We start from the raw sequence: 67,767 nt of genomic DNA, 5'->3' as shown, positions 1-67,767 counted from the left end.
ATTCCAACCTTGGGATATCTGTAGGCTGAAGAAAACACCGCTTTCAAGTAGGCTACGTGCACGCAGTGGTGGAAAAAGTACCCAATTGTCATACTTGAGTAAAAGTAAAGATACCTTAATAGAAAGTGACTCAAGTGAAAGTCACCCAAGTAAAATACTACTTGAGTAAAAGTCTAAAAGTATTTGGTTTTAAATATTCTTAAGTATCAAAAGTAAATGTAAGTGCTAAAATATACTTAAGTATCAAAAGTAAAAGTATAAATAATTTAAAATTCCTTATATTAAGTAAACCAGACAGCATCATTTTATTGTTTTTGTTTTATTTACGGATAGCCAGGGGCACACTCCAACACTCAGACATAATTTACAAACAAAGCATTTGTGTTTAGTGAGTCCGCCAGATCAGAGGCAGTAGGGATGACCAGGGATGTTCTCTTGTTAAGTGTGTGAATTTCACAGGGTGGGCAACTCCAGTCCTCAAGGGCCTGATTGGTGTCACACTATTTCTCCATCCCTAGTGTAACCGATGTGAAATGGCTAGCCAGTTAGCGGTGGTGCGCGCTAATAGCGTTTCGATCGGTGACGTCACTCGCTCTGAGACCTTGAAGTAGTGGTTCCCTTTGCTCTGCAAGGGCCGCGGCTTTTGAGCAGGGATGGGTATAACGATGCTTCGGGTGTCAGCTGTCTATGTGTGCAGAGGGGTTCGAGCCCAGGTAGGGGCGAGGGGACAGACTAAATAATACTGTGACACTAGCAAACACAGCGGGTTAATCAATTTGCATTCTAAACTGAAGGTTTAGGTGATTATTGGACTCAGGTGTGTTAGCTGGGACTGGGTCAAAACTGTGACACCAATCAGGCCCTCGAGGATTGGAATTTCCCACCCCTTTAACCCCTAAATGTAACAAGTACTTTTGGGTTTCAGGAATAATGTATGGAGTAAAAAGTACATTATTGTCTTTAGGGATGTAATGAAGTAAAAGTTGTCAAAGATATAAATAAAGTAAAGTACAGATACCTAAAAAAAACTACTTAAGTAGTACTTTCAAGTATTTTTACTTAAGTACTCTTTACACCACTGCGTACATGTCTACACTCCACTTCTACATGTTTTTTCTATAACTTTCTATTAGTTGTACTGTACCACACTCTTGCAGTGCATAGCATTTATAGATATGTATAAAGAACCACTGGAACCACTGGAATTAACAATTCCTCCATTGTGAAGTCAACAGCACCGAGGAACATAATAATAAATAATTATAAATAATAAATAATAATGATGGGTGAATGACTATGAATGAACATTTACACGTTTTTATTTTATTTTTTTGTCTCCCTTTACTCGGTTAAATATTTTATTTATGAGTCCAAGCTTTTGTCAGTAATGTGTCATCAGTAAAGGACACGAACCTGATAGTAGCTAGACAATGTAGCAACTCTAGCCCAGACTTTAGAGTTGCTTTGCAGCTTCCGGTTTTATTTAAAAAATAAAAAAAAGTCTAGAGCTTGTTTTAGAACTGCATTCAATAATGGCGTGATACCAGTACATTACGTGGTATAGGCTTGGGCCTTTAGCAAACGACTTGTGTGAGAATGATAAAGACACAGAAGAGCCTTGTCTAGAATAACCGCCTGAGCTGCAAAATAAAAATTTACTATTGTTTAGGCTAGGCCTATTTCGCCAGCTAAATCTGCCATGCTGTTGTGTGTTATTTAATAGCCATATAATTGCATAATTTGTTTTTACAGTCACGTGGGGCTATTGTGGTGATCATGTAACCTAATGAATCACACTTTCTCCAGTATTTGGGAGCACAGACTGTAGGCCTTATGTGGTGCAAGGGCAACAACCTCTCCCTCAACGTGATCAAGACAAAGGAGATGATTGTGTACTACAGGAAAAGGAGGACCGAGCACACCCCCATAATCTCATCTACGCTGGCTGTAGTGGAGCAGGTTGAGAGCTTCAAGTTCCTTGGTGTCCACATCACCAACAAACTAACATGGTCCAAGCACACCAAGACGGTTGTGAAGAGGGCACGACAAAACCTATTCCCCATCAGAAGACTGAAAAGTTTTGGCATGGGTCCTCAGTGGTTGCATCACTGCCTGTTATGGCAACTGCTCGGCCTCCGACCGCAAGGCACTACAGAGGGGCCAAGCTTCCTGCCATCCTCAGTACCTCTATACTAGGCAGTGTCTGAGGAAGTCCCTAAAAATGGTCAAAGACTCCAGCCACCCTAGTCATAAACTGTTCTCTCTGATATATTTAGCGGCCTGTGAGCTAGGGTTTCTTTTTAAAGGGAGCTTCATAATAAAAAACAGTTATAAAACACAAATAAAGTTACACAATTATTCCACAAGACACCAGTACCCAAATTATAGCCTAAATTGCAATGCCTATGTTGAAGGCCTATTTTTTTATGTGGATAGGCCTAATTAAACATTTAATTATTAAAGTGATAGGCTAAAGAACTTTGGAGAATTTCTATCATTTTGAATACACACATGGATTTCAATAAACGTATGGATGAGACTGTTCAATTCTCTTTGATTTAGTTCCTATTGCAACTCAAGACAAAAGACTGAATGGACGACAAAGTGACTGAACTGAACTGAACGAAGGATGAATTAGATGTTCAGAAATGTTGGAATGACGAGGTTCACGCATGCTCTGCACTTTACTTGGCTACTAGGCAAAGAGGCCTACATTAAGGGTATAATGACTATGTCTGCGTGACTCCAGAAGGGCATCTTCTGAGGCTGAGGGGTGTTTTACCGGAGGCGCATGGTGCTGTGGTGCTGCATGGAGATCACAAGCTCTCGTGCTTCTACACCTGCATTGCTTGCTGTTTGGGGTATTAGGCTGGGTTTCTGTACAGCACTTTGAGATATCAGCTGATGTACGAAGGGCTATATAAATACATTTGATTTGATTCAACTGGGCAGCAGTATTGCGATGGAGGGAATAGCCTATAGGGAGACTACCTAAGACCACAGCAACAGAGTTATTCTAAAGTTTGGGGGAAATCTTATGCCAGACTGTTTAACCTCTCCCTTGTTAATTTCAAAGTCTGTATGTTCATGAGCCGATTCATATAAATCATGTCACATTATTTTAAATTCATATTAACACCTCCTACAAAATATTATTTGGCAAGACTTTGAGTGATTAAATAAATATCAAAATATTCAAAAATATATATATATTAAGTGGCCAAGACTCCAGTGGTCATACATAATTTATAGATTCACCAAACATAGAATAATAATCAATGTTTCATTATTCCTGGTAGCCTAGTGATTAGCGCGTTGGGCCAGTAACTGAAAAGTTGCTGAATCAAATCCCAGAGGTGACAAGGTCAAAATCTGTCATTCTGTTCCTGAGCAAGGCAGTTAACCTACTGTTACGTGGATGTCGATTATGGCAGCCCCACGCCCCTCTCTGATTCAGTTGAATGCATTCAGTTGTACAGCTGACTAGGTATCTCACTTTCCCTACTACTGATTGCAGACAGAGCCCAGAAATGGGATGGTGCAATATTGAATTAGTCATATTTTGGTGCATGCGTGGGGATGTTCTTTAGCATTCGGCCATCAGATTAGCCACCAAATGCTCCTTATAAGATACATCACTGCACTCTATACTCCTCTGTAAACTGGTCTTCTCTGTGCTGCTACCATGTTGTGTTGTCATGTGTTGATGCCATGCTATGTTGTTGTCTTAGGTCTCTCTTTATGTAGTGTTATCTCTCTTGTTGTGATGTGTATTTTTAATTTTTAATGCCAGCCCCCTCAGGAGACCTTTTGGTAGGCCGTCATTTTATTCCTAGCAGACTGAAACTTCACTGTTGTAAGCATAATACAGCTAGTGCTATCTGGACTTGCGCTGGCAAACAAATGCATTACATTAGCTACCTACATGTGAAGCAAACTAAACTGAGTCATAGAGAATGGAGACTTTTAACTTGAAAACGTGCAGGATGTCTCTTTCCGGTTTCCCCGAATTCCCGTTTTTCTTTTTTTACTGTGTTAAACTTGTTCGGGTAGCGCTCCTCACAGGCCGTTTGGTATAAAACATTTTGTGACGTGAGATGATACTGCCAAAACTCGGAAAGTTATTATTATACGTGAGAATTGCAACACAAGTATGTGTATGTATGTTCACAGATTAAATTTCACGTTTACGTTCATATTTCACGCATGGTTTTTCTTACGATCCTAACAATTTATGTATGGATTTTCAAAAGACTCGTGTAGTAAATTACCAGTCAAAAGTTTGACCACACCTACTCATTCAAGGGGTTTTCTTTATTATTTACAGCATTGTAGAATAATAGTGAGGACATCAAAACGATGAAATAAAACATATGGAAGTAACCAAAAAAACGTGTTAAACAAATCAAAATATTTTATATTTGAGATTCTTCAAAGTAGACACCAATATGGCCAACATACCACGGCTCAGGGCTGTTTGTAGGCACGAGGCAACGCAGTGTGCCTGGATACAGCCATTTAGCTGTGGTATATTGGACACATACTACAAACCCCGAGGTGCTTTATCGCTATTAGAAACTGGTTACCAAGGTAATTAGAGCAGAAAAAAATATGTTTTGTCATACCTGTGGTATACGGTGTGATATACCACGACTGTCAGACAATCAGCAGTCAGGGTTTGTACCACCCAGTTTATAATCTCTATTGTATATCATCTCCATTGTATATAATCTGTTCCTCATGTACTCTCTGTATTGATATGTTCTTAATAAAATAAAATAAAAAAAGGGGATGAGGGGGTGGAGGATATCCTCTGGGCTGACAAAATGGGCGTGGCAGATCTTACAACACCCGGATTAGTATTTTACAGTATCAATTTAACCACATATGTTATATCAGTCTGTCAATCGATGACATAGCACAAAACCATTGGTTGACGCATGCTATGCTAGGTTGCGACATAGAGTGTAAAACCTTCATAAAAGGGTTCAATTATAAATCTACTGGTGTCTTGCCACAGTTTTCTTACATGAACACAATGCCAAAAAAGATGCAACACTGTTTCTGGGTTGTCATTACAAAAGGAGCAATTTGAGTTGATGTTTTCCTTAAACTTCTTCATATAGTGGTTGGCGGGATCATTTTTATGAATAATTTTAAAGGAAACTTCCTTAGTTTTGTTAACAAGTAGGTATGTGTGTGGCAACATCCAAACTTTTTCCCAACAGATATTATCAATAAATCCATTCCAATAAGGCATGCCAATAAGGTTCAACATCCTGCTGAAACAAGGATCGTATTGCTCTGTTGGTGAATGGACCAAAAGAGAAACAAATTTTTCCTACTGATGAGTCAACAGGGTCAACAGAAGGTAGGCTCTGAGGGTCAGGTCTTGACATGTTCCTGAATAACATAGCAACACCTGAGGGAATGTCATCTAAAACAATTGCAAAATCTTTAGGTGTTACAGGGACCTTGTAAAGTGATAAGAATTCCTTATAACTGAGTAAAAGACCCTCTGCATTTACCAGTTGGCTCACCAATATGATATTATTTCGGAACCAATATTCTAAAAACAAAGAAGTCTTTTTATACAATATATCCCGATTATTCCATATATAATATCTGTGTGGAGAAAAATTGTGTTTATAAATTAAGGACCATGACAAGAAGCTGCCGATGAAAAACAGAAAGTTTCACTGGAACTTAGTCAATATTATCATTGCAAAACAACATGAAGTTAAGGCCACCAAAAGTAGAGAAGACATGATGTGGAAGTGGGTCTTCTTAGGAATTGTTTTATCCAATTGATCTTAAAAGTATTATTTAAGGTATTAAAGTCCATAAAATTCAGCCCACCATTTTCATAAGTGTTCATCACAACATTTTTCCTAATGTAATTGGTACAGTTTCTCCACAGAAAGTTGAAAAGCTTCTGGTCTATCTCCTTGCTTATTTTACTGTCAAGATATAAATATAGAGCAGCGTATGTTAGTCTAGAGATACCTTCAGCCTTGGTTATTAGGACTCTACCTTTTAAAGATAAGTCCCTCTGTAGCCATTGATTTAGCTTCTTCTGGGTTTTTTAAATAAGAGGGTACAAATTGAGCAAGCCTCTAGACTTCTGATCCTTTGTAATGGTTATGCCTAAATATGTAAGTTCTTCTTTTACTGGAATACCATAATATGAAGGTGTCACACAATCTTTGACAGCCATGAGTTCACACTTATTAATGTTAAGATATAGACCAGACGCTTTGGAAAAGGATTGTATCACATTGATCGATATGGGAATCCCTTCATCCCCTTTTCCTTCCACCCCTCTTCTCCAGGATGTCACAGTCAACTCCACACAGGATGCAGCTGTGGAACAGCAGTAGTACAGTCTGTAAAACCCAGAGGCGCAACATCACAAGACTTCCGGGAACGCTTGCGAAGCAGACTTGGCAGACCAGGCTGGGGTTTGAGAAGTCAATGAGAGAAGTGTAAAAAACAAATATTTCTTAGCAAATAGAAAAATATGTTCACCTATAAGGCACACCCTAGTTTCTAGCCAATGTCTTAAGTAGCTTAACATGTTATCATTCCAACCACGTGAAAGTGACAAACTGACACGCTGATTTTTTTGTTGTTGTCAAAAACAACTTTACGTCGGAGTGCCTTTTATTTGACCGCGTGCGCATGCGTAGTTCGGCACGATGTAAAATTGCGTGACGAAGACCTCTGCAAAAACATCCAAATTACAGATTTCTTGATTTATCTTAGATTCATTAAGACTATTTTGAAGTGTATACTGGCTATGTTGTTGCTACAGCGGCTCAAGAGGGGCAAACATGATATCCACACTGAACAAAAATATAAATGCACATGCACCAATTTCAAAGATGTTACTGTGTTACATTTCATATAAGGAAGTCAGCTAATTGAAATAAATTAGGCCCGAATCTAAGGGTTTCACGTGACTGGGAATACAGATATGCATCTTTTGGTCACCTTTAAAAAAATACCTTAAAAAAATAGTATAGGGCATGGATCAGAAAAACAGTCAGGATCTGGTGTGACCATCATTTGCCTCATGCAGCACTACACATCTCCTTCCCATAGAGTTGATCAGGCTGTTGATTGTGGCCTGTGGAATGTTGTCCCACTCCTCTTCAATGGCTGTGCGAATTTGCTGGATATTGGCACGACCTGGAACACGCTGTTGTACACGTCGCTCCAGAGCATCCCAAACATGCTCAACGGGTGACATGTCTGGTGAGTATGCAGGCCATGGAAGAACTGGGACATTTTCAGCTTCCAGGAATTGTGTACAGATCCTTGTGACATGGGGTCGTGTATTATCATGCTGAAACATGAGGGGATGGCAGCAGATGAATGGCACAACAATCGGCCTCAGGATCTCGTCACGGTATCTCTCTGCATTCAAATTGCTATTGATAAAATGAAATTGTGTTTGATGTCCGTTGCTTATGCCTGCCCATACCATAACCCCACCATAGGGCACTCTGGTCACAACGTTGACATCAGCAAAACACTCGCCCAGCTGGTGACACTGTCAGTGATTTATTTAGAATTCAAGGCATACTTAACCAGCATGGCTACCACAACATCCTGTAGCGATACACCATCCCATTTGGTTTGCACTTAGTGGGACTATCATTTGTTTTTCAACAGGACAATGACCCAACACACCTCCAGGCTGTATAAGAGCTATTTGACCAAGGAGCGTGATGGAATACTGCATCAGATGAACTGGCCTGCACAATCACCCAACCTCAACCCAATTGGGATGAGTTGGACCACAGTGAAGGAAAAGCAGCTGACAAGTGCTCAGCATATGTGGGAACTCCTTCAAGACAGTTGGAAAAGCATTCCAGGTGAAGCTGGGTGAGAGAATGCCAAGAGTGTGCAAAGGGTAGCTAATTTGAAGAATTTCAAAATGTTTGAATTTGTTTAACCCTTTTTTTGGTTACTATATGATTCCATATGTGTTATGTCATAGTTGACAACTTCACTATTATTCTACAATGTAGAAAATAGTAAAAAAAAAAAATTAAGAAAAACCCTGGAATGAGTAGGTATGTTCAAACCTTTGACTGGTACTGTATATAACATATGGTGTTCACAGACAACATTTAAAATCCGGACTGATATGGCTAGCTCTGACATTTCTTAATCTTTTGTTTCTCCATTAGTTTTTTGGGTGGTGGGGTCATTTGTGTGTTATATTGTACAGTTAGACATATACTACGTTGCTGGAGCCAGAAACACAAGCTTTTCACTGAATCTGCAGTGATTTGAAGTACTTACCACGTTACTACACTTCCTAGAGTGGGACTGATGACAGAATTACAACCCAGTTAGCAGCGTTATCAAAATGGTAGTGTTCTACTTAAGTACCTGGTCTTTGATAAATGGCACTCAAGTCAGAATAAATCAAACTTATTAATATGGAAAACATTTATTATGATTTATGTATACAAAAAAAAATTGTAAAATGTAATAAAATCAATAGCAATATGACAAACACACATTTGGCATGCTCCCTCCCTATACAAGTCCTCTTAGAGTGATAAAGTTTAGGGTTTCGGTTTATCTGCGCATTTGACCAAAATATCAATTCACAAATGTTTAGTATGGCTCAAAATGACTAAACCATGCTCTCCCATGTTAACTGGATTTCCTCATCATCAGTCCTTACCACCGCTACTATACAGTAAAAAGTACTAACAATATTCTTAGCTTCTCCACTGGCTTAATAAATCCCAGCATCTAATGTGGTAAGGAGTGAACACTGAAAACCCACCAAGAAAAATGCTGTAGTCTCTCACATTTCACTTGCTACTACATCTGTAACATAGAACCTGATAATTTGGCAGTACTGTGAATACATACTGACATCATTGACTCACATTAATAGTAGTACTGTGTACTAACAGTAATGTGTGTCTAAACCAAACAGTGCATGAAACTAAAAGCTGTCAAGAAGCCTAAGTAAAATCACCAGTAGTGGTGGTGGAATTCCTATAGAAAACACTTAGTAAGATGACCATCACAGTTCAATCATGATTAAAAAGAGAGTCTGGATACCCTGTCTGCAGTGGATACGTCATTCCCAGGGATCCACTCTTGAGTTCAATGGAAACGCATCAATACAAAACCTTGTTGCAACATTACTTGCATGCTTTTCAGTTACCGTGACAATTTAAAAAATTGTAAAAAATAAAATAAAAATCTCTGTCTGAAAAGCATAGCCATGCATTTACACTAGACACTATTTTAGTTAAATATTTTTTTGGGGAGAATTAACACTTTATAGTCAAACACAAACACACAAAAAAAAAATAATTCTGCCATTTTAGACCCAAACTTGATCCATCTAAAGAGAACCCGAAAAAACAAATTACAAGTATCCTATCAAAATAATAGTATTCAAATAATGCAAAGCACTGCATTCAAATAGACATACAAAAATTATGTTTCCCAGGCCAGTATTAAAACTATAAAAAGTCAAAGCAACATTGCATCTTTTTTTTTGTGTGTTAAATATGTAATAGTCACGATTATTGATCAAGTGAAAATCTCAAATCCAAATTGCTTCTTCCCTCCAATTTCAAAGCCATGTTAAGAGATAACACTGCTTGGGTAGTAGAACTACTTCAACCACTGAGATGCTATAGCACAGCCAGCCACGAAGAACGGAAAATCAACGAGGTTTATAAGTGTTCACATCCTGAGGTCTTATATATATATATATATAAAATATATATATAAAAGGGGTGAGTCACTCAAAATGACTAAATTACATATTAGTTTCCTTACCCTGTAAGCAGTCTATGGACAAGGAACGGTATGTAATTTTGTAATTTGGGTTACTATCCTTTAAACTTGTCCACAACAAGTAGTTGTTTGGGATGAGAGTCGAGACAACAGATCCCCCTCCACGCATCCAAGCATATTGCCATTAGAATCTGTTTTGAAAGTCCAAACTGCACCCCTCATCTTCATGAAAAGGCAGATTCTCACCAATTGCATCTCATATTGCTGACTCGAAGTAGCACGACTACCTTTCATTCTAGGCACGGCCATACATTCAGTAGGTGCATAAGGTAGAAAGGTTACACCCGGTTTAGTTTTAAAACAGAAACCCTACCATTAAATCTTAAGTCACATTTAAAATATGCACACTGTAGTTCTTACAGTCTACTTGTCTTGAGAAACATAATTTTCAAAAAAAGATACAAAATTCATGATTTATCATGTGTCAACAGCATCAGAATAAGACAACAGGTTGGAAACGTTCAGTCACTGTTTATACCAGTACACACTGGATGGAACGTCAACTAATCACCAAGCCCTCAATGAGTTGAATCAGGTGAGTTTGTCTGGGAGCAAAACTTTTTGCTGTTGGGGGGGGGGGTACTCGAAAGACGAGTTGGGAAACGCGTTTTTTAAAGAGTGGCGTTTTAAATACAAGCTTTGCATGATTGCATGCCATGTTCAATCGTAACTCATCTTTGGCCTCATTACTACGCCATTTGATGTAATTCTCTCCAAACCATAAAAGTACTATTGTGAGAAAAAGCAAAGTCTTAAATCTATATTTCATTACGTAAAAAAAAAATATATACATTTAGTTGAAAATTTGAAACATTTCCAATTATAAAATTGTAGGCATTAATGCATTTTTAAAATATACCAATCCATTTAGTAGAATACGTAATCCTAGCATTTCCATCCTGTTGCTGTGATTTGCCAGACTAAAGCCAGTACATGAGCTAAGCGACAGCTGTCAGTTACAATCTACTACACATTTAAGGAACCAAAGATCACATCCACTCTGCTCGAGCCTGTAATGGAACCCACACTGAATAGTGCTCAGTTTGATAATAAAATGCCATTTAGCAGACTGTTATCCAAAGCGACAGTCATGAATGCATACTTTTTTCTTTATTTCTTATGTATGGGTGGTCCCAGGAAGCTTTGCAAGTGCCATGTTCTACCAACTGAGCTACAAAGGTTCATGTTGTGAAATGAAACATTGAAAAGGAGCGATATTCAATGTGCAACAGATTCCAGGCTGACCATTCTCCTTCAAACTCCTTTTCGCTCTCCTGCCTCGATGGTCACAAGTTCATCGAATTAGCAATCGATTCAAATGCCACCACGGACAACTATGCCCCCCTAAAACTTTCTACAATGCTTTTAAACTTTTTTTTTTTTTTTTTTGACAGACAATTGTTTAGGTTTAGGTCCAGCTTTTTCTCAACAGATGTGTTTGGGGTTAAAACGCATCCCATGCACACAGTGAAGTCCTTTCTGACTTGACAGGACAACAGCAAGCCTAAAGCCAGTGTCCTCCGGTCCCGGGGACTACTCTCATTAATTCATGTAGATTAAGTGGAATGTGGGATCATGTGGTGAACGAACAATCATTATTCTTTCAAATCCAGAAGACTTCCAGCTGTCTGACTGTCTTACTCAACATAATTGGGGGGGGGGGGGGGGGTGAACTAACTTAGTGAATTCAGTCCTAAACTCGAGGCACAAATTGTTTTGTCATGATTACTTGGATGTTAAAAACGGGGTCTTGAAAATATGGGCAGGCTCTTAAATTGTCTTATAAGATTAAAAAAATATTAAGAACACAAGACAGAATTATACAAAAAGATTTGAGTGGCTCTAGAAAAAGAAGCAGATTTTGTTGGAGAACAAACTATGGGAACTTCTTCACATGATTGAACATTCCCTGGAAGAGGCCTTTTCTCCCTGGAAGGAAACAAGGGTAAGATATAAGACAAAACAATGCACCACTAAATTAACACTAGCAGTTACATTAAAACAGCCATCTTAATTTAGTATAGGCACATACAGCACGTTTTTATGTAGAAGGACTGAGAAGCTCAGTTCTGGCGACTTTAAGCGGACATCCTACTCCAAAATGAGTACAAATAAAATTACGCTGACATCTAAAATATAATTTCCACCTTCAGAAATGAGTCCAATAACATATTGGTAAAAAGTATTGTCGCCCGTAGCTTAACTGATGCAGCATAGTGGCTATAAATACATAGATACCCCATGCTTCAACCTATCAACACTTACCCTATTGGACTAATCCTTAACCAGATTCTGAATTTACTCTTTTAACTCGTTGGCATCAGATTTATACATTTTATGTCCCCAAAAAAACCTGCACAAACAGTGAATATAATGTAGGCCTACCTGTTAGGGTAACTTACCACACGGAGTAAAACACTGGGCACGAGTAAGAATAATTTAATTATTTCTATAGTCAAACACCAGATGGCAATAGCTTAAACTACCGCTGACTGGGATAAGTTCAACCTGACTGGGATAAGTTCAACCTGACTGGGATAAGTTCAACCTGACTGGGATAAGTTCATTATGGGATTCAATTCAAGGGAAATCATTTACTCTCAGTTCCTCCTCCTCGAAGTCGTCATCATCATCATCTCCGTTCTCCACCTCCATCAACGTCTTGGTGACGGTTCTCTTAGCCACTTCCTGGACAGGAAGACAACAGCTCAATAAAAAAAATCTCTGCATAGGTCTTGTACTTATTCTGCAATTTTCGCCCTCACCAAATATTTTGCACATGGCAATATTTGTAAAAGGCTATTCAAATTGATATTACAATTCAGGACATGTAGCTAATGTCTGAGAAAAGACAAACAAATATTGAACTTACAGTGCCTTCAGAAAGTATTCATACCCCTTGATTTTGTGTTACAGCCTGAATTCAAACACGATTTTCTCTCTCGCACCCAATACCCCATAATTACATAGTGAAAACATGTTTAGAAATGTTATTTATAAAAATCTAATTTTAAAAAGAAATCACAACTGAGTTAATACATGTTAGAATCACGCAAAGTGTCTTTCTGGGTAATTCTTCAAGCTGGTTGTTGATCATTGCTAGACAGCCATTTTCAAGTCTTGTCATCGATTTTCAAGACGATTTAAGTTAAAACTGTAACTAGGCCACTCGGGAACATTCAACATGGTCTTGGTATGCAACTCCAGTGTATATTTGTCCTTGTGTTAAAGGTTTTTCTCCTGATCAAATGTGAATTTATGGATATGCTTGTCCTTTGCCAAGGACAAGCATACCCATAACATGATGCAGCCACCACCATGCTTGAAAATATGAAGTGGTACTCAGTGACGTGTTGGATTTGCCCCAAACACTTTATTCCAGACAAATTTCTTTGCCACATTTGTTGCAGATTTACTTAAGTTCCTTATTGCAAACAGGATGCATGTTTTGGAATATTTTTTATTCTTAAAGGCTTCCTGCTTTTCACTGTCATTTCGGTTAGTATTGTGGAGTAACCACAAGGTTTCCTTCCTCCCCAGCAACTGAGTTAGGAAGGACGCCTGTTTTTTTTTAGTGACTGGTGAATTCTTTATGAAGGCACTGTAGGGGTGCGCCCCCCCCCCCTCCATGCTCCCCTCACCTCTCCGTCAGAGTTCACAAGGGTGGTGGTGATGTCATCCCCGGTGCCCCAGGAGGCCTGGCTCTTCCACAGCAGGTCAGAGGGAGGGCTGTGAGACACACCTGCGTCTGCGGCCCACACCTACAACAGGACATCACACAGAAAGATGAAATCAGGACTATGTTCAACAACAGGGGAAATGGCTAATCAAATTGTTACAAGAGTGGATTTACAAACTCTTACCACTTGGGTGAATCTAGTTGATAAATAAATAAAGACCAGTCACAGACTGACTGAGGAGGAGTGCTGCTTACCGTGACAGTCTTGCCAGCCTTGAGGACAAACTTCGGGGAGAACTTGTAGGTGATCTCGTCTCCTTCTCCAATCTGCCTCTGCAGCCTCCAGCTACCTAGAGACTGGTCCTATAGACAGTGTGTTTTAAACACCAATTATTTCACCGATCCTAATAAACATGCAATTCATTATTGATTACTTCACAGCGGTGAAGGATCAGAGAAGTTGTAATATTGAATTGTAATATGTAATTGCAGTGTTGTAGCATTCGAGTCTGACTCGAGTCACAATTTTCATGACTTTAGACTCAAACTTGGACACGACCATTGGTGACTGGGACTTTCCTTCCTGGCACTTGTATTTGCACTTGGACTGAACAGGCTACTATGATAAGCAGAATATTAGCAGCACTGGGTGGGCAGAGCAGCAAGGGTTCTGTTCTCCAGCAGGGGGGTGGGCAGAGCAGCGAGGGTTCTGTTCTCCAGCAGGGGAAAGGACACAGCACCGGCACACGCAGCCTACATCAGCTGGTGAGCTGCGTAGGAGCAAGCGATCAGTGTGGGAAGACATGATCCCAGACGGAGCCTAGGCTACACGCCGTACAAGCTTACAAGCTGGTGCTTGCTTCCCCGTAACCACCAGTCAACCATTTAGCGTCACCTGGTTAAGTAACTAACTCCTTTACGAAATTTAAAACAATAGTATTGACTTTAAAAGTAGGTCGTCTTTGAATTTGTCATCTCTCTCTACCTTCTCACTTTCCCTAGTCTCCCTTTAGTTTTCACTCTAGAATAAAACATTTACAGAAATATCAGTGGTCGGCTACAACAAGTAGCTTAGAGCCAGGAATTATTTTTGCAAATTATTAATCTGGTCAATCTGACAGGAGCGATAGCCAACTCCATCAAGAGACCATTCATCCATTCAAAAACAGCATTACTAATTTTACATAACTATTGAACATAAAAATAAAATATTTGTGTAAACCTGTCTATGAAGGACTTCTGTTTCATAGGCTATTGCATATTGAAGGCAATTATGACCAAAAGAACAACCGAATAATTTGTTTTGCTTTCAAACATTGACATTTTTACTTGCACGACAACCAAAATTAATGTGGTATTTTTTTGTTAAAATCAGACCCAGAGACACAGACTTCAGCCATAACGACTTGTGACAACTATTGATGACTCGGAACTCGGCTATAAGGAATCGTGACTCGACTACCAACACTAATTGTAATTCTGAATAGTAGTAATATGGAATTTTAGGAGTAGCTAACGGTACCTTGTCTGAGTCGTTCTTGAGGGTGACACACTTCCCCTCCAGGTCAGTCTCCTCGATGGTGATGCTGCCGGTGGCCTCTGCCTCCTGGTTGATGTGAACCTGAGGCACGACCACTGACTCTTCCTGCAGCTCCACGCGCTTCCTCTTGGCCCAGGAGGAGCGGGAAGAGCCTGTGCCCATGGCGCGGGACACTGTCACACGGCCGGACGGGCTGGGGGACAGCTTCAGTCTGTGGGGGGGGGGGGGGGGACAGAGAAAGAAACGTGAGTCATCCATTACTTGCATCCCAATTACCCAATACTTTAATCAAAGAAAACAAATATCTACTGTACTGTGGAGGAAGACATTGTTTTACTAGTCAACCTTTAGTCTTCTGCTCTTCACTCCAGTAGTCTGTCTGGCGCTAGCTGATTGGCTCAGGGTCTCAACCAACCACCTACCTTCAAATACTGCTTATGACATTACGTCATAGACATCTATCCTGCTGCACCTGGATAAGCCTTCCTAAACCCTTCACTTGGTGCCTGCTGAACCACTCACAGGTAAAAGTTAAGAGGCGTGACATTTGGGGGAGAAACAAGTCTCAGCTTGAGAGGCCTGTTTCAAATTAGCTAGTCGTTTACCCTTCTGTACTAGCCTGGGGGATATTCTCTAACCTGGAGGGTCAGTGACAAACCAGAACGGAGAATTATTTGACCATGCTGGTCTTTTATGAACATTTGAACATCTTGGCCATGTTCTGTTATAATCTCCACCCGGCACAGCCAGAAGAGGACTGGCCACCCCTCATAGCCTGGTTCCTCTCTAGGTTTCTTCCTAGGGAGTTTTTCCTAGCCACCGTGCTTCTACACCTGCATGGCTTGCTTTTTGGAGTTTTAGGCTGGGGGTTTCTGTACAGCACTTTGAGATATCAGCTGATGTAAGAAGGGATATATATAAATACATTTTAATTTTTGCCATATTTATTAGTCTACCTGTTTAGTGTAACAGGGTGAATGCAGTTGGACTTGTTCCAGCAGTTTGCCCAACAACAGCATTACAGACGGACAGAGAGACACTGCTTCATCCCTATAACAAGTGAGGAATGTACCAGCTGGAATTCACTGAGTGATGTGGAACTTCTCAGGCAGGGGTTGAAGAAATGCACTGCTCATCTGTCTGTTTTCCAAATCTAACAAATAGTTTGCAAGATGCAATGATGGCTAAGTGTTTCTCTTTTAAATTAGCTTTCCCTGTTCTCTATGGATGAGTGAAGTCAGTCAGTCAGTCCGTCCATCCCATCCTCACCTGTCTTCCTCTCCCTCCAGCAGTTTCCTGTATGCGTTGATCTCCATGTCCAGGGCCAGTTTGACATCCAGCAGCTCCTGGTACTCGTTCAGCTGCAGCTGCATACGCTCCCTCATCTCAGCCATCTCCCTCTCCTTCAGGTCCATCTGCATGCGGTGCTTGTCCCGCTCTCCAGCCACCAGGTTCTCCAGCTCACGCACACGCTCCTCATTGGCAGAGGCCTACACACGGAGGGACGAGATTACAAAATCGGGAAAGTTCAAGGAAGTACATACAACGTAATTGCAGTAGATGGCTATCTGGAAGTAAATAAACAGATTGTGTTTAAAAAAGTTCAGACGACCAGATAGATGAACATTACTTAACATGCCGTTCAGGTTAATAGGTATGTGTACCTGTTTCTGCAGGGCAGAGAGCTGGTAGGCCAGGCTCTCGATCCTCATATGAGCCTCCTGCAGTTCCTCCCGAGCTGTGCTCACCGCCTTGTCATTCATCTCAGACGACACCTTTGCATTATCCAGCTAGACAGACGGGGTGGGGGCAGAGAACAAAACATGTCATTTACACTCCCGCAGGCCGGAACTACAGACAAAAAGGACCACAAACAGCAGTATAAAAATTAACTTGTCACAGATACATGATAAATATAGTATGAAATTTGACTACTTGTTTCACAACAACCCCCAACCCCACTAACTTTTATGGCCAATTCTAAATCATTATGGTCGTATTTCCCAATGTGTCCCTTAGACGCCCCACAGGACTGCATTTGAAAGGTATTCAGACCCCTACCTTTGTTTCCACATTTTGTTACATTACAGCCTTATTCTAAAATTGACTGGCCTCCCAGCCAAACTGAGCAATCTGGGGAGAAGGGCCTTGGTCAGGGAGGTGACCAATACCAGAGGGTCACTCTAGCAGAACTCTAGAGTCCCTCTGTGGAGATGAGAGAACCTTCCAGAAGGTCAACCATCTCTGCAGCACTCCACCAATCAGGCCTTTATGGTAGAGCGGCCTGACGGAAGCCATTCCTCAGTAAAAAGGTACATGACAGTCCTCTTGGAGTTTGCCGAAAGGCACCTAAAGGACATTCAGACCATGGGAAACAAGATTCTCTGGTCTGATGAAACCAAGATGTAACTTTTTTGCCTGAAAGCCAAGCGTCATGTTTGAAGGAAACCACGGGCCAAGCGTCACGTTTGAAGGAAAACTTGCACCATCCCTACGATGAAGCATGGTGGTGGCAGCATCATGCTGTGGGGATGTTTTTCAGCGGCAGGGACTGTGAGACTAGTCAGGATCGAGGCAAAGATGAACAGAGCAAAGTACAGAGAGATCCTTGATGAAAACCGCTCAGGACCTCAGACTGGGGCAAACGTTCACCTTCCAACACCCAAAGACCCTAAGCACACAGCCAAGACAAGGCAGGAGTGGCTTCGGGACAAGTCTCTAAATGTCCTTGTGCAGTCCAGCCAGAGCCCGGACTTGAACATCTCTGGATAGACCTGAAAATAGCTGTGCAGCGACACTCCCCATCCAACCTGACAGAGCTTAAGAGGATCTGCAGAGAAGAATGGGAGAACTCCCCAAATACAGGTGTGCCAAACTTGTAGTTTCATACCTAAGAAGACCAGAGACTGTAATCGCTGCCAAAGGTGCTTCAAAGAACTGAGTAAAGGGTCTGAATACTTACGTTAAATGTGATAAATTTATAAAACGTATGTATAAATTAGCCACCCCAAAAATGTTTAACTGTTTTTGCTTTGACACTATAGGGTATTTTTGTGTAGATTGATTGGGGGGGACGACGACATCTCATCCATTTTGGAATAAGGCTGTAACGTAACAAAATGTGTTAAAAGTCAAGCGCTCTGAATAAAACGCACTACATTTGTTGTAGCAAAAGCACACAACGAGTCAACTAAAATCAATGATTAGGAGACTACTTCGTTCCACCAGGCTACTAAGTTCCACCAGGCTACTAAGTTCCACCAGGCTACTAAGTTCCACCAGGCTACTAAGTTCCACCAGGCTACTAAGTTGTAGGAAAGGATGGCCTAGGGGTGTAAAGCTAGTTTCTTAAAGGTCAAAGAAAGGTCATAATGGCCATAAACCCCTAGCCTTACAGATATAAAAAAGGTTTAGGGTGGGAAGCACAGGGTCAGACATCATACATACCTTGGCCTGGAAGGTGTTGCCCAGCTCCTCCTTGTAGATGGAGACTTGTTCCTCATGCTGCCTGCGCAGGTCCTGCAGAGCCTGAGCCAGCTGGAACGTGTAGTCCTGGGTCACTCCACTGTCCACCTCCACGGTACGCTTCTCGCGATGTCGACGAGTCTCACGTACCTCCTAAAACACACGAGGGTCACCAAGTCAGTCGGACAGGCGTTCCCATGACAACAAGGCTAGTATGCTTGCACATGCCCAGGTGTAAAGCTTTCATATCAATTGGTTTGTGAAGAAAAGGAGGCCTGTGAATCAGTTGTAGCTTTTGTTCTCATTTCACTGTGTGTGTGTGTGTGTGTGTGTTTGAATCCACAGCAGCTGTAGGACTTTATACACTGAGTATACAAAACATTAAACACCCGCTCTTATGACAGACGGACCCGATGAAAGGTAGGAGACAGGTTAAAGAGGGATTTTTAAGCCTTGTGACATGGATTGTGTATGAGTGCCATTCAGAGGGTGAATGGGAAAGACAAAAGATTTAAGTGCCTTTCAACAGGTTATGGTAGTAGGTGCCAAGCGCACCGGTTTGTGTCAAGAACTGCAACATTGCTGGGGGGTTTTCCCCACTCAAGTTTCCCGTGTGTTTCAAGAATGGTTCACCACCCAGAGGACATCCAGCCAATTTCACACAATTGTGGGAAGCATTGGAGTCAACATGGGCCAGCATCCCTGTGGAACGCTTCTTGACACCTTGTAGAGTGCATGACCTGATGAATTAAGGCTGTTCTGAGGGGTGAAAAGGGGAAGGAGTTCCTAATGTTTGGTATACTCAGTGTACAGGACTAAGTTGGCCCGAAGTTACCGTTTCTAAAATGTGACATTTATTTACCTGCTGGGGCTTTAAATCAATAAATAGTTTTAGTAGGTTTTTAGTGCAGTACGTGGTACTTATTTGTCATTCATTTTTTATTTAACTAGGCGAGTCAGTTGAGAACAAATTCTTATTTACACTGACGGCCTACACCAGCCAAACCCAGACGACGCTGAGCCCAGTACGTCGCCCTATGGGACTCCCAATCACGTCCAGATGCGATACAGCCTGGAATCAAACCAGGGTCTGTAGTGAGGCCTCTAGCACCGAGATGCAGTGCCTTAGACCGCTGCGGCCACTCAGGAGCCATTTACCTGAGGGCCCCCCAATGAATCGGGTTGCCCCACCCTGGGAAAACGGTGATGGATGTTATCGCTATGTGTCCACACACCTCGTCGAACATGCTCTTCCTGAACTGCAGCTCTTCCGTCAGGCTCTGGCAGCGGTTCTCCAGATCCACTCTCATCAGAGTCTCGGTCTCCAGCTGCTTCTTAGCTACAGAATGGGCATCTTCAGCCTGGAAACACAAGACATGGTGTGTAAGAACTAAAGTCTGACCTGTGTGTACCCTAGCATTGCGAGAACATGATTTCGTGTGTGTATATATCCTAACATTGCAGTAACATGATCGCGTGTGTATATATCCTAACATTGCGGCAACATGATAGTGTGTGTATATATCCTAACATTGCAGTAACATGATCGCGTGTGTGTATATCCTAACATTGCAGCAACATGAGTGTATGTGTATATCCTAACATTGCAGCAACGTGTGTGTGTGTATATCCTAACATTGCAGTAACATGATTGCGTGTGTGTATATCCTAACATTGCAGTAACATGATTGCGCGTGTGTATATCCTAACATTGCAGTAACATGATTGCGTGTGTGTATATCCTAACCTTGCAGCAACATGATAGTGTAGTATGTGTAAGCTCAGTCTGACTCACCGAAGTGTGTATGCGCGTGTGGACGTACTTTACAAATAATATGACTCACATCCCCCGCTTCTCTTGTTCCAATGTACATATATAGCCCATAACAGTTACGTAACTAACGACAACCATCTCTACCAACTTTCAATTGGGTCACTTCCGTTCAGTTTGCCACTTGTGGTTGCCCAACCTCCAGCCTTAACGGAAGAAAATGGACTGTATGGCGAGTAGCAGGCAGGTGTGAGTAAAACAGGAAATCCAGATAAGGATACTACCAGGCTAGAAATATTGTGCGTGGGATTCCCTTTTGTCCTTCTAAGTAAACGCACAGACCTTGTTGGTAGAAAACCAGACAGGGCTGTGTGACGTAACAGAAGCCCGTCCTACCAGGCTAGAAATACAGTGCAGGGCCTTGGACTCGTTTTGGTCGTTATCAGTAACACTTTAGACTGTTTGTGTGGTCCTCTGTAGATCAGTTGGCTAGAGCACGGCGCTTTCAACGCCAGGATAGTGGGTTCGATTCCCGGCACCACCCATACGTAAAACATGTTTTCATTCGTGACTAAGTCGCTTTGGATAAAAGCATCTGTTATAAATCCCATTTTATTATTATTATTTTATAACCAGTGTCGTGAGAGTGAAACTGTAAAAGGTACAGAAACCTTGGCTAACTGGGCCTTCAGGTCGGCAACCTCCGCAGCCAGGTTTCCATTCTCACTGAGGGCCGTGGCCAGGTTTGCTTCACTCTTGTTGAACTGGGCCTCAAGGTCCTTGGCCCGAGCCATGGCAACAGTCAGGTCGCCATCTTTCTTTTTCAGACTGAGGAGATGGAGAACAAACAGACACTGAGACCATGTGCATTTATTTTCAGAAAATAAAAACAGTAACCCAGAGGAAAGTGTCCATAAGTACCATTTCAAACCAAAGAGATTAAGACTGAAATTTGTTTAACTTTTTGCCAATTTCCAACCAACTGTTTGATATATTAAAGCGTGTTTGTCCCTCGTCTGATTTCACAGAAAAAGGCACGAAAAAAGGCCACCGAAATCTCAGCACTTCTTCTGTGCTGTACAGCATCAGCCAACAGAAAAAAAAGGATCACGACTGTAAAGCTACACATTAAACGTTGCTTTAAAGATAAGCAAGCCCACAAGACCGATAAAGTGGATAGTCTTTCAGTGGTTAGCAGCGGTAACCAAGACAGTCAGTACTTTAGAAACTAACTTCCTGTCTACCAAAGTGTTAATTAGCAACCATGTAAACAATGATCAACACAAGCGTCTGGAACTTTTGAGGAACAGACGTAAATCTCCCCAAAGCATCAAACCAACTGCCTTAACGAGTAATTCAAAAACAGCTTGGGGGGGGAAATAGGATTAGTTAAGATTAAGTGAACCAGGTTTACACTAATAGCAAGAGTAATTGGGAGTCAAGACTACGAGGCATCTCCACAAAATGACCCTGCTCATAAGACCACGTAGTTAAGTGAAGAGAATAAGATCACGTGAGGATTTATAATTTAGAGTTTACTCTGACTAGGATAATAACATACAACACAGGATTGGATTCCATTCGATTGAAGGGAGTCAATTGAGGAAGTAAACTAAAATTCCAATTCAATAATTGGAAGTTAAGAAAAAAAAAAACACCCATCTATTTTCAATGACTTCTTACTTGTGACGTATTACATAAAAGTAAATGCTATGTATTTCAGACAGATTTTTTTTTTTTAAGTTTGAATCAAAATCCCCCCCCCGAATTGACAAGCTTTAATTCAAATGACCCCCGACCCTGACAGGGCCATAAAACAGTTGCTTTGAAGAGAGATGAGCAACACGGCGGCAGGGTAGCCTAGTGGTTAGAGCGTTGGACTAGTAACGGAAAGGTTGCAAGTTCGAATCCCCGAGCTGACAAGGTACAAATCTGTCGTTCTGCCCCTGAACAGGCAGTTAACCCACTTTTCCTAGGCAGTCATTGAAAATAAGAATTTGTTCTTAACTGACTTGCCTAGTAAAATAAAAGTAAAAAAAAAAAAACACCTGGCAGTGAAAACACATTCAGTAGGATTAGAAACTATCAGAGATATTAAATAAACCATTTGGGTTGGGAGCGTAGAATTAGCATCTAAAAACAAACACTAGCCACAAATTCTGTCATACTTCCCAAGTTAACACACAGCGTTTTTGTAGGGCAGGAATTTGCAGCTTGTCATATAACACAGCTATTTTGTGTAACAGACTAAAGGAATTTGTGTAGCCAGTCAAAGGAATGTGTGTAGGATGTCATAAAGGAATTTGTGTAGCAAGTCAAAGGAATATGTGTAGGATGCCATAAAGGAATTTGTGTAGCATATCAAAGGAATGTGTGTAGGATGTCATAAAGGAATTGTGTAGCAAGTGCGTAAGCAGGGTTCCCCAACTGGCATCTCTGAGAAAAACTATATTAAAATACATTTTTTGCGGGCTGCTTAATGACTTGCTTAATGATCAGCTCCAAGTTATTTTAATGTTGGAAATCTGTTCAAGCATAATAGAGAGCTGTACAGTACCAGTCAAAAGCTAACAAACCATTTAATGAGTAGGTTAAAAAAAAAAAAAAAACTATTTTCTACATTGTAGAATAATAGTGTAGACATCAAAACTATGAAATAACACATATGGAATCATGTAGACACACACACAAAGTGTTAAATCAGAAGACATTTTATCATTGAGAAACTTCAAAGTAGCCACCCTTTGCCCCAATGGCAGCTTTGTACACTTGGCATTCTCAACCAGCTTGGCCCACGGCTGAATCTAGTTGATGACCCCCCTGTCAAAGGATTGCGTGTAGAATGTCATACAACCAACACACAAAGATTTCCTACGACGGTCGAACGTAATGGAATGTACATCTTGTCATGTTGGCCTATAACTCAACCATTTCCTCTTCCAGAGTGAGAGGAATGTGCAGCCTTTCCCGTTGAATAATACACTTTTCAGGCAGACTCCAAATCTTGGGTATCAGTGGGTGTTATGACTTACTTCCTGGTCACCTCCTCCACGTCAGAGTTGGCCTTGCCCAGGTCTATCTGAAGCCTGGCCCTCTCCCTGGCCGTCTCATCCAAGACACGCCGTGCATCCGCTAGCTCTGCCTCGTACAGGGTCTTAATCCCAGTCACCTGGTGCAGAGGGAGCACACACACAAATCACAGTTTGTCACATGCGCCCAATATAACAGGTGTATACTTTACCATGAAATGATTGCTTACAAGCCGTTCCCAACCATGCAGAGTTTTATTTTTAAATGTAACACAAGAGGAATAAAATACACAAGAACGGAGCAAAACACAGGAAGTATCAGATCAATATGGAGCTACATACAGGAAGTACCAGTACCGGATCAATGTGGAGCTATATACAGGGAGTACCAGATCAATGTGGAGCTATATACCGGAAGTACCAGTACCACATCAATGTGCAGACGTACCGAGGTATTTGAGGTAGACATGTACATGAAGGCAGAGTAAAGTCATTTGGCATCAGGATAGATAACAGTAAAATAAAGTGAGTAGAAGCAGAAAATGAGTATGTATGTGTGTTTGTGTTGTGTCGGTATGAATGTGTGTGGGTTGTGTGCAAGTGTCAATGAAGTGTGTGTGAGTGTATATATATATATATATATATATATATACACTCTATCTATCTAGTGAATGTGCGTAGGGTCAGTGCAGATAGTTGGGGTAGTATTCAATAGACTATTTAGCAGTCTTATGGCACACAGGCTGTCAGTCACGAGCTGTGCCCGGTCAGAAGCCTGTACTATCCAGCATTCCACAGATTTTTCCCCCCTCATACATAACAGATTGCGGGCGTGGCTTGCTTAACAATTCCCAAACGAAAAGATTGAATAAACCTGTTAATACCACTCAGACTTTTTGTTATAAAAAAATTGTTTATATCTTAAACTGGTCATTAAAAACACGTTTGAAGAGATTTATAACTTTTTCTTGAACGCCACTTTCTTTGCCCAGTCACTTTTAACTCATTCCATTTATCAAATACAAATAATTGCAACGACTTTCAAGAGGCCATCTGACATGCATCAAACTACTTTTCCCAAAACATCAATATTTGCATACTAAGTTGTTTAAGCAATGCATGTGGCCTCATGCTGTGCAAATCACAACAGGCTTGTTTAATATATAAAAACAGGCCGGGAGAAAGTAACAGTTACAAAAAAAACTTTGAAAAGGCGCCCCGCCGGGCCACTCCCATCTGGAACTTTGACTCTGCACAGCCCCGGCAGCCCAACAACACTCCCCTCGGTTGGAAACAGGGCGGTGTCTCTTTACAGTTTGGCTCAAGTCCAGACAATGATCCCATTCTGGGGTCTGTTCAGTAGACAGAGCCCAAGTCAAAGCACTTCTTAGTGGCTGAGATTTTCTACATAACCACTATGTAACAGTGATGGAATGTAGTAGCTAGACGAGCTGAAAGGTGCTTCCTAACCTAGCAATGAAACAGGTGTACGAGCTGACAGGTTAGTAAGCACCTTTGACATAGCGCTGAACAGGTGTACCTAGCAACTACCATATATCAAACAGTAACCACAACCACTCAACTCATAGCTAGCTCAATGTATTTACCCGCTCCCCCATTTGTATGCTTTCTAGGTGGTGAAATAGTTATCAATGTAATCCTCTGCACTGAGTTTGAACTGAAGTCATTCAGGAGCTCCGAGACTGAAGTTGTCAAATAAATCAGACTAAGGAACTGCACAGCAAATTGCACCTACTGTACACAATCCTACGTGATAGGAATCCCACAGAAGATGTGGATTTTATGCTGCACTGGGAATAATAAATGCGGATGGTGGTGAAATAAACATCAGGGTAAAAACAAAACCACCTGGACTGCTCTAAGTGGCAGATTGTAACAACTAATGTGATGTTCCATTAGCCGTTGCAGGACAGGTACTGGTTTGGCACAGCACAGAGAATATGACCAACCTTGGCCATACAATCTTCGTTCTAGATTCGGGCCAAACACGCATCTTCAAAATGGCCATGTTAAGCTGCAGGTGGTTGGTTTGAATGTTTAGTGATTCAAATAAAATGTTTTGCTCCATGAATTAGTCCAACAAAAATGTATACCGCCATCTTGTCTATTTAAAATATTCTCTCGTTGACAGATAAGTGCACCCACCTACACCTGTCTCGATAAATGAGAGAATAAAATAGACAAGATGAAGGCGTACACATTGTCGGACTATACCTCACGAGCAAAAATGTTTTAATCCTTTTGGTTGGTCGAAAATTGTCTGTGCTGTGCCAAACAGTAACGTACCTATCCTGTAATTGGTAATATAAATGAACACATAGCCGGTTAGAATCTGCTAACTAGGACAGAGACAACTTTGGTTAGTTTACCTTATCTACCACGCAATGTACTAATCTTGGACTTCATTTTTTTTTAGAGAGAGAGAGAGAAAGGTCAGATATGTTCATTTGAGTTTAATCAACACAACCAGGTTCCCCTCCAAAATAACAATAATAATCGCGGGAGTTTCGAACACAAAACGTGTTTTCCTAGCTGGCTAATCGTGCATGTAAATGTACCATACAAAAGGGACTAACATCACGAGTCTTATAGTTAACTATATGATTCACCAGGAATGAGCGAGATGACTAGTGAAATATTATAATGAAACAATAGTCTCAACGATTGATACAATGTAGCTATGGCGAGACAGTGTAACAGGACACAATCTTCGGACGAGTACAATGTTATACCTACAAGTTAAGTAGCTACAAACTAGCTAGCATGCTAATCAGCTAGTTTCAGCCAAGGCCCGTGAGAAATACAGCCAAGTAACAAATCAAACTGCTCGAAAAAAATATACAAACTGATAGACCACAAGTTGGTTATCGGTGTGTTCCATTAATCAGCTCGATTTGTTAACTAGATTGTTGTTTTACCGGTAACTTAGTAGCTAATTAGCTTGCTAGCTAGTTAAATGCTAACGTTAGCTAACTACCGTTAAATTAACGTTAGGGGGGTTAGCTAGCAACATAAGAGATTTAACGGTTAAAAAATTACCTCTCGTGTAGTGACTTCTTCCTTTTCCGAGACCTTGACCATGAGCCGGTCATTTTCAAGCTCTAGTGACCGGACTCGGTCGATGTAAACGGCAAGCCTGTCGTTCAAATGTTGCAGGTCTTGTTTTTCCTGGAGGCGCGATATCCTCGTCGGGGAGAGCGGGGTTCCAGCAGGCGCGGCGCGGCTTGGGGTTGCGGTGGCCATGATTCTTCCAAGTTTTACTCCACTCGGTAATGTTTTCAAACTTGTTTTTATTTATTATTTTTTTTAATTGTTTTATTCTTCCTTTATACTCGATCGCCACGCACTTGTTGTTTCTGAGGTTCCAAAAGCGGTTTAGTTAAAAACCTAAACGAGTTTGTTTGATGAATGAAATCTGCAGTCTTTACTACCAAGACATGTAAGCTAAATTTCTCCTAGTTTTGAAAGACCTCGCCAAAACAAAATGGCCGAACTTCACGCGGACCGCGCCAAAAGGAGAGTTGGGTTTTGCTCATAGACTTAGATAGACATCGCATCTGTCCGAAAACAACTATATTTTGTTTAGAGCAATCATTTCACATGACCTGGATTTTATCCTTTTATTTAAAGCTTTTTTTCTACAAATTGTCCCACTTTTTTTTATATCAGATTGGTCCATTAACATCCTCAGACAATTGCTTTCATTTTTATGCAATTCTCATTTCTGTAAAAGGCTTCAAATAAAGGTTCATATCTAGGTCATGTGACATGATAGTCCAAACCACGGGGCCCTAATTTATGGCATCTGTCAGCATGTGCAGCCCCATTTAGGTGGTGGGCAGAAGCTGCAAGACTTGAACATTCCGATGATGTGTTGGCACAGTTAATTCTTGCACATGTTCTCATTAAAAAATAAAAGTATATTTCATTCTGTCTGCTCAGGCAAATTAGCCAAACTGCTAAACATGGAACCAATCAGAACTCCCGTACATACCCCTTGTGATGAAGGCAGCCAATGACCTGCTTCTATTTAGGATGTAAACACAGCCCAAAGACTGAAATAACAGAAATATCTGCTTTTGAGTGCACTTAAAGCTTCTTTTCCGAGCAACAGCGTGTGCGTTTGTGAACAGCTATGAACAGCTGACAGAAGGTTAGTTAAGTTTGAGTTATTTTCTTTTTTAATCAGATATGAACTAATGGACGATGCCAGAAGTAAAGATGGAGCTTGAATCTGATGGAGGTGAAAATAAGGAGGAATGGACTTTTGTCTAAAAGAATGGAGAAAAAAAAGGATAATTGACATGGGAAAAGAAAACACACCTATAAGCCTATAGTATCTGGTAGGGGTTAGTTTGTTAGGCCTCACTCGAGATGATGATAATTGTCCTGTGTCTTGTTTTGCCCTACAGCCCAGGGCACCTGCCAAAAGGAGACATTTCTGTGTCGGAAGATTAATATGCTAAATATAAAAACGCAAGGTAAATAAAGATGTTTTCGGTTAACAGCGCAGAAATGTAACGATGCACTTACGAAGGTTTTAACAATGAACTTAACCTTAAGACGCTTTTGGGAAACAGACTCCAGTTTAGTTGAAGAATCTACTGCAGCGTTTTGAATAGGCAAACCTGTAACAGACATAAATGGAGACAAACAAATCTTTCGTTATATCCCATTATATGGTGTACAATATGTTCGCTAACTCCAACTAAGCCTATTGACAGGGCTCCCGAGTGGCCGCAGCGGTCTAAGGCACTGCATCTCAGTGGAAGAGGCATCACTGCAATACCTGGTTCGAATCCAGGCTGCATCACATCCGGCCGTGATTGGGAATCCCATAGGGTGGCGACCCAGGTTCGTCTGGGTTTGGCCTGGGTAGGCCGTCATTCTAAATAAGAATTTGTTCTTAACTGACTTGCCTAGTTAAAAACATTTTAAAATAATGTGGCTAATCTTATGTCAGTATGAATGAAATAGTGAGCCCTGCCTTAGTGATTGTGTATAAGCGCCGTTTTAGAGGGTTCGAAGAGTGGAACACCATCTATAGCTGGGAGAGTAGAGACTCGACACCATCTCAAATCAAACACCATCTCTAATCAGTTCATATGAAAGATATGAATTTTTTAGACAGGTCAAGCATTACTAATCTAATTCTCATCCTTACAATTGTATTAGCTTTATTTAACCCTTATTTTACCAGGTAAATTGAACTAGAACACATTCTCATTTACAGCAACGACTTGGGGAATAGGGAGAGGGGGTGAATGGGCCAGTTGTAAGCTGGGGATGATTAGGTGACCGTGACGGTATTAGTGCCAGATTGGGATTTTATCCAGGACACCGGGGTTAACAACCCTACTCTTATGATAAGTGCCATGGGATCTTTAGTGACCACAGAGAGTCAGGACACCTGTTTAACGTCCCATCCGAAAGACGGCACCCTTTACAATACTTGTGCTATAGATTTTTGTAGTCTTACATGTTTACTTGGAATAATGATTTCTAAAGCTCCATGTCCTGGAATTACATGCTAGTGATTCAATTATCTTTGTAAGGGGAAATCAGTCGATGAATAAGAAGAAAATTGACTTATTTAAAATTGAGACGCTGCCCATGCTGTCAGATATAGTCGTTTCATTGATACAAAGATGAGTCCTCTATCTATATCTATGCCCTGTTGTTCAGGAGCATATCTGCCCTCTCATTGGCTAGAATGCTCCCACCTGATTCTGCCTCCTCCCTTTGACAATTTTTTGGTCTCGTTCCCTCATATTCATCTCTGGACCTCTTCTGCTTTTTTTCGTTGTTACCCTGTCATCATCAATGGTGATTTTAGCATGTAAATCTTGGTGGGGCAGTCAAAGCCACAACACTAAACAATGCATTAATTGCACTATAATGGAGACAAACATGCCCACAAACTGTTAGGGCCCACAAAGCTGTCCCATCAGCAGAGGTTTCCTTTCTGCACCATGGAGTGAATCCTTACCACCACTACACCTATCAGCGGAGCCTTGTCTGGATGGGAAATGATGTAAATATATCACTAGCCACTTTAAACAATGCTACCTTATATAATGTTACTTACCCTACATTATTCATCTCATATGCATACGTATATACTGTACTCTACATCATCGACTGCATCCTTATGTAATACATGTATCACTAGCCATTTGAACTATTCCACTTTGTCTACATACTCATCTCATATGTATATACTGTACTCGATACCATCTACTGTATGCTGCTCTGTACCATCACTCATTCATATATCCTATGTACATATTCTTTATCCCCTTACACTGTGTATAAGACAGTAGTTTTGGAATTGTTAGATTACTTGTTGGTTATCACTGCATTGTCGGAACTAGAAGCACAAGCATTTCGCTACACTCGCATTAACATCTGCTAACCATGTGTATGTGACAAATAAAATTTGATTTGATTTCAGCCTCATTTACTGCCTTTTTAAAAACCTTAGCTGATATGCCAGACTTGCTTAAACAAATGTGGTTACTACTGACTCCTTGTGGAGTTGAAAAGAACCACATTCTCCTTCAATAATAAAATAAACATTATTACATTTATGTTCAGTATGTATCATTAACACTTATCTCAAAGTATAAGCAAGTGCAAGCAAACAAGGTAGGCCTATTTGTTCAGCACTTTCAAAATGGACACCAACAGACATTAATGTAAGTTAAGATAAATTCAGCAAGATATTGAGGCCTTAACTTTACACTTCTTTAAGTCACGAGAGCGAGAGACAGACACTCGGTTAGCCTACCATTTGAAGTATTTTATTCGAACTATGTGGTCTAAAAATAAATGAAAATACAATCCTGAGGATCCACTTCTATATAAAATAAACCGACGCACAGACCGCAATGACAAACAAAAAAATAACTTGCAATATTAACTGGAATTACATGGGTCCCTTACTGAACTTTTTGGCAAAAACAGATATATGAATGGGAAGAGACTGTGTCGCTGGTAAACATGGTTACAAACTCAACAACATCATATACCATCTCCTCCTTGTCAAGAAAAGCACGAGCTAATTATAATACACAAAGTAAGCAAAACAATGAAATCATACCAACATTGCCTGAAATGATGAATGAGACCTAAATAAGCAATAGGTCTATAACAATTGAGATGTACAAACTATGACATAAAGAAAAGATGAGCGGATAAGAGGCAATCCGTCATTTTGATCAAGACATTAATGAGCGAGCTAAAATGGACATGGTCAGTATAAGTATTTGTTCAGCACTTTTGAAATGTAAAGCGACAGAATCCAGAACACGGGCCGTTCTAACAAGTCAAAACCATAGGATAAATAAAGGGGGCATATAAGCAGACAAAGAAAGTTCTTACAATATTCGATGATGACATTTCTCTAAAACAGGCTATAGACTACATGTGCACCACCAAGTCAGAACAGTAGGCTAAATTCTGAGGGGGAAAGGGACCACAGGCCTGCGGGCCTCTTTCCTAAGCACTCCCTAGGTGCCTTCCCCTTCCCCCCTGGGAACAAATGAAAACAGGATAACAAACAATTTCAATAATCAAAACAGGAAGTCCTAATGACACATACCAGACATAACCAATCAACTCCCTCAGCAACAACTGACATAGTATATACCAAATCACTTTCTGAGAAACCACCAACACTATATAACCCTCAGCTCCATGAAAAACACCCAACACAGCTCTCAGCAATTGCATTCTCTATATCACAATCAATCTTTCTGCATTCTCCTCCCAGCAATGATCTCTCTCCTAAACAACAGAACACTGGCTTTTGTAACTGGAGAAGGAGTAGATGGGCACTTCTAATATAAAGCTATGGCAGCATCCAAAGGGGACTGAACTGCCTAGCTCCCTGTAGATTCTGCGGTGAGGTAGTGTCCCCATGAGTGACAGAACTGTCATGGCTGTTGTAAGGAGCTGACCAAGGTGCAGCGTGGTGAGCGTACATTTTCTCTATTAATCCAAATGACGCCAAACAAAATAAACACCACAAAAACAAACCGTGACGCTCACAATCAAAGTGCTCTAAACAGAGTCAACCTCCCACAAACACAGGTGAGGAAAAAGGGTACCTAAGTATGGTTCCCAATCAGAGACAACGATAGACAGCTGTCCCTGATTGAGAACCATACCCGGCCAACCACAAAGAAATAGAAAACATAGAATACCCACCCCAACTCACGCCCTGACCAAACCAAAATAGAGACATAAAACGGATCTCTAAGGTCAGGGCGTGACAAGAACACCGAGCCAATCACACGGCAACTAGAGAAGATTACCAACCCCTACGCTGTGTATTTCCCCTTGGCTGCCCCACCACCACAGAAGGCACTGCTTTAGGCTGAATCAGCTGTATTTTGGAGCTGCCTTACTCAAGAACACAAGAAAGACACCATGATTGTACGCGGCTTTATTCACTGATATTCACATTTGATTTTACATTGTTTGCAAACTGATATGTAGCAAAATAACATGCAAAACAGGCACCAACCCCCCCCAATAAAATATATACTTAATTTAGCTAAACAGGCGGGGCTCAAAACAGCCAAGAATGACTGGTCGCCACTGCTAATCAGGGATTTAGACCTGGGACACAAGGTAGGTGAAATGAATTATGAGAGAACAGAAAACCAGCAGGCTCCGGTACCTCGTAGGGGCAGTAGTGGTGCGTGGGTAAAAGCACCGGGGAAGCCAAGACAGAAAGCAAATAAACATACTCAGTAATAACTGAGTTGTTTACTCTATAACCTGTCAGTTCTGCCTTGCAATCGTGATAAAGAGGCCTAAGGCCGAGACAATAGGAAGACACAGTGGCAGAATAAATTCAACCACACTTTTATTTCATCATAAAACCGGAGAGAAACCACTGTCTGGTGAAGTCCACAAAGCATATTGCACGTAACAAACAGTTACGTGACCTACAGCATGGTCATGCAAGGTAATGTTCTGGATATTTTCGGACTACTAAACAACTATTGATTTAGAACCACAGAGAGTTACCGCACGTCTCAAAGAAAACAGGAGCTGCCTCCACTATTCCAGCACCATTTCAACTTCCAAATTTGTACATCTAAATCACCTCTGCTTAGTCTAATAGTGACAACTAAAAGATACCAAAAACGGTTTAGTCCAATCAACTTAAGCTAAATATGTGGCTGTCCATAGTACTGATTTCTGTGTGTGTGTGTGTGTGTGTGTGTGTGTGTGTGTGTGTGTGTGTGTGTGTGTGTGTGTGTGTGTGTGTGTGTGTGTGTGTGTGTGTGTGTGTGTGTGTGCGAGTAGAAAACAACATTTTGACACAGCCTACTTGTCGTGAAATGTCAATGCCATCCTCCTCTTTCATGTTACCTAAACCGTCCATGACTCTGTCATACAGTATACACTTATAGTTTTTGTTGTCCTGGGCTACCTGGTGTCATGACTTTGGCCTGTGGATGAGGTTTATGATGATGATCCATTCTGTGTGATGATTTAGGTATTTAGTAAATAAATAATTCAACCAAATTTTGTATTGCCGATTCAACTTGTTAGCCAGGGTTCGTGAAGATAACCAAGAATTTACAACTTTCAGATGAGACTAAACAAGGTGACGATTAAATATTGACTGCTATTGAAATAAAAGATGACAAGGTCTTTAAGAGATGATTTGAAAGATAACAGCTCTATAAACATTATATTGTGGTGCCCCGAATTTCTAGTTAATTATTTACCTGATTAGCTCAATCAGGTAATATTAATTACAGAGAAATGATTTTATTGAATAGCATGTCAAATCACTTAATCCGGCATAGCCAAAGACACAACTCACAACTCTGGCTAAAATGCTTGCTTGCTAGCCTAGCTTCCTTTCATGGGACCATGAAGTGAACATAAGAATACGACTTCTAGCTTCCTTTCATGGGACCATGAAGTGAACATAAGAATACGACTTCTAGCTTCCTTTCATGGGACCATGAAGTGAACATAAGAATACGACTTCTAGCTTCCTTTCATGGGACCATGAAGTGAACATAAGAATACGACTTCTAGCTTCCTTTCATGGGACAACCATGAAGTGAACATAAGAATACGACTTCTAGCTTCCTTTGGCATCCATGAATACACTAGTTCATCTGACACTGGGGAAGTAGATAAACGGCCTCATTGCCAAAATCCCGAAGTATCCTTTTAATAGATTGTATTTTATAAATAATGTTTTGATGTTGCATTTAACTGCCGTTATCAAGGTAATTTCCTCAGTAGGTGACGTAATTTCCTTAGAGGTCAGCATGTGAGAGAAGTCGGAGCTCAGGGATGATCGACAAGTTTCCCACTAGGAATTACCAGAGGTGGGACCAAGTCACAAGGTTCAAGTCTTATGTCGAGTGCAAAGTAGAACGGGTCGAGTCTCGAGCCGAGTCCAAGTCATGCATTCTAAGTCCAAGCAGAGAGGAAGAGAGAGGCCCAACTCAGAGGAAAATCTGTCTCCCTCCAAGGAGGTGGTGTTTTTTTTGTATGGAGGTCAAATGAGAGTGTTGAATTTGGTCAATAAAACAATTAATGGCTTATTTGCTACGTGAGGTTTACTTGATCTAATAGAGGTTTTGAAATGCTTAAGTTGTCACGAGTGTACTGATATAAGTATCACACGTGACATACCGGCAACTTTGAGAAAAAACACTTTATAGAGGAGTTGTCTCGAGATGGTTATGCATATTCTTGACATGAGGCTAGTAGCATAGCCTCTCTCTCCATTGAATACAGGCAGTTGACATCAACAACCCAATCCAAAGAAAGGATCGGCGGGAGCTAGACCGCTTTGTGGACAACGACTCCCATTGTTAGGGTGTCGAGACGTATCTTGTCAGTATATCCATAATATTTGGTGCAAGTCAAGTCACAAGCTTTTTCAAGTCAATTAAACTAAAATCTATACATGCAATGACTTGTTCAATTACAAATATTTGTCTATTGATTGAGGCTACCAGACAGCCCTTTTCATTATTTTGTCTACATAAGTAGGCCTATGTAATAATTAATTCGAACAAATTCCAAAAGCAAGCTTCATAAGTAAATTATTCATTTTATGCAATTTCATACCAAAAGAACAGTAGGCCTATGCTAGTAACGGTTGATTGATTCCCCATTGCTGAGCTTGCAAATTCTTGATCACCAAACCAATTTTTTGGAGCTTGCATATTTATGGCAATCCTCTATGTACAATTTGACATTTGCTCTGCACCCCGTCCTATTTACAGAAGTCCAGAGGACATACTGAGCCTTCAGAAAGTATTCGCACTCTTTGACTTTTTCAAGTTGTTGTTGTGTTACAGCCTGAATTTAAAAATGTATTACATTTAGCTATTCTCGGCCTTGTCTCAGGATGATAAGTTGGTGGTTGAAGATATCCTTCTGGTGGTGTGGGGGCTGTGCTTTGGTAAAGTGGGTGGGGTTATATCCTGCCCGTTTGGCCCTATCCGGGGGTATCGTCGGAAGGGGGCCACAGTGTCTCCAGACCCCTCCTGTCTCAGCCTCCAGTATTTATTCTGCAATAGTTTATGTGTTGGGGGGCTAGGGTCAGTCTGTTATAACTGGAGTATTTCTCCTGTCTTATCTGGTGTCCTGTGTGAATGTAAGTACTCTGTCTGTGAGGTAAGGAAGGAAGGCTCTCTCTCTCTCTCTCTCTCTCTCTCTCTCTCTCTCTCTCTCTCTCTCTCTCTCTCTCTCTCTCTCTCTCTCTCTCTCTCTCTCTCTCTCTCTCTCTCTCTCTCTCTCTCTCTCTCTCTCTCTCTCTCTCTCTCTCTCTCTCTCTCTCTCTCTCTCTCTCTCTCTCTCTCTCTCTCTCTCGACTACCTGGCCTGATGACTCCTTGCTATGAGGTGCTGACCTGTTGCATTCTCTACAACCAATGTAATTATTATCTGACCCTGCTGGTCATCTATGAACAATTGAACATCTTGGCCATCTTCTGTTATAATCTCCACCAGGCACAGACAGAAGAGGACTGGCCACCCCTCATAGCCTGGTTCCTCTCTAGGTTTCTTCCTAGGTTCCAGCCTTTCTAGGGAGTTTTTCCTAGCCACCGTGCTTCTACACCTGCATTGCTTGCTGTTTGGGGTTTTAGGCTGTGTTTCTGTACAGCACTGTGACATCAGCTGATTTAACAAGGGCTTTATAAATACATTTGATTGATTGAGTTTGTAACTGGCTTACAAACACACACACACACACACACAACTCCATAATGTCAAAGAAATATAACATGAAATGCTGAGATGTCTTGAGTCAATAAGTATTCAACCCCTTTGTTATGACAAGCCTAATAAGTAAGTCACATAATACGTTGCAAGGACTCACTCAGCGTGCAATAAATGTTCAACATGATTTTTTTAAAGACTACCTCATCTCTGTACCCATACAATTATATGTAAGGTCCCTCAGTTGAGCAATAAATTTCAAACACAAAGACCAGGGAGGTTTTCCAATGCTTCGCAAAGAAGAGTACCTATTTGGTAAAAGGACAAATGTTTTTAAGCAGACACTGAACATCCCTTTGAGCACGGTGAAGTTATTCATTAAACTTTGGATGATGTATCAACATACCCCGTCACTGCAAAGATACAGCCTCCTTCCTAACCCATTTACCGGAGAGGAAGGAAACCGCTCAGGGAGGCCAATGGGGACTTTAAAACAGTTAGAGTGACAGGAGAAAACTGAGGATGGATCAACAACATTGTAGTTACTCCACAATATTAACCTAATTGACAGAGTGAAAAGGTAGCCTGTACAGAATACAAATATTCCAAAATATACTTCCTGTTTGCAACAAGGAACTAAAGTAATACTTTTAAAAAATGTGGCAAAGCAATTTACTTTTTGTCCTGACTACATGACAAAAGTTTGGTCGGGATCACAAGATAATCAAAAAAAGTACCACTCGTCATCCATTAATTTGTTCAGATGCACGCTAACCACTTCATCAAGGAGCCCTGCAGCAGCGTCGATATTTAAGCCCTGAACAATGCTCGACATGCAGCACTGTCTCCCAAGACTACAGGCAATCGCATTGCAAGAAACAAGGCTAGTCTTGTGAGCCAGCTAGTTAGCTAGGTAGTCATGTTAGCTAGCAACCTAGCTATACTGATTGTTAACTTCCATAACTGATACATGTATAATTAAGGGAGACTTCATGTTTTGTGGATATTATTTACATTTACAGTGGGTGAGCTCCATTCCCGACAGGCTGAGCAGATTCAACTTCAGCCACAGTGAATTCTATAATGTTGTCATTGATGAGAATGAATCTAAAAATCTATTGACATTCAGAATAGACTTTTAGACAGCTAGCCTGTATTGTAGTTGCATGACCAGAGACAAATCTTTTTTTTAAAAGGTACAGTATTTGATTTGGAGTGGTACAGTGTTGATTTAAAGGATCCTTTCAACTAATAATAATAAAATATATGCCATTTCAGCAGACGCTTTTATCCAAAGCGACTTACAGTCATGTGTGCATACATTCTACGTATGGGTGGTCCCGGGGATCGAACCCACTACCCTGGCAATACAAGTGCCATGCTCTACCAACTGAGCTACAGAAGGACCACTAGATGTCAAGTGATAAAAATCCCAAGTTATCAATTAAAAGCTTATGGAAAGTCTGCACTTCTCATGTGAAAACGACAGTTTATTAAATATTCTACAGCTGTAATGTCATCAATCAAATCAAACTTTATTTATATAGCACATTTCTTACAACAAATGCATTTCAAGATGTTCTAAGTCATGCATTGAATGGCATATAGCACTTAATAACATCCTTCCTGTTGGCAGGTCTCTATAGGTGACCAGGGGATTCTCTCAACAACATGTGAATTTGCCTCCATGGAGCTCATCAGTGTAGCCTATTTTGGAGGTTCACAATATCATCCATACGGATGTGGAATGCGAGTGGAGGAAGCCAACCGTATCCAATCAGGTACAGTCAGTGGAGGAAGCCAACCGTATCCAATCAGGTACAGTCAGTGGAGGAAGCCAACCGTATCCAACCAGGTACAGTCAGTGGAGGAAGCCAACCGTATCCACAACCAGGTACAGTCAGTGGAGGAAGCCAACCGTATCCACAACCAGGTACAGTCAGTGGAGGAAGCCAACCGTATCCACAACCAGGTACAGTCAGTGGAGGAAGCCAACCATATCCACAACCAGGTACAGTCAGTGGAGGAAGCCAACCGTATCCAACCAGGTACAGTCAGTGGAGGACCTGTACCCGGCCGAAGACTACAACCCTCTGTCCCGAGAGCCCTCAGAGGAGGTTAAGGAACCGTCTCTGGGGCAGGTTCAGCAGAATGGCATTTCTTCTTGAACCTGAGCCAGAACTGCTACCCTCCCTGTCATTCCTGTCTGTACCAGACAATGTTAAATGGGGTATGCAGGTATCCCGACTGCCATGGCGCTAAAAGGAGAGCAACAGTTGGGCGGCGCACCAACCCTCAACTGGCACACAACGAGGAGAGGGAGGTTGACGCACAGCAATCATGGAGACAGCACTTAGGATCAAGCGTGTTACTCAGTCACAGATTAAAAGGGTCTTTAGATCACAGTCGTTGGATGGAGTGTTGTCTGTAAAGTTGGGGTACAGAAAACGAAGAGGATTGGCATCAAGGCATTCAATATGGTTACAGGAATGGATGTGCATGATTTCATGGCTTTTGGTCACGGGGTCTGGGTGCCTCGCCGGTTGGTCTGGCGAGTGTCCCTATGGTGCTTACTAAGGGACCTTAACATTGAACAGGCAGTGAAGTCGAAGGATTTATTTATCAAGGGAGGGTCTTAACGCCTCCGTGAAGACCATCCTTACTGGCACCAAGGTCAGCTACACATCACTGGAAGGGACACCTGCTCCTTCATTGTCGTGGACAATCAAAGCCTCCATCACCGTCCCCATCCAGCGTGACGACCTCTGACATGCTCATAATGCTCCTCCTGTTAGTTCCCGTTTTCAGGGAAGCCAATGGTCCAAAAATATTCCACATAGTTCTCACACACACCTCCCAGAATAGGTCATATAACATACACGTTTTGCTCAAAGCAGCCAACCAAAGTAATGCAGTTAAAGTAAGTTCAATCACAAAGGCTGGTCTGAAGTGCAGAATTTGAGAATTTATATCGGTGATGTGTAAACGATGTCTTACCCCCAGAATGAGAGAGAGTACACCACTTCCAGCAGATCACCTTGCTGAGGATGGCGTTGATCAGGCACTGCTTCTCGTGGTGTGAGTCTGGCGTTCCGCATGTCACACCTCATGTCTAAAACATGGAGAAAAGGGGACAAAGTAAAAAGATAGAATTTATAGATGCATCTGTTTTACACAATATTGTATATTTGTTTAATATGTTACTGAGCTGTCTGTCCACAGGCCCGATGTGCTGTGTTCCCCACAACTGGGCCCTCTCGCTCGGATCACGTTGGCACAAGATGTCCATGCACCGGATGATCTGAGACATGCACTCCTGTTGGACTGGAAAACAAAAGGGACATTTGGTCAGTGGTATGTAGGGCCGTATCAGCATCTTTATCTGGACAAAGAACACATTGTCCAAGGTGGAGTTTGTGTTATGATAAACAATGTGACAAGTGTTCCCTCAACACCCAATCGTCGAATCAAACTTAATTTGTCACATGCACAGAATACAGCAAGTGTAGGCTTTACTGTGAAATGCTTACTTAAAAACCCTTAAACAACAGTGCAGTTCAAGAAGAGTTCAAAAAAGATTTACCAAATAAACTAAAGTAAAAAATAATTAAAAGTAACACAATAACAAGGCTATATACATATGGTAGTGTGCGGGGTACAGGTTAGAGGTAATTTGTAAATGCACATTTGATGCTGTCCTTACACAGCTCTCTGACTTGGTCATCGTTGAGAGGTTGGAGTCTGTTTGATTGAGTGTGTGGACAGGTGTCTTTTATACAGGTAACGAGTTCAAACAGGTGCAGTTAATACAGGTAATGAGTGGAGAACAGGAGAGCTTCTTAAAGAAAAACTAACAGGTTTGTGAGAGCCGGAATTCTTACTGGTTGGTAGGTGATCAAATACTTATGTCATGCAATAAAATGCAAATTAATTACTTAAAAATCATACAATGTGATTTTCTGGATTTTTGTTTTAGATTCCGTCTCTCACAGTTGAAGTGTACCCATGATTTTTAAAATACAGACCTCTACATGCTTTGTAAGTAGGAAAACCTGCAAAATCGGCAGTGTATCAAATACTTGTTCTCCCCACTGTACACCTTAGCCAAATACATTTAAACTAAGTTTTTTTATAATTCCTGACATTTAATCCTAGTAAAAAAATCCCTGTCTTAGGTCAGTTAGGATCACCACTTTATTTTAAGAGTGTGAAATGTCAGAATAATAGTAGAGAGAATTACTTATTTCAGCTTTTATTTCTTTCATCACATTCACAGTGGGTCAGAAGTTTACATAAACTCAATTATTATTTGGTAGCATTGCCTTTAAATTGTTTAACTTGGGTCAAATGTTTCGGGTAGCCTTCCACAATAAATTGGGTGAATTTTGGCCCATTTTTCCTGACAGAGCAGGTGTAACTGAGTCAGGTTTGTAGGCCTCCTTTCTCGCACACGCTTTTTCAGTTCTGTCCACACATTTTCTATAGAATTGAGGTCAGGGCTTTGTGATGGCCACTCCAATACCTTGACTTTGTTGTCCTTAAGCCATTTTGCCGCAACGTTGGAAGTATGCTTCGGATCATTGTCCACCTTATATGAAGTAAATGTAAATGTAAAAGTAGTTCTAAATTACCCTATAGAAAAATTAAAGGCGGAAAAACGATTGGAATCATGTCCGGGTTTTACCGCTAGGTTTTATGGGTATTACAACTCATACTGTGGTACTCAATCCCGTAAGCTTATGTTAGAAACCAGATAAAATAGGCAACTGAATAAATCTAAAATACAAATTCAAATATGAAAGATATGTATTTTTCCCCATTCAGTTTCATACTCGTGACCCGCCAGAACTTAATCCACTGTGCTAGTGCACCCGGCATGTGATTGACAGTCCAATCAGAGGGCTGAGTGTGCGTTTCACTAGCCAATCTGTGAGTTTTTGATCATGTGTGACGCTACCAGCGGCTACTTGGCGCGTTGAAAACAACTGGGAATATGAGGTCAAATCATGACGTCTTCAGGTTGTGAAGTCGGAGCTCTAGAAAGAGGCCGGAGTTGGAATTATGAGTTGGATGACCGTTCAAATCAACCCCCCCAAATAGAACCCACCCCTCCCCAGTTGGTTTGAACGCACTGAAGTCTGAGATGTTTTTCTTTTAATATTAAGCGAATATGACAATACATAGGCCTGTAGCCTAAACATTACAACAATATTCTTACGGGAATAAAATGGAAATGGACATTAATTATATTAGAATCGCTATTCCTCTCTGATTTTACAAATGTCTGCTAAGGTATATTCTAAACGATTCACTTTTGCCATATAATTTATCTTGAAAAAAAGAGACTGCTGAATCTAAATGGTCCGCACCCACAGGTGGCGCTACAGAGATTTCACTGGTGTTTTATTTTGGAAAAACCCTCATTTACCCAACATCCACCGCTAAACTTTCCTTCCGGTTTGTGCGCCATTAAAGAAAGCAGGTAAGAATTTGATGAAGAATTTATATCATCTAAAATCTTTACAAAATCTTTGACATCCTTCTTTTTTCACTAATATGAATAAAACCAACACAATGTATACTTATTGCTTAAAGGATGCTTCCAATATTGTCGTGATAAATATACGATTTTCACGGTAAACATCAACCTAAAGTTGCTGCGCTTACATGGCCTCTTTCCCTACACATGTGAACCGCATGGGCTTGTTATTGCTGGAGCTTCGTAACGAGACTCTTTAAAAAAAATTTTTTATATAATGACTACAGATAATATGCATGTCCTTGACAAAAAAATAATGCTTTTAATGCAAAACCCGTACTTCTATCGTCAGTAGTAAGAGTAATTACCTAGTTGTCTACGTTTGCTAGCTAACATTGTTCACGGTTAGAGGCTAGCCAGCATTCTGTCATAACCATTTTTGGCTACTTTGCTGAATCAATAGTCCTAACGTTAACACCTAAAGTAGTTTATTACATGACTGGAGTGTGGCTAGTTAAATATACATTGCAGTTGACGACACTGCTTTATCCTGGCCAGGTCGCAGTTGTAAATGAGAACTAGCCTACCTGGTTAAATAAAGGTGGGGGGAAAAAATACAATGAGCGTTGTAGGAAATCTCCAGTAACGTTAATTAGCTGGCTATCTTGCCAAGGCCACACCCGTAACAGTTGACATTAAGATAAAATTTAAATGTTATTGGTCGCATACACACTTAACAATTATTGCTGGTGTAGCGAAATGCTTGTGTTCCTAGCGCCAACTGTGTAATATCACTGACTACACACATTTTTAAAAGCAAAATAATGGAATTAAGAAATATTGGGATGAGCAATGCCTGGTCCTGTGCCTGGTCCCCACCCCCACAAGAAGCCTGCTTAAACAGCATGGTCATTAAACAGATGCCCCCTGTGCTGGGGACAATAAAAGGTCACTAGAAAATGTGCAGTTTTGTCACACAACACAAGAGATGTCTCAAGTTGAGTTACCGTTCAATTGGCATGCTAACTGTAGAAATGTCCTGTTTTCTACCATAAGCCGCCTCCAATGTTATTTAAAGAATTTGTCAGGCCAAAGCTACAGACAACAAACAGAATTGCATTTTATCGATGGAAATTTGAATGCACAGAAATACTCGTGACGAGAATTTTATTTTTTACAAATCAAATATTTAGGTATCTGACCATCTGTATTCAGTCATGTAAAATCCATGGAATTAGGGCCTAGTGAATTTATTTCAATTGACTGATTTCCTCATAGGTCCTAACTCAGTAAAATCATTGAAATTGTTGGGAACAGTGGGTTAACTGCCTTGTTCATGGGGCAGAACGACAGATTTTTACATTGTCAGCTCAGAGATTTGATCTAGCAACTTTTTACTGGCCCAACGCTCTTAACCACTAGGCTACCTGCCACCTCTGAGGTACAGGAATGATTAAACAGTTGGTTTCTGGCTAAGGGCAGGGTACCGGCTAGGGATGGCTATTTCAACAGCCCGATGGCCTTGAGATAGAAGCTGTTTTTCATCCTCTGTATCAGCTTTGATGCACCCGTATTGACACTGTAATGTAAGTTAGTTGGTCAGCAACTAGCTAGCCAGTTAAAGTCTCATGCTTTGAATTACATGTAACTAAACTTATATATTTTCTCTCTTTCTCTACAGACATGGCTATCAGGTATCCTATGGCCGTGGGGCTTAGCAAAGGCCACCCCGTAACCAAGAATGTGACCGCACCCAAACACGCCCGTAGACGAGGGGTGAGTTAATCTGATAGAAACCTGACAACCATTTCAGGTAGTGTGGTGTTGGTAGAGCCTAAATCCTCCGGTAAAGGGTCTAGACTCTGGACACTGCCAAAGGTGGTTGTTTTTTTCTTGTCCTAGAATTGCTGGGTCAAGCCCCGCTCTGGCTCCGATTTTATAGTTTGGGTTCTATTCCCATAGCTGCCGCACCTGTAGTGACGGAAATTGGTCAGGCTTTGCTCTCCCCGTTAACAGATTATAGGTCAACAATTTAACTTGAGCATAGGCTGTGATAGTGATCCAATAAACTGTTACAAAAGCAGGATAAGTTACAGTGCAGCTTGTTCAGTGCTGTTCTGTCGTTCCCCCTGCACACATCAACTAGTTTCCTACTATCCCTGTTTGTCTGCATCCCACGGCAGACAGGGACGCTTGGTCTCAGACACTTTTTTAAAATAATATAAATAGTAGCTGAATTAAAAGCCTTTTCCCCCCCTCATGGTTAACGATCTATATTTCCACAGTGACTTTAGAACTGGTTGTTTGACAAACGGTTGCTGATTTTAAAAAAATGTATTTTTATTTCAGCGTCTGACCAAGCACAGCAAGTTTGTGCGTGACATGATCCGTGAGGTGTGCGGCTTCGCCCCTTATGAGAGGCGCGCCATGGAGTTGCTGAAGGTGTCGAAGGATAAGCGTGCCCTCAAGTTCATCAAGAAGAGGGTATGTAAACTCCCCTGCTTACCAACCTGGGCGGGTGTCTTGGTGGTAACATGAAGGCATTTGCTCATGTCAGATGGTGTGTTTCTGAAGCTGCTTTCGTGTGTATCAACAGTGAACAAAACAAGGGCTTTTTTTCCCCTCAAACGGAACAGATTTTGTAGCAACCACATGTTAAACATTACCACCTGTTGGGGGGGGGGGGGGGTGTTGTTTATGTCCTGAAGCGATGGACTGTTTGCATCATGGAGCATATATTGAAAGATTCATCAACTATTGGATTAGACCTGTAGTTTGTCCAATCAGTTAATTCTCAAAGACAAGTTGTGCATTATGTAACTGCTATCCCTATACATGTTGATTACTGAACTTGTCCCAGAGACATGCATTAGTGTTGTCATCCTGAGTATGGTAGTTTACCTGCATCGCGTGTGTTTGGTTTTTCCATTGTAATGTACCTTTTGTTTTCTTCCCAGATTGGCACTCACATCCGCGCCAAGAGAAAGAGGGAGGAGCTCAGCAATGTCCTGGCTGCCATGAGGAAGGCTGCTGCCAAGAAGGATTAAAGCTGTTCTTGCAAATAAATAAATATTTGTATTTCAAAAAAAGTGAACTGTTTCATTGTTTCTCATTTTAGAATGATGGATGTGGTACTGTACGCATTATATTAGAATAGGTCTTGCAGACCTTGAGTACAGCGCTACACCTGTGTAAATATTCTGGAGAATTGACTACACTGGTTAGTGTACTTTACAGTATGCCATGAGCAGTCATCTGCATTTTTAGACATGCCAATAGTCTTACCAGTACGTAGCCTGGGTACTTGCTGTAGAAATAGGCAATAAATATAGGCAAAGGTGTCATGAAACCATTGATCAAGTGGGAATAAACTTTAGCATAAAAAAAGGTAAAGTTATATGCAAGTTTTATCAGCAGTCACATTAAATGCAAAATTTGGTCAAAAATAGTTTAGGCTGTGTCGCAGTGACATGACCCATCTGATTGGGGAATTTGGGGGGGGGTGTTAAGGGTTGACCATCAGTAATTAGAAATGCAACTTAGATCTCAGATGTCCCTCTAATACATATATTCTACATCATACATTCCTAAAGTTCCGCTCTCATGACACAGCTGTCTCACACGGGGGGAGGGGGGGAGACTTAACAGGTGAGAATGTACAACCAAATAAAAAAACAATGCTGATCAGAAAAATTTGCTTTCATAGTTCAGTATGTCTGATCTAACTCGTTATCCATCTGGGTTGGGGTGATTTCCATTTTAATTCCAATCAATTCTTAAAAGTAAAACAAATAATTCAACATTTTCCACATTGAAGAGAATTGGAATTTCATTGTTCTTCCTGAATCGTCCCCAACACTGGTAGCGGCTCAGGTGCCAGTTTCATAGTCATAATTCAGTGTTCATTGTTGTGGAAAGACTATGGGGTACATCTTGCTGTATTGATCCACAAAGTGAACCTCCAGGCCCTCTGTGATGAACTCTGGCAGGTCAGAGAAGTCCTTCTTGTTCTCTGCTGGTAAGATCATGCAAGTCACTCCTGCACGCTTTGCCTGGAGATAAGGGAGGATTGTTCAAGATTCATTATGTCACTGGTACTAAAACTACACAAATATAAAACGTGACATTTAATGTGTTGGTCCCATGTTTCACGAGCTGAAATAAAATATCCCAGAAATGTTCCATATGCATAAAAAGCTTCCCACATTTGATTCACATCCCTGTTAGAGAGCATTTCTCCTTGGACGGCCTAGGAACAGTGGGTTCCGGGTTATAATTTGTACTTTTGTCAGCTCGGGGGTTTGAACTTGCAACCTTCCGGTTACTCGTCTAACACTCTAACCACAAGGCTACCCTGCCACCCCCTAATGTTATGAAACCATTGTTGATCAAGTGTCTCACCTCACAAGTTACATTTTTAATAGTAATACAATATGTAAAGTAACAGCCTACTTGAACTACATTTCGTTCTCTTTCTTATAAAAAAAATGTAAAAAAGGTATCAAGTTGACCAATTATCCCATTAAGCTCCCAGGTAACTAAAATGGTGTTATTATGAGTGACGTGACTCACAGCAATGGTCTTCTCCTTGATGCCTCCCACAGGCAGGATCTTTCCGGTCAGGGACACCTCTCCAGTCATGGCCACGTTCTCCCGCACTGGCGTGTTGGTGGCCAGGGACAGCAGGGCTGTGACGATGGTGCAGCCGGCACTGGGGCCATCCTTGGGAGTAGCACCCTGTCGATAACCACAGCAGCCGTACAGGGAGAGAGGAGGAGAAACTGTTTGTTTGGTTCAACCAAGGTCCCGTTTCATAGAAAACTGTAATACGGTGAGTGATTACAATGGTTGGTTGGAATGTGGACATCGATGGACAAACACCAAACTGCCAGTTTGGACGAAAGGGGTATAGTATATAAGACACATTATTATTTTTTTTAAATTCTGTCTGTGGACAGTGTCATGTCATCAACCTTTACCTCAGGGACATGCAAATGGAGGTGGGCGCCAGAGAAAAAGTCGTTGTCCGGCTGTTGCTTCATGAGGAAGGTCCTGGCGAAGGTACTGGCGATCTTAGAGCTCTCCTTCATCACATCTCCCAGCTGCCCTGTGACCTCCAGGGACCCGTCCCTGGGGCCGTCCTTATCCTTACCCCCAGTGTCCCGCGGCCGTCTCAGGGCCGTCTCGATGAACAGCGTGGTGCCACCTGGAGAGGAGAGATGGACATTAAAAACCCCTTAAGAGGCGATGTCCGCTAAATCTAATTAGCATAATATAAAAATCCCCTAGCAAAAACCCATCTGTTTAAGATAGAGATATCTGCATGGGCTGCATCTCAATCCACTGCATCTGCCGATGTTAGCTCTGTGTATCCAGAACTACGGCGGTGTTTGTCAGACCAGGAGACACACAAAAAAATATAGTAACCAACAAAAAAAAAGTGATAAATCTTCAAAGTAGCCACCATTCGCCTTGACCGCTTTGCACACTCTTGGCATTCTCTCAACCAGCTTCATGAGGTAGTCACCTGGAATGCATATCCTTCCTGTTTGGCCCTGTCCGGGGGTGTCCTCGGATGGTGCCACAGTGTCTCCTGTCCCCTCCTGTCTCAGCCTCCAGTATTTATGCTGCAGTAGTTTATGTGTCGGGGGCTGGGGTCAGTTTGTTATATCTGGAGCCCTTTCCTGTCTTATCTGGTGTCCTGTGTGAATTTAAGTGTGCGTTCTCTAATTCTCTCCTTCTCTCTTTCTTTCTCGCTCTCGGAGGACCTGAGCCCTAGGACCATGCCCCAGGACTACCTGACATGATGACTCCTTGCTGTCCCCAGTCCACCTGGCCATGCTGATGCTCCAGTTTCAACTGTTCTGCCTTACTATTATTCAACCATGCTGGTCATTTATGAACATTTGAACATCTTGGCCACGTTCTGTTATAATCTCCACCCGGCACAGCCAGAAGAGGACTGGCCACCCCACATATGCTCTCTCTAATTCTCTCTTTCTTTCTCTCTCTCGGAGGACCTGAGCCCTAGGACCGTGCCCCAGGACTACCTGACATGATGGCTCCTTGCTGTCCCCAGTCCACCTGACTGTGCTGCTGCTCCAGTTTCAACTGTTCTGCCTTATTATTATTCGACCATGCTGGTCATTTATGAACATTTGAACATCTTGGTCATGTTCTGTTATAATCTCTACCCGGCACAGCCAGAAGAGGACTGTCCACCCCACATAGCCTGGTTCCTCTCTAGGTTTCTTCCTAGGTTTTGGCCTTTCTAGGGAGTTTTTCCTAGCCACCGTGCTTTTACACCTGCATTGTTTGCTGTTTTAGGCTGGGTTTCTGTACAGCACTTTGAGATATCAGCTGATGTATGAAGGGCTATATAAATTAATTTGATTTGATTTCAATTAACATGTGTGTGTGCCTGGTTAAACGTTCATTTGTGGAATTTCTTTCTGTGTTAAATGTGTTAGAGCCAATCAGTTGTGTTGTGACATGGTAGGGGTGGTATACAGAAGATGGCCCTATTTGGTAAAAGACCAAGTCCATATTATGGCAAGAACAGCTCAAATAGGTAAAAGAAAAACAACAGCCCATCATTACTTTAAGACATGAAGGTCAGTCATTCCGGAAAATGTCAGGAATTTCTTATGTTTCTTCAAGTGCAGTTGCAAAAACAATCAAGCGCTGTGATGAAACTGGCTCTCATGAGGACCGCCAAAAGAAAGGAAGACCCAGAGTTACCTCTGCTGCATAAGATAAGTTCATCACAGTTAACTCCACCTCAGATTGCAGCCCAAATAAATGATAGAGTTCAAGTAACAGACACATCTCAACATCAACTTTTCAGAGGAGACTGCGTGAATCAGGCCCAAAGAAACCACTACTAAAAGACAACAATAAGAAGAGACTTGCTTGGGCCGAGCAATGGAAATTAGACTGGTGGAAACTGTCGTTTGGTCTAATGAGTCCAAATGAGAGATTTTTGGTTCCAACCGCCGTGTTTATGAGACACAGAGTAGGTGAACGGATGATCTCCGTAAGTGTGGTTCTCACTGTGAAGCATGGAGGAGGAGGTGTGATGGTGCTTTGCTGGTGACACGCTCTGTGATTTATTTAGAATTCAAGGCACCCTTAACCAGCATGGCTACCACAAAGTTCTGCAGCGATACACCACCCAATCTGTTTTGCGCTTAGTGGGTCCATCATTTGTTTTTCAACAGGATAATGACCCAACACACCTTCATGCTGTGTAAGGGCTATTTGACCATGAAGGAGAGTGAGAGAGTGCTTCATCAGATGACCTGGCCTCCACAATTACCTGACCTCAACCCAAATGAGATGGTTTGAACTGCAGAGTGAAGGAAAAGCAGCTGACAAGTGCTCAGCATATGTGGGAACTCCTTCAAGATTGTTGGAAAAGCATTCCTCATGAAACTGGTTGAGAGAATGCCAAGAGTGTGCAAAGCTGTCATCAAGGCAAAGGGTGGCTACTTTGAATAATCTCAAATCTACATTTTGATTTGTTTAACACTTTTTTTGGTTAGTACAAGATACCATATGTGCGATTTCATAGTTTTCTTCACTATTATTCTACAATGTTGAAAATAGTAAAAATAAAACAAAACCCTTGAATGAGTAGGTGTCCCAACTTTTGACTAGTACTGTATATCTTTTTATATAAAATTCTAAATCAAATAGCTAAATGATCCCCAGGCTTACATTCCAGAGGGTTAAGATCAGAGCGGTGTTTGTGTTGTTGTCGATGCATAATGCTGGTTGTAAAACACACCTCTCTTCTACATCTCTAGGTCATTCTTACCCATGGCTGTCCATGCCAGGCCCATGACAACACCAGGCGGTGTGACATCATACATCCTATCCACAGTGAAGATGGGCTTGCCGACGTAATCCTGCAGGTTGTCAGGGGTAACCTGGACCGCAGTCTCCTCTCCACTCACGATACGGAACGCCACTTTCCGGAACACCTGGACACATAATCAAAAACATCAGCAACATCCTAAAGTCAAATGATTCCCTTTCATAGGGGAGAATACTAATTTCCACTTAAATCGAATGAGTGAAAATGAGACTTCCAAAGTCAAGATTAATCCCATAGTGTACACAGTGCATTCTGAAAGTATTCAGACCCCTAACCTTTTCCATATTTTGTTACGTTACAGCCTTATTCTTAAATATTGTTTTTTTCCCTCATCTACATACAATACCCCATAATGACAAAGTGAAAACGGGTTTTTAGAATTGTATGCAAATGTATATAAAACAAACATACATAAGTATTCAAACCCTTTACTCATTACTTTGTTGAAGCACCTTTGACAGCGATATAGACTTGCCACTAACACATGCAGTCAGAAGGTGAAGTTTGGCCTGACCTTCTCCACTTGTTTCTGTAGGTTCCTGACTCCACTCTCTCTGCAGTACTGTCTGATGAGAAGGTTCAGAGCCTCTGGGGAGATGTTGGTCGTATCCTCAGTCAGTCCACATTGAGTACGCAACTGAGGTACCAGGTACTTCTGTTAGTTAGTGAGAGTGAGGGGAAGGGAGTGAGAGAAAGTGCGTGAAAGAGAGACAGAGTTACAGTCAGATGGAGATACCTCCAATAGCTAGGTCATCCATTTGTCAAAAGATTTTCATATGCTAATATTCACACAAAAAAATATGCTAATTTTACCGACAGAATTCCACTAAAATGTCTTGTTGTGATTAAAAAGTGTAACTTTTCATTTAAAATGTTATCCTCCCATTTTCAGCTCTGTTGATAGTTTTGCGATAAATAGCTAATTTGCCCATACTGGTTTTATTGGTTAAATTGGCAGCCAAGCACCAATCATCGTGTCACCAGCATGATTATAGAGTCAAACTCATCATCACCCTGTGACGTTCATCATAACTTGAAATCATCTGAAGCTAATAAACTGTTCATGATTTACCGGGACCGTGGGAGAGGAGCCCGGGACCTAGGGGGAGGGGCTCAGTAACTAGGGGGAGGGGCTCAGTAACTAGCCCGGGACCTAGGGAGAGGAGCCCGGGACCTAGGGAGAGGGGCTCAGGACCTAGGGGGAGGAGCCCGGGACCTAGGGAGAGGAGCCCGGGACCTAGGGAGAGGAGCCCGGGACCTAGGGAGAGGAGCCCGGGACCTAGGGAGAGGAGCCCGGGACCTAGGGAGAGGAGCCCGGGACCTAGGGAGAGGAGCCCGGGACCTAGGGAGAGGAGCCCGGGACCTAGGGAGAGGAGCCCGGGACCTAGGGGAGGGGCTTGGGACCTAGGGGGAGGGGCTCGGTAACTAGGGGGAGGAGCCCAGTAAGTAGGGGGAGGAGCCCATGATCTAGGGGGAGGAGCCCGGGACCAAGCATCGTCTCATGACTGCAGCTTACTTTTATCAAATATTGAGAAATAAAATAAATAAATAAAGTTTCCAATACCGTTGTCACATGATCTATTTCATCGACCCAAAATATGGTCCCGTGAAACATGTTGGTGGTTAAGGGATCAATATTTGGGTCAATGAAATAGATCATGTGACAACGTCATTGGAAACGTTTTTAGGAAAAGTTACCAACAAATTGTTTCACAGGTACTTTACTCGCATAAAAATGTTTGGATGGAAACATGTTAAATGAGCCAATGTTTGTCGTAAGATGGGAGTCGGTGTTTTGTTAAATCATGTTTGTTGACTGTCCGATTGAATCTTGTGTGATGACACATTACCTCGGCGATGGCTAGTTTCTCCTGGGCCACGTATCCAGACACGTTGATCATCTCCATACGGTCTCTGAGGGGCTCTGGGATGGTGTCAGTCACATTGGCGGTGCAGATAAACAGAACCTGGAGACAACAAGGACACAAACGGTTAGATTCAAGAACAGGACCTATTCATTATTAGTGCTGGGCTGTAAGAGTCTGGACACCTCGAATCCCTCCAGGGACAGGTCCATCCTAACAGGTCTCCACCTACCGTGGACAGGTCCATCCACCTACCGTGGACAGGTCCATCCACCTACCGTGGACAGGTCCATCCACCTACCGTGGACAGGTCCATCCACCTACCGTGGACAGGTCCATCCACCTACCGTGGACAGGTCCATCCACCTACCGTGGACAGGTCCATCCACCTACCGTGGACAGGTCCATCCACCTACCGTGGACAGGTCCATCCACCTACCGTGGACAGGTCCATCCACCTACCGTGGACAGGTCCATCCACCTACCGTGGACAGGTCCATCCACCTACCGTGGACAGGTCCATCCACCTACCGTGGACAGGTCCATCCTAACAGGTGTGTCCACCTACCTTGGACAGGTCCATCCTAACAGGTGTGTCCACCTACCTTGGACAGTGTCCATCCTAACAGGTGTGTCCATCCTAACAGGTGTGTCCATCCTAACAGGTGTGTCCATCCTAACAGGTGTGTCCATCCTAACAGGTGTGTCCACCTACCTTGGACAGGTCAACAGGCACATCCAGGTAGTGATCCAGGAAGTTGAAGTTCTGCTCCGGGTCCAGAAGCTCCAGCAGAGCTGAGGACGGGTCGCCTTGGTAACCACGACCTATCTTGTCAACCTGGAAGAATAAAAAAAGGCAGAACAGTCGATCACCGAGTTCACCGATAATACAAACAAAACGCATGAAACTACATTTCTGTCAGCCAAATAAGAGCTAGAGGAGCGAGAGGTGCTCGAGGAGCTAGAGGTGCTAGAGGAGCTAGAGGAGCTAGAGGTGCTGGAGGTGCTGGAGGAGCTGGAGGAGCTAGAGGTGCTGGAGGAGCTAGAGGTGCTGGAGGTGCTGGAGGAGCTAGAGGAGCTGGAGGTGCTGGAGGTGCTAGAAGAGCTAGAGGAGCTGGAGGTGCTGGAGAGGAGCTAGAGGAGCTAGAGGAGCTAGAGGAGCTGGAGGTGCTAGAGGTGCTAGAGGTGGAGGTGCTAGAGGAGCTAGAGGAGCTAGAGGAGCTAGAGGTGCTGGAGGAGCTAGAGGAGCTAGAGGAGCTAGAGGTGCTGGAGGAGCTAGAGGAGCTAGAGGTGCTAGAGGTGCTAGAGGAGCTGGAGGTGCTGGAGGTGCTGGAGGTGCTGGAGGTGCTGGAGGTGCTGGAGGTGCTAGAGGAGCTAGAGGTGCTGGAGGAGCTAGAGGAGCTAGAGTTATTATTCACCTCGTCAATAAGGACCAGTGGGTTTTCTGTCTTTGTCTTCTTGAGGCATTGAATGATTTTTCCAGGCATGGCTCCCACATATGTTCTCCTGAAAACAAACACAAAAGTACAGTAAAGAATTAGTTACTCTCAACGTTGGATTGTATAGAATTTGAATGCTGACAGAATTGATGTATTGACCAATGAACAGCAGCTAATTAGTGCCTCATACCTGTGTCCTTTGATTTCAGCAACATCGGTCATTCCACCAACACTGAAGCGGAAATACTCTCGGTTGAGTGCTCTGGCGATGGAACGGGCGATACTGGTCTTCCCCACACCAGGAGGACCATAGAAACACAGGATCTTTCCCTGGGTCGAGCCTCTCAGCTGACTCACCGCAATAAACTCCTGCAGGAAGAAAGAGGAAGAGTGAGGACAAGAGGAAACTTTGTATTTACTTGAATAAAAAAGGCACTAGTCGCCCAACAGATAGGATTTTTCACATCCACAAGTCCAACCGTCAACCACTAGTCGGATTGTAACCATGGTGATCCCACAGTACAATTCTCTCACCAGAATGCGTTTCTTGACATCGTCCATCCCATAATGGTCCTCCTCCAGCACCTCTTTGGCCCGTTTGAGTTCCAGGTTCTCCTCACTATTAGTTCCCCAGGGCATCGAGGTCAGCCAGTCCAGATAGTTCCTGGTAACGCTGCACACAGAACCAACAGTTTAATACAAGAGGCTTGTTCATTACGTACTTGATCAATAGTTTCATTTGGTTTAGTTTGTATAAAATAGGACACAGATGTAACAAAAGAAATATGCTCTTTCTGAGTGATAGTTCAAAGGTGAGGCAGATGCTGAGGTCAGTCCCTGATTCCCAAATCAACCCCTAGCCCCTACCTACATAGCACCTACATATAGATCTGTGAGGATTGGATAGGTTTCAGCAGTATGGTGGTAGCTCTATTTTGCCCTCTGATAGGCCAAGTGGAATTGTCACCAATATTGCTTACAGTAGACCTATCCAATCCACTCAGATCTCCACATCCAGGGGGCAGGGATGGACTAGGGGTTGATTTGGGGATCAGGGACTGACTTGAACTCTGAGGAGTGGTTGTCCAGCAGGCCGAGTTTGTTTAGCTCCTCGTTGATGACGTCCATGATGTGTTGGGGCACGGTGCGCTCCTTCAGCCTCTCCCTGAACTTCTCCTCTATGGCATCCTTGTCCTCCTTCTCCAGGCCCAGCTCCTTCTTAATGATCTTCAGCTGCTCCTGGAGCAGGTACTTCCTGTGGGTCAACTTGATCTTCTCCTCCACCTGACAGAGAATAATACATCACAATCATTATATCAAATATATTTTTTTATTTTATTTTTTATTTTCTGTGCTAGGAATGGGATTGGTGGCTGTCCAGACCATCTTCGCCATTCATTTAAGTTACTATTTTACTGTACAATGTGTCATTACATTTTTTGCAAAGAGCTTGAGGTAATGGTGGTTTTGAAGAGATACTGTACATCTCAAAATAGTATAAAGAGGACAGCGTTACTTTACCTCCCTGCCGAGACGCTGCTGCAGCTTACTCAGCTCGTATTCTTTCTTCAGAAGTGATAAAGCCTTGTAAAGACGTTTGGGAATCTGAGGAGAGAGTGACAGTTATTGAAAAAAAATATATACATATTTTTTTTAAAGCACAAAGAATATTATATTGACAATCTACTTATGGGTAATCGCTTATTTTTTTTAGCTTGAACATCCATGGAGAGAAAAAGGGATGAAAATAATAATAAATTGTAAAGAACTGATCATGTTTGTTAGTGAGGACAATCCCTGTCCACTTACATTGGTCTCTTCCAGTACGTCCTGCAGCTCGTGTGATTCGGCTCCTGTGAGAGCGGCTCCCATGTCACTCAGATATATGGGGTTGTCCACTACTCTCTGCCCAGCCTGCATCATCTGAAGAACAGACTCTCTGCACGCGCGCGCACACACACACACACACACACACACACACACACACACACACACACACACACACACACACACACACACACACACACACACACACACACACACACACACACACACACACACACACACACACACACACACACACACACACACACACACACACACACACACGTTAGTCATTTTACACTCGTGTATTCCAAAAAAGAAAAGAAAAGGGGGAGGAGGCTGAAACATGTGTGGCCATTTGAAGTAAAACCTTAAAAAATAGTCAGTAACATTCAGTCATTCAAAAAAAAAAAAAAACAACAACATACGAGTCCTGGACTATTGATGCATTCATAATTACCACCATGTAGACATGGGAAGAGACATCACTTTCCTAGGTATTTTGAATGACAATTATGCATTTGTAAAGAAAGGATGTCATTACCTGTAAAGTGGATTAAGGGCGATGATGTCACGGATGGTCTTCACGATCTCTGCCGTCAGGGCCTTCAAACAAAGCAAATGCACTCTGTCATCAAGGCATCACGCTACAATGCATGGTTAAAGGTTAAAGGGGAAATCTGCAGTTGTTAAAAAAAGTTTCAGACTTATAAATTAATTATATACAGTACCAGTCAAAAGTTTGGACACACCTACTCATTACAGGGTTTTTCTTTATTTTGACTATTTTCTATATTGTAGAATAATAGTGAAGACATCAAAACTATGAAATAACACATATGGAATCATGTAGTAACCAAAAGTGTTATTCCAATCAAAATAATATTAGAGATTCTTCAAAGTAGCCACCCTTTGCCTTGATAACAGCTTCGCACACCCTTGACATTCTCTCAACCAGCTTCATGAGGTAGTCACCTGGAATGCATTTCAATTAACAGGTGTGCCTTGTTAATTTGTGGAATTTATTTCCGGCCTTAATGCGTTTGAAGCAATCAGTTGTGTTGTGACAAGGTAGGGGTGGTATACAGACGACGGGTCTTTTACCAAATAGGACTAAGTCCATATTTGAGCTGTTCTTGCCATAATAAGCAAAGAGAAATGACAGTCCATCATTACTTTAAGACATGTAGGTCAGTCATTCCAGAAAATGTCAAGAACTTTGTAAGTTTCTTGACGTGCAGTCGCAAAAACCATCAAACGATGAAACTGGCTCTCATGAGGACCGCCACAGGAAAAGACCCAAATCAAATCAAATTTTATTTGTCACAGACCCAGAGTTACCTCTGCTGCAGAGGATAAGTTCATTAGTTACCAGCGTCAGAAATTGCAGCCCAAATAAATGCTTCACAGAGTTCAAGTAACAGACATCACAACATCAACTGTTCAGAGGAGACTGCAAGAATCAGGCCTTCATGGTCAAATTGCTGCAAAAAAACCACTACTAAAGGACACCAATAAGAAGGAGACTTGCTTGGGCCAAGAAATACGAGCACATCCCCACAGCATGACACTGCCACCACCATGCTTCACCGTAGGGATGGTGCCAGGTTTCCTGCAGACATTACGTTTGACATTCAGGCCAAAGAGTTCAATCTTGGTTTTATCAGACCAGAGAATCTTGTTTCTTATGGTCTGAGAGTCTTTAGGTGCCTTTTGGCAAACTCCAATTGGGCTGTCAGGTGCCTTTTACTGAGGAGTGTCTTCCGTCTGACCACTCTACCATAAAGGCCTGATTGGTGGAGTTCTGTAGAGATGGTTGTCCTTCTGAAAGTTTCTCCCATCTCAACAGAGGAACTCTGAAGCTCTGTCAGAGTGACAATCAAATTCTTGGTCACATCCCTGACCAAGGCCCTTCTCCCCTGATTGCTCAGTTTGGCCGGGCAGCCAGCTCTAGGAAGAGTCTTGGTGGTTCCATACTTCTTCCATTTAAGAATGATGGAGGCCACTGTGTTCTTGGGACCTTCAATGCTGCAGAAATGTTTTGGTACCCTTCCCCAGATCTGTGCCTTGACACAATCCTGTCTCGGAGCTCTACGGACAATTCCTTTGACCTCATGGCTTGGTTTCTGCTCTGACATTCACTGTCAACTGTGAGACCTTATATAGACAGGTGTGTTATATAGACAGGTGTGTTATATAGACAGGTGTGTTATATAGACAGGTGTGTTATATAGACAGGTTGTGTGCCTTTCAAATCACGTCCAATCAATTGAATTTACCACAGGTAGACTCCAATCAAGTTGTAGAACCATCTCAAGGATGATCAATGGAAACAGGATGCACATGAGCTCAATTTAAAGTCTCATAGCAAAGGGTCTGAATATTTATGTAAATAAGGTATCAGTTTAAATTTTGAACAAAAAAAAAACTACAAATCTGTTTTTGCTTTGTCATTATGGGGTATTGTGAATTGATTGACGAGAAAAAAAAGTATATTTAATCAATTTTAGAACAAGACTAACGTAACAAAATGTGATAAAAGTTAAGTGGTCTGAGTATTTTCCGAAGGCACTGTAGAATCCAAATGCCTACCTTGACTTCCTCTGAGACCTCAAACTGTTGGTGCACCACGTTGTCTACCTCCACCATGAGGATATCAGAGGAGGGCAGCGGGAGCGCCTCTACTGTCACGTCTGCCTCCTGCACCTTCTCCTCCATTGTTTCGGCCAGGATCGCTGGCTCTTTGCGCTCTTTTCTCTTGGGCTTCCGGCGTGAGACATTGGGCTGGCTCCCTGGTTCAGTGACAGAGGCAGACTCAGAGGCAGCAGAGGCAGGCTCATCCGGCTCCACCTCCATCTGCTTGGTGATGCGGATTCTACCAGAGAGAAAATAGTATTTCGTACAGTGCGTATGTTTCCAATGGACACTAACACATACTGTACAGATGAAATATCAAAAAGGTAACGTAACATGCATAGCAAGTTCTTTCTTCTTCTTCTTCACCCCTACCTTCTGTGGCCCATAACAATCATCCTCAGCTTGTCACCAAGGTCCTGCATCTCATGGATCTGTACAAAAGTTCCTGTGTTGTAGATGGCATCCAGACTCTCCACCACATCAGTCTCATTACTGAAGAACCCCAGAGAGAGACGAGAGAGAGAATGTCAACGGAGAGAATACAGTAGGATCTGTCTAAAGGGCAAGTACTAGATCCAGGATGATACCAGTATCGCGATACTCCTTAGTATTGTGGCAAGTGAGACAAAACAAAGTGGATTTAACTTCTTTAGGAAAACAGCCCTAATGTTGAAAATCATTATGTTGTCATCCAGAATCACATGCATTTATTTTCCAAGCTATAGCACGCAATATGTGACAGCAGGTTTTTAAAGAACCAAAGAGTTTGGTCTGCTTCATGTTATCATTTTTAACATGTAAAAAATAAAAAATAATATTGCTATAATGCTGTCATCACAGGTCGTAGAGGTTATAGTTGAAGAAAGATGTCCCTTACGCATCATCTTTCTTCAGGAACACTCCAGCGTACGGTTGGGCAAGTCTGACTTTTCTCCTCAGAAGATCCATAAGCCCCTTGTTCTTCACCTACAAATGAAAACACACCACCCAATATGTGTAATGATTAGCTTACTTGCACAACAACAAGATGTTAGAAAATGCAACTAATGCATTAACAAAAACAAAAAGATTCCCCTAAAAAAAAAATGTTAGATCGAAAAGATCTACAGCAACGCTGACCACATACAGTACTAGCATTGAATATGATGCAATTCCATGTAAGACTTAGATTGGAGGCACTAAAATGTAAGACCCACTCCACTATGCATGAATCTCTCTGCCATTTCCTTGTTGCTAAAATTCTAATAGTTTGCCTAATTTCAGTTTATGTGGCAAAACAAGCAAGTATAGTGTAGAGAATCACTGTACCATCTAAACAGCTGAGAGATCAATTTTATATAACCAAAAATATTGTATTTTCAGCTGTTTGAAGCTGGTGTAAAGCAAAAAAACAAACAATTAAAACAGGAATCATTGAAATATCATAGAACAGAGCTATCTTAGATTTGCTTTAAATGAGAATGACAGATTTATAACTCCCATTTCTATGTGCGTTTTGTCAGGTCTCCTAAAAAGTTAAGTGTTGCAACTTTAAGTTGTCACACTGGTAGAGAGACACTAGTCATTTAAAATAAGTGACTTTTCTAATTCTGAATATTGCATCATCCAGATGTGTCCTTGGGAGACCTCTGTGTCTAATGAGTCGGCGCTGCTTACCTCGATAATTTTGATAAATCTTGGGAAAACCGGGTTCCTACTGACGGCGATCAGTGGTACGTTGGGGAACACTTCAGGGACCAGCATGGGGGTGAGAGCCGTCATCTGGGGGGAGTTGTACGGTGTTCCTCCATCTCCCCCCGACTCGTCTCCCCCAGACCCGCTGCTCTCCGACCCATCTTCCCCCGAGAAGCCAGCGCCGCTGCCTCGGTTGCCAAACAATCTTATCTGGTTGTAGCTGGTCGAAGCCCCGCAGCCGAGAATCGCTCTTTCCCCGGAATAAAAACCGGTGACCCTTGTCCATCGGTTGAGCTTCGCTAGCCTCCCGGCTCCTGTCATTGATGTAACAACGTTCCCAGAGCGGGCGTTGCATAATGTTTTCCTAAGCGTACCGTTTGTAGAATAAGATCTCTTGGCCACCATTCCAGTCCAGTTAGATGACTCGCTAACGAGAGATCGCACGGTCCCCGTTGTAAACATATTGGGGTAATTTCTCGACAATATTGCGCCGTTTTTAGAAGTCTGCTTGCAAGCACCCAGCATTATCATGTAAGTGGCCATGTTGAATCTCGGGCTTTCTACTGTCGTCACTAGTTACCACAGCCACAAAGTAATAAACCCCGCCCATTTCTACAATGTATCGTCTTTAAATATGATTTTAAACCTAATCTTGACGTTAACCTTAACCACACTGCTATCCTTATTCCTAACCTTAAATTAAGTTTTTATGATATAGTAAATTTTGTGGCTGTGCAATCAAGTGGAAACCGTTTCCGACGTCACATTTCCTTCTTCCGGCAGTGTTTAAAAAAAGTTGTATCTTTTGCAACAATAATAACAACATTACATATCAATACATGGACATTCTTGTGAATACAATGAAAAATAAATGAAATAATAGTTATACAAATCTCCACCCCCTTTTACACAAGCTCCCTGACATGAGCGTCAACCATGTGTTTCTTCTTCGATGAAGTTTAACGGCGGTTGGCATCCAATAAATGTTGCACTACCGCCACCTATTAGACTGGAGTACAACTCCCTTAAACTTTGCTTGAAAAAAAACCAAATACCATACATTTACATTTACATTTAAGTCATTTAGCAGACGCTCTTATCCAGAGCGACTTACAATACCATCTAACTATCTAACTACATTCACACCAAAAATTATAATAATAAAAAATAACATAACCCTACTCCACTATTTAAATCTATTTCAAATCAAATCAAATCAAATTGTATTTAATATATAATAATAATATATGCCATTTAGCAGACGCTTTTATCCAAAGCGACTTACAGTCATGTGTGCATACATTCTACGTATGGGTGGTCCCGGGGATCGAACCCACTACCCTGGCGTTACAAGCGCCATGCTCTACCAACTGAGCTACAGAAGGACCACTATTTGTCACATACACATAGTTAGCAGATGTTAATGCGAGTGTAGCGAAATGCTTGTGCTTCCAGTTCCGATAATGCAGTAATAACCAACAAGTAATCTAACTAACAATTCCAAAACTACTGTCTTATACACAGTGTAAGGGGATAAAGAATATGTACATAAAGATATATGAATGAGTGATGGTACAGAGCAGCATAGGCTCTACAGTAGATGGTATCGAGTACAGTATATACATATGACTCCAAAACAGCCATAAAAAGCCAGATTACGGTTTGCAACTGCACATGGGGACAAAGAATGTACTTTTTAGAGAAATGTCCTCTGGTCTGATGAAACAAAAATATAACTGTTTGGCCATAATGACCATAGTTATGTTTGGAGGAAAAAGGGGGAGGCTTACAAGCCGAAGAACATCATCCCAACCATGAAGCACAGGGGTGGCAGCATCATGTTGTGGGGGTGCTTTGCTGCAGGAGGGACTGGTGCACTTCACAAAATAGATGGCATCATGAGGTCGGAAAATGATGTGGATATATTGAAGCAACATCTCAAGACATCAGTCAGGAAGTTAAAGCTTGGTCGCAAATGGGTATCCCAAATGGACAATGACCCCAAGCTTACTTCCAAAGTTGTGTCAAAATGGCTTAAGGACAACATTATCAAGGTATTGGAGTGGCCATCACAAAGCCCTGACCTCAATCCCATGGAAAATTTGTGGGCAGAACTGAAAAAGCGTGTGCGAGCAAGGAGGCCTACAAACCCGACTCAGTTACCCCAGCTCTGTCAGGAGGAATGGACCAAAATTCACCCAACTTATTGTGGGAAGCTTGTGGAAGGCTACCCAAAAACGTTTGACCCAAGTTAAACACTTTAAAGGCAATGCTACCAAATACTAATTGAGTGTGTAAACTTCTGACCCACTGGGAATGTGATGACAGAAATAAAAGCTGAAATAAATAATTCCCTCTACTATTATTCTGACATTTCACATTCTTAAAATAAAGTGGTGACCCTAACTGACCCAAAACAGGGAACTTTTTACTGGGATTAAATATCAGGAATAGTGAAAAACTGATTTTAAATGTATTTGGCTAAGGTGAATGTAAACTTCCAACTTCAACTGTACACACAGTAAGTATTCAGAACCTTTCCTCAGTACTTTGTTTGAAGATCCTTTGGCAAAGATTACAGCCTTAAGTCTTCTTGGGTATGACGCTACAAGCTTGGCACATCTGTATTTGGGGAGTTTCTCCCATTCTTCTTTGCAGATCCTCTCAAGCTCTGTCAGGTTGGATGAGGAGTGTTGCTTCACAGCTATTTTCAGGTCTCTCCAGAGATGTTTGATCAGTCAGGCTCTGACTGGGCCACTCAAGGACAATGAGAGACTTGTCCTGAAGACACTCCTGCATTTTATTATATTTATTTAACCAGGCAAGTCAGTTCAGAACAAATTCTTATTTACATTGACGTCCTACCAAAAGGCCTCCCGTGGGGCCGGGGCCTGGGATTAAAAATGAAAATAAATTAAATTAAAATATAGGACAATACACACATCACGATAAGAGAGACAACACAACACAACATAAAGAGAGACCTAAGACAACAACGTAGCATGGCAGCAAAACACATGACAATACAGCACGGAAGCAACACAACATGACAGCAACACAATATGGCAGCAGCACAACATGGTAGCAGCACAACATGGTAGGACCACAACATGGTAGCAGCACAACATGGTAGCAACACAATATTGCAGCAGCACAACATGGTAGGAGAACAATATGGCAGCAGCACAACATGGTAGGAGTACAAAATATGGTACAAGCATTATTGGGCACAGATAAAGGGCAAGAAGGTAGAGACAGCATGATGCTGCCATATACACCATGACACTGCCACCACCGCCAGGCTTCACCGTAGGGATGGTGACAGGTTTCCTCCAGACGTGACGGTAGAGACAGCATGATGCTGCCATATACACCATGACGCTGCCACCACCGCCAGGCTTCACCGTAGGGATGGTGACAGGTTTCCTCCAGACGTGACGGTAGAGACAGCATGATGCTGCCATATACACCATGACGCTGCCACCACTGCCAGGCTTCACCGTAGGGATGGTGACAGGTTTCCTCCAGACGTGACGGTAGAGACAGCATGATGCTGCCATATACACCATGACGCTGCCACCACCGCCAGGCTTCACCGTAGGGATGGTGACAGGTTTCCTCCAGACGTGACGGTAGAGACAGCATGATGCTGCCAAATACACCATGACGCTGCCACCACTGCCAGGCTTCACCGTAGGGATGGTGACAGGTTTCCTCCAGACGTGAATCTTGGCCTTCAGGCCAAATATTTCAATATTGGTTTCATCAGACCAGAGAATCTTGTGTCTCATGGTCTGAGAGACTTTGTCAATGAAGTACAAACATGCATAGGTTGGCCCAATACCCTTTCAAGTTACTTTTTACAATAATTTTGTTCCATCTAATATCATTGTTTTTATTGTCTTGATGTATTAATTGATTGAAACAAAGATCCCTCAGTTATTTACTCAAATAAAGACAAGTCCATTTTTCTTCATGAATCTTAGAGTGGCCTTTTCTTTACCACAAGGGGGTGCTATAATCCAGTTCAATGCAGGGCATCGACATGTTATGATTATCCTTGCTGATTAAATTATTTTCTGCCCTGAAATCCAGCAGGGAATCACAACTCACATCATGTCAGTCAGAGCAACACGTGGTTTAGGATGGTACAATTTGATATTGTCATGGTACATACAACACACCTTACAATGATATACAACGCCATACAACACACCTTACAACGCCATACAACACACCTTACAACGCCATACAACACACCTTACAACGCCATACAACACACCTTACAACGCCATACAACACACCTTACAACGACATACAACACACCTTACAACGACATACAACGCCATACAACACACCTTACAACGCCATACAACACACCTTACAACGCCATACAACACACCTTTACAACGACATACAACACACCATACAACACACCTTACAACGCCATACAACACACCTTACAACGCCATACAACACACCTTACAACGCCATACAACACACCTTACAACGCCATACAACACACCTTACAACGACATACAACACACCTTACAACGCCATACAACACACCTTACAACGACATACAACACACCTTACAACGACATATCCCTCTCACCCCCCCCCCTTTAAGATTTAGATGCACTATTGTAAAGTGACTGTTCTACTCGATGTCATAAGGTGAATGCACCAATTTGTAAGTCGCTCTGGATAAGAGCGTCTGCTAAATGACTTAAATGTAAATGTAAATGTAACACACCTTACAACGACATACAACACACCTTACAACGACATACAACACACCTTACAACGACATACAACACACCTTACAACGACATACAACACACCTTACAACGACATACAACACACCTTACAACGACATGCAACACACCTTACAACGACATACAACACACCTTACAACGACATGCAACACACCTTACAACGACATGCAACACACCTTACAACGACATACAACACACCTTACAACGACATACAACACACCTTACAACGACATACAACACACCTTACAACAACATACAACACACCTTACAACGACATACAACACACCTTACAACGACATACAACACACCTTACAACGACATACAACACACCTTACAATAGGGTTACTGTTCTCCTTTTTAACAACAACGACATACAACACACCTTACAACGACATACAACACACCTTACAATGACATACAACACACCTTACAATGACATACAACACACCTTACAATGACATACAACACACCTTACAACGACATACAACACACCTTACAACGACATACAACACACCTTACAATAGGGTTACTGTTCTCCTTTTTAACAACAACGACATACAACACACCTTACAACGACATACAACACACATTACAATGGGGTTACTGTTCTCCTTTTTAACAACAACGACATACAACACACCTTACAATAGGGTTACTGTTCTCCTTTTTAACAACAATGACATACAACACACCTTACAATGGGGTTACTGTTCTCCTTTTTAACAACAACGACATACAACACACCTTACAATGGGGTTACTGTTCTCCTTTTTAACAACAACGACATACAACACACCTTACAATGGGGTTACTGTTCTCCTTTTTAACAACAACGACATACAACACACCTTACAATGGGGTTACTGTTCTCCTTTTTAACAACAACGACATACAACACACCTTACAATGGGGTTACTGTTCTCCTTTTTAACAACAACGACATACAACACACCTTACAATGGGGTTACTGTTCTCCTTTTTAACAACAACGACATACAACACACCTTACAATGGGGTTACTGTTCTCCTTTTTAACAACAACGACATACAACACACCTTACAATGGGGTTACTGTTCTCCTTTTTAACAACAACGACATACAACACACCTTACAATGGGGTTACTGTTCTCCTTTTTAACAACAACGACATACAACACACCTTACAATGGGGTTACTGTTCTCCTTTTTAACAACAACGACATACAACACACCTTACAATAGGGTTACTGTTCTCCTTTTTAACAGCAATGAAATATCATCTTGTTTGCGGTGTGTCAGGTGATTAACAAAAACAAGACTTTATGAAACAGCTTAATAAACAATATCCTATCTAGATAGTATGATTATAGTGCATGGTCTGCTCTTTACCAACAAGTAACAGTGGTCCAACAATTACAGTCTAAAAACAATAAGTCAATCAGCCCAGTCCAGTCAACCATACCAGACAGACTGACAGAGGACTGCAGCTGCATATGTTAATACCCACTCATTAAAGTCTGCATTGTTTTGGTGTGTCCATACGACCTTATAGAACACCTCCTCTGTTTCAGACAGGATGACCTCACTGGAGACAGCACCTGCTAGAAGTCAATGGGTGTGTAGTACAGTAGAGTAGAGGCCACAATAGAATGTTACTGTCATCCAATGTAAAGGCTGTTGTGATGGAGACGGAGAACCCCCCCCACCACCACCACCACCACACACACATACATACACACACACACACGTTCTTAAGTGTAGAACATAAATTTACCTTAGATGACTTCATTAAAGTAGTCTGCTTATTGGCTAATCTCTTACTGGCAGGCTTGTATATGAAAGCACTTCAATAGAGTGGTATATCTATAAAGCTTTAAGGCGTGGCAGGTAGCCTAGTGGTTAGGGGGGGGGGCAGGTAGCCTAGTGGTTAGATTGGAGGGCAGGTAGCCTAGTGGTTAGAGTGGAGGGCAGGTAGCCTAGTGGTTAGGGTGGGGGGGGGGGGGGGGGCAGGTAGCCGAGTGGTTAGAGTGGAGGGCAGGTAGCCTAGTGGTTAGGGGGGGGGGATTCTCAAGGCAGTTAACCCACTGTTCCCCGGTGGGCCGTCATTGTAAATAATAATTTGTTCTTAACTGACTTGCCTAGTTAAATTTGTAAAAATATATATTTTTAAGAATAACTGAAAACAAGGGTTTGAAAATGTAACCCCCCCCTACCCAAGAGGTATGTTTATGAGTGCATCTAACATAAACAACCTTTAGAGTTCTCTTAGAGAATCCTTTGGGGGAATCAAAGAGCGATTCCAAGATTGTTGAAACTCCCGTCAACAAAGGAAGAGATGGGATCTGAATTACAGCCAGAACAGTTGGCAATCTTCAAACGCAGCTGTTGACTGACAGTAAGAGGGACACAGATGGAAATGTGTGAGCCCGGTGTCATATCAGAGTATCAGACCCCAGGCAGCTGGTGGAGGGGAACACAGGTCCCAGGTCTCTTTGGTGGGGAACATAACACAGGTCCCAGGTCTCTTTGGTGGAGGGGAACACAGGTCCCAGGTCTCTTTGGTGGAGGGGAACACAGGTCCCAGGTCTCTTTGGTGGGAACATAAATCAGGTCCCAGGTATCTTTGGTGGGGAACATAACACAGGTCCCAGGTATCTTTGGTGGGGAACATAACACAGGTCCCAGGTCTCTTTGGTGGGGAACATAACACGGGTCCCAGGTCTCTTTGGTGGAGAACATAACACGGGTCCCAGGTCTCTTTGGTGGGGAACATAACACAGGTCCCAGGTCTCTTTGGTGGGGAACATAACACAGGTCCCAGGTCTCTTTGGTGGGGAACATAACACGGGTCCCAGGTCTCTTTGGTGGAGAACATAACACAGGTCCCAGGTCTCTTTGGTGGGGAACATAACACAGGTCCCAGGTATCTTTGGTGGGGAACATCTTTGGTGGGGAACATAACTCAGGTCCCAGGTATCTTTGGTGGGAACATAACTCAGGTCCCAGGTCTCTTTGGTGGGGAACATAACTCAGGTCCCAGGTCTCTTTGGTGGGGAACATAACTCAGGTCCCAGGTATCTTTGGTGGGAACATAACTCAGGTCCCAGGTCTCTTTGGTGGGGAACATAACACAGGTCCCAGGTCTCTTTGAAGATCAGTGATGTGAGAATATAGGCAGGCAGGCAGGGAGGAAGGTGATGAAGCCTCTCCTCCTCTGGATTGGGACAGTCTGATGCTGCCTAAGGAGTTTTTCCGAGCCACTGTACTTCTGCCTCTGCATTGCTTGCTTTTTTATGTTTGGTATCTGTAAAGCACGTTGTGACAATTGCTGATGTAAAAAGGTCTTAATAAAATAAATGTGATTGATAGATTCTGCCTCTATCTGGGTTTCTCTCTCTATGTGCTTACATTTGTTTTGTTGGTATGGCATACTATTGGGGAATTTTGAGTTCGGCATTAATGTACAATTCCAGAGATTACTCTCTGAGCATAAATCCATTCAGTGTTAAAACAAAAATGTGTGCTAAATGGCACGGTAATAACTTCTAATTCCCCTAATCTACATCGCTGATTACCATACTAAATCCGTCAGAAAATTACAAGAATTTCCCAAAAAACAATGAGCCATAGTCTGTATTACTGGACTTTGACCAACCTCACATTACAATGTGTACTGTACATGTAAGTGGGTAGTAGTACAATAGCCCTCTTTTTTGTCTGTAGACATGCAAGCATATTGGTGAAGTGTATAGCAAACCCTTATAAAACTTTTTCATTTAAAGAAATCATATATATTGAATAAACAATGATAAAAACAGCTAGACTAAGTATTGGTCATGTTTTCTATCAATATCTGTCACAAAATGGATATGTAATTGCCTAGTTGCCTATAAAGATTAAATGAAAAGATATTATTTTAAAAAATAGCAGAATATTAGTATATTATTCAATTGTTCAGGGGTGGAATCTCAAACTTTCTTCTCTGCTGTGATTGGACGAGAGCATACATGAGTAGGAGGTGCGTATGGAGCTGTAACTTGTGCTTCGTTACAGCTGTAGATATTGTCTACAACGCAGACGCACTGTGAACAACTTTGCAAACGCTTACATTTATTGTATATTAAAAACACAGAGAAATAAAACAGATGGGTTACCAGTGTTTCAGATTTCTAGGAGAAACATCGTCTGAACTTCGTTACTTAGAAAGCTATTTCGTGAACTAATACATTAAACTCACGAAGAAGTTGGGTGCATTGTGTTTTGTTCGGATATTCCTGCTTTGCTCCAAGACGATTTAGGTAAGGATTTGTTTCGATCACAGAGATACGTTCTTGTTTGACACTTCTCGTACTTCCGAAATATAACTATCTGCTTGTAACATCCGATCCGTTGATCCGGAGTTGCAATTGTAGCCGTGTATGTTTGCCAGGCTGATCTAAGTTCGGAAGAAACTGAGCGCATGCTGGACATGGTTTACATTTAAAGACTGTCCAGATCTTTGGCGGCTACTAATAAGTATGCACAAAAGACTGCGCGAAACGAATGGGATTTCACTGTGTCGTGTTTGCTCCTCGGTCGTTTGGTTAAAAGCACTGTTTGTATTTTTCTTATCCCGTATTCTATTATTGTATTGATTTGCAGGTGTTTTT

The 67,767-nt window shown here is 41.9% G+C and overlaps 4 protein-coding genes and 1 non-coding gene across 5 annotated transcripts in view; 3 read left to right on the top strand and 2 right to left on the bottom strand.

Moving 5' to 3' along the window:
* Positions 1 to 8,448: 8,448 nt before the first annotated feature.
* Positions 8,449 to 26,841, bottom strand: lmnb2 (lamin B2). The gene is made up of 12 exons (XM_046300018.1): positions 26,388 to 26,841; positions 23,331 to 23,467; positions 20,970 to 21,126; positions 19,763 to 19,888; positions 18,510 to 18,680; positions 16,727 to 16,852; positions 16,332 to 16,552; positions 15,045 to 15,273; positions 13,778 to 13,885; positions 13,485 to 13,604; positions 12,442 to 12,531; positions 8,449 to 11,772 (listed from the first exon to the last, which is right to left on the bottom strand). Exons 1-12 carry the CDS (start codon positions 26,589 to 26,591, stop codon positions 11,734 to 11,736), a joined length of 1,728 nt encoding a protein of 575 aa, XP_046155974.1. The 5' UTR covers positions 26,592 to 26,841; the 3' UTR covers positions 8,449 to 11,733.
* Positions 26,842 to 40,979: 14,138 nt separating this feature from the next.
* Positions 40,980 to 44,131, top strand: LOC123996571 (60S ribosomal protein L36). The gene is made up of 4 exons (XM_046300017.1): positions 40,980 to 41,045; positions 42,724 to 42,818; positions 43,392 to 43,526; positions 44,000 to 44,131. Exons 2-4 carry the CDS (start codon positions 42,726 to 42,728, stop codon positions 44,087 to 44,089), a joined length of 318 nt encoding a protein of 105 aa, XP_046155973.1. The 5' UTR covers positions 40,980 to 41,045; positions 42,724 to 42,725; the 3' UTR covers positions 44,090 to 44,131.
* On the top strand, positions 43,121 to 43,249 carry LOC123998368. The gene has a single exon (XR_006832266.1). It is a non-coding gene; the product is annotated as a small nucleolar RNA SNORA63 (small nucleolar RNA).
* A 300-nt stretch (positions 44,132 to 44,431) lies between the features above and the next one.
* lonp1 (lon peptidase 1, mitochondrial) lies at positions 44,432 to 58,943 on the bottom strand. The gene is made up of 18 exons (XM_046300016.1): positions 58,343 to 58,943; positions 57,564 to 57,652; positions 57,059 to 57,178; positions 56,642 to 56,924; positions 54,594 to 54,655; positions 54,035 to 54,164; positions 53,747 to 53,830; positions 53,289 to 53,509; positions 52,760 to 52,898; positions 52,416 to 52,594; positions 52,205 to 52,292; positions 51,502 to 51,624; positions 50,772 to 50,888; positions 49,436 to 49,576; positions 48,862 to 49,027; positions 46,022 to 46,248; positions 45,615 to 45,779; positions 44,432 to 45,094 (listed from the first exon to the last, which is right to left on the bottom strand). Exons 1-18 carry the CDS (start codon positions 58,901 to 58,903, stop codon positions 44,945 to 44,947), a joined length of 3,045 nt encoding a protein of 1,014 aa, XP_046155972.1. The 5' UTR covers positions 58,904 to 58,943; the 3' UTR covers positions 44,432 to 44,944.
* Positions 58,944 to 67,178: 8,235 nt separating this feature from the next.
* The window catches only part of enc3 (ectodermal-neural cortex 3), a 20,054-nt gene continuing 19,465 nt past the window's right edge, over positions 67,179 to 67,767 (top strand). The window contains exon 1 of the mRNA XM_046300467.1: positions 67,179 to 67,416. The gene's annotated coding sequence lies outside the window, so the exon portion shown is untranslated. The remainder of the gene's footprint in view (positions 67,417 to 67,767) is intronic.

Source organism: Oncorhynchus gorbuscha, linkage group LG15 (genome assembly GCF_021184085.1).
Source record: "Oncorhynchus gorbuscha isolate QuinsamMale2020 ecotype Even-year linkage group LG15, OgorEven_v1.0, whole genome shotgun sequence".
NCBI lineage: Eukaryota > Metazoa > Chordata > Actinopteri > Salmoniformes > Salmonidae > Oncorhynchus > Oncorhynchus gorbuscha.
The sequence above is the reverse complement of the archived record's forward strand: the minus strand, read 5'-3'. Positions and strand labels throughout refer to the sequence as shown.

Excerpts from the sequence above, each read along its gene's own strand:
- LOC123996571 (XM_046300017.1), top strand. The coding sequence starts at position 42,726 with ATGGCTATCAGGTATCCTATGGCCGTGGGGCTTAGCAAAGGCCACCCC. Across the intron at positions 42,819-43,391 it reads AACACGCCCGTAGACGAGGG|CGTCTGACCAAGCACAGCAA; the intron begins GTGAGTTAATCT and ends TTTTTATTTCAG. Across the intron at positions 43,527-43,999 it reads TCAAGTTCATCAAGAAGAGG|ATTGGCACTCACATCCGCGC; the intron begins GTATGTAAACTC and ends TTTTCTTCCCAG.
- lonp1 (XM_046300016.1), bottom strand. The coding sequence starts at position 58,903 with ATGGCCACTTACATGATAATGCTGGGTGCTTGCAAGCAGACTTCTAAA. Across the intron at positions 46,249-48,861 it reads CCTGGCATGGACAGCCATGG|GTGGCACCACGCTGTTCATC; the intron begins GTAAGAATGACC and ends TCTCCTCTCCAG. Across the intron at positions 45,095-45,614 it reads TCAAGGAGAAGACCATTGCT|GCAAAGCGTGCAGGAGTGAC; the intron begins GTGAGTCACGTC and ends CCTTATCTCCAG.
- lmnb2 (XM_046300018.1), bottom strand. The coding sequence starts at position 26,591 with ATGGCCACCGCAACCCCAAGCCGCGCCGCGCCTGCTGGAACCCCGCTC. Across the intron at positions 23,468-26,387 it reads AAGAAGTCACTACACGAGAG|GTGACTGGGATTAAGACCCT; the intron begins GTAATTTTTTAA and ends CCTCTGCACCAG. Across the intron at positions 11,773-12,441 it reads TCGAGGAGGAGGAACTGAGA|GGAGAAAAGGCCTCTTCCAG; the intron begins GTAAATGATTTC and ends GTTTCCTTCCAG.